The sequence below is a fragment of the Anabrus simplex genome, chromosome 2 (assembly GCF_040414725.1).
Source record: "Anabrus simplex isolate iqAnaSimp1 chromosome 2, ASM4041472v1, whole genome shotgun sequence".
NCBI lineage: Eukaryota > Metazoa > Arthropoda > Insecta > Orthoptera > Tettigoniidae > Anabrus > Anabrus simplex.
Window position 1 is genome coordinate 243830462 of NC_090266.1, and position 72089 is coordinate 243902550.

The 72089-nt window shown below is 38.3% G+C and overlaps 2 protein-coding genes across 4 annotated transcripts; both read right to left on the reverse strand.

The window, feature by feature from the left end:
• Positions 1 to 18943: 18943 nt before the first annotated feature.
• Positions 18944 to 21259, reverse strand: LOC136864025 (protein FMC1 homolog). Its single transcript, XM_067140535.2, has one exon. The coding sequence runs from the start codon at positions 21254 to 21256 to the stop codon at positions 20939 to 20941; it is 318 nt and encodes a 105-aa protein (XP_066996636.2). The 5' UTR covers positions 21257 to 21259; the 3' UTR covers positions 18944 to 20938.
• Positions 21260 to 21505: 246 nt separating this feature from the next.
• On the reverse strand, positions 21506 to 58942 carry LOC136864024 (SRR1-like protein). Of its 3 annotated transcripts, none has more exons than XM_068226136.1 (3): positions 58814 to 58942; positions 22275 to 22413; positions 21506 to 22187 (listed from the first exon to the last, which is right to left on the reverse strand). In XM_068226136.1, the coding sequence occupies exons 2-3, from the start codon at positions 22403 to 22405 to the stop codon at positions 21506 to 21508; spliced, it is 813 nt and encodes a 270-aa protein (XP_068082237.1). In that variant the 5' UTR covers positions 22406 to 22413; positions 58814 to 58942. The 3 variants fall into 3 exon arrangements, with proteins under 3 accessions (XP_068082237.1, XP_066996635.2, XP_068082238.1); XM_067140534.2 differs by having other exon boundaries at positions 58810 to 58895; XM_068226137.1 differs by lacking the exon at positions 58814 to 58942 and adding an exon at positions 58241 to 58798.
• Between the last annotated feature and the right edge of the window lie 13147 nt (positions 58943 to 72089).

Sequence of the window (72089 nt, forward strand, 5' to 3'; positions counted from 1 at the left end):
TGTAAATAATACATGTTACAATTTTGCAGGCATGAGATACTAAACTAATGGTGCAGTAGTTTTCAACACTTGTCAGCACTGGCTTTCTTGGGAATAGGTATAACAACATTCTGCCAAAAAATCGGATGGCACTTCTCCTGTCTCATGTATCTCGAACACTTTTCTTTCTCCTAAGGCAGTCAGTAATTCAGAGGGAATATCATCAATTACAGGTGCCTTGTTCCTGTTTAGGTCTCTCACAGCTCTGTCAAACTCTGACCTCAAAATTGGGTCTCCCAATTCATCAGCATCAACAGCCTCTTCTTGTTCCAGAACCTATCATCTACATCTTTACTTTGATACAACTGTTGGACATATTCCTGCCATCTTTCTGCTTTGTCTTCTTTCCCTAGAAGTGGCTTTCCATCTGAGCTCTTAATATTCATACACCTAGATTTCCTTTCTCCAAAGGTTTCCTTGATTTTCCTGAATGCAGCATCTACCTTTCCTAGGACCAGACAACCTTCAACATCCTTGCACTTCTCCTTCAGCCATTCTTCCTTAGCTACCTTGCAGTTTCTATCCACTTCATTCTTTAATCATCTGTATTCTTTTCTGCCCTCTTCATTTCTAGCATTCTTGTATTTTTGTAGTTCATCAAGCAGGTCTAGTATCTCCTGAGTTATCCACTAATTTTTAGTTGATCTCTTCCTTCCTAACATTTATTCAGCAACCCTACTGACTTCATTATTCATGAATATCCACTCTTCCTCCATTGTGTTTCCTTCAGCCTTTTCATTTAGTCTTTGTGCAACATGTTCCTTGAAACAATCCCTCACATTCTTATTTTTCAACTTGTCTAGATCCTATCTCCTTGCATTTCTTCCTTTCTTCAACTTCAGATGGCCTGCTCCTAGGAATGTTTTGCAATCCAATACCTGGTTCCTGAACCTCTGCCTAATTATAATGAAGTATATTTGATATCTTCCAGTGTCTCCAGGTCTCGTCCACATATACAGCAGTCGTTTGTTGTGTTTGAACCAAGTACTGGCAAGGACTAAATTATGATCAGTGCAGAATTCAACCAGCTGACTTCCTCTTTCGTTCCTTTGTCTTTATTCGAATTCTCCTACTGTATTACCTTATCTTCCTTGGCCTACCACTGCATTCCAGTCTCCCATCACAATTAGATTCTCGTCACTTTTTACATATTGTATTAAATCTTCTATCTCTTCATATATTCTTTCGATTTCCTCATCATCAGCTGAACTAGTAGGCATATAGACCTGCACTATTGTGGTGGACATTGGTTTGGTGTCTATCTTGACTACAATAATTCTTTCACTATGCTGGTTATAGTAGCTTACCCGCTGCCCTATTTTCTTATTCATTATTAAACCAACTCCTGCATTTCCTCTGTTTGATTTTGTGTTGATAATTTTGTATTCACCTGACCAAAAATCCTGTTCTTCCTGCCAACGTACTTCACTTATACCAACTACAACTAACTTTAGTCTATCCATCTCCCTTTTCAGATTCTCTAACCTACCGCAACGATTCAAACTTCTGACTCGCAGAATGTCATTATCTTCCTGATGATTGCCCCCTCTCGCGTAGCCCCCACCCAGAGATCCGAATGGGGGACTAGTTTACCTCCGGAACATTTTACTCGGGAGGAAGCCATCATCCATCATTCATACAGAGAGAGCCGTATGCCCTTGGGAGTTAGTTATGGCTGTAGTTTCCAGTTGCTTTCAGCCGTGTAGCAGTATCAACACAGCTAAGCCATGTTGAGTATTATTACAAGGACATATCAGTCAATCATCTAGACTGCTGCCCTTGCAAATTCCGAAAGGCTGCTACCCCCTTTTCGATGAACCATTCGTTAGTCTGGTCTCTCAATAGATACCCATCCGATATGGTTGCACCTGCGACTTGGCTATCTGCTTCATTGGAACGCACAAGCCTCCCCACTATAGCACGATCACATGGTTCGTAGGGGAGGTAATGAATTGAAGAATTATATAATTGAATAATGCTTTGTTTGAAAGGAATAAAGTAAAATAACTGCTACTTTCACTATGTTGCTGTATTACCTTATCTTCCTTGGCCTACCACTGCCTTCCAGTCTCCCATCACAATTAGATTCTCGTCACCTTTTACATATTGTATTAAATCTTCTATCTCTTCATATATTCTTTCGATTCTTTCATCCATCATTCATACAGAGAGAGCCGTATGTAGAGCAAAAAAAAAATTGATTAACCATTACAAATATTAAACTTTATATATGTGGAGTAATAATAATAATAATAATAATAATAAAGAGCGAAAATTTGCATTCTAGAATTTGATAGGACTATCTGAGAAAATAGACTCAGTTCCTTTCTTCACCGCTCTCAATATTTCTTGAAAATGGACGGTAATAGGCAAAAGAAATATTTTCTAAAACTATGATTTGCATTAATTAACTTAGAAAGGCTAATGAGCATTTCAATACATTGTTAATAGCAGTATTCCAACAAGCAGGTAATGATCAATCATGTTGGAGCACATGAATGTAGGGCCTAAAATAATAGTCTCTTAAGAATCTTTAACATCTCAATCAATGATGTACTATAGAGGCTTCTTTAGGTTCTCAATGTTATTTCCATTTTTTACTCCATTTATTTTTTCATAACATAAAGTTTGAATTCAGGAGGACAAGATTTTTTGTATAATTTGCTTTAAGTCACACCGACACAAATAGGTCTTTTTTCGACGATGGGGTAGGAAAGGGCTAGAAGTCGGAAGGAAGCGATCGTGACCTTAATTACGGTACAACCCCTGCATTTGCTTGGTGTGAAAATGGGAAACCATAGAAAACCATCTTCAGGGTTGCTGACATCGAGGTTCGAACCCACTATCTCCCAAATGCAATCAGATAGCTAAGTCATCCAAACCATGCAGCCACTCACTCGGTCAGGAGAACAAACTGGGGCAAATACTCAGTGTACAACGAGTAAGGGATTGGAAAAAAACATCAAGGTAAATTTTAGATAAATTTCCATGTAATTTCCAGATAAATTTCCCAGTAAGGGATTGGAAAAAAATATCAAGGTAAATTTTAGATAAATTTCTATGTTCTTTGAAAACATTTAAGGAAAGGCTAGGTAAACAACGTATAGGGAATCTGCCACCTGGAGGACAGCCCTAATGCAGATCATTAATGATTAATTGAACTATTCTGTTTGGGTATGCCGTCAGTGGTTCCATTGGGAAAGGTATTAAAGTTCCTTTCTCCATTCGGAAAGTACGCTGATCTCTATACATGGATCGCTGATGGCAGCTCTCCGCTGCAGGAGAAAGTACGTCAAGTTGAGCGCGCGGTCCGCCATGTTGGTATACCCATCCTAGAGCTCTCCATATGGGGAAGCAATGATAATATAATCAATTTTAAATCGCAATTAATGGTGCATTGGTATAATTAAAAATATAGGCACATGCTCACTCAAAGCATAAGGACATTGGGAACACTGACACGTCATTCCGAGGTCAGTAAATCTCCGGGTTAGCAATAAAAATGAGTGTATAATAACGGCCGACAAATATTAACTTAGGTGCTGTATACATGCAATTAGCGATCGGTAACACAATACGTGTGAAAAACAGTTTCTGGAAACATTGCTGTAAATTGTATACATGTATGCCATGAAATTATGCATTCTTAATTGTAGAAGCCATTTAATATAAGCCTGCAGGACATTTAAAAGCCCAGAACCCCACCCACTTCTCCTGTAATGACATAATGATAGTTTACTGTGTGTTTTTCGCTGGATATTCAAGTATTCCACGGCTTATTTGCCGTAGAAGTACTCCTGGGCATGCTGACAGTCACTTGTTTAATACGTAATCAACACAATTATGTTATGTTAGGAAATATTTTTATTTGCTTCCTTTTTTTTTTTTTTTTTTTTTTTTTTTTTGCTAGTTGCTTTACGTCGCACACCGACACAGATAGGACTTATGGCGACGATGGGACAGGAAAGGCCTGGGAATGGGAAGGAAGCGGTTGTGGCCTTAATTAAGATACAGCCCCAGCATTTCCCTGGTGTAAAAATGGGAAACCCCTTCCTGTCCCATCGTCACCATGAGACAAATCTGTGTCGGTGCGACGTAAAGCCAATAGCAAAAAAAATCGTCTTAATTCCTTTGTAAATGTGTGATTTATAGCGTAGAGTTCATAGTGCGTCGTTTTAGTGTATAGAAAAGTGGTAATTATAGTGTTAAACACGTAAGGCCTAATCACGCCACCGTAACGCTTAACTGATATGTAAACACATCCAAACATTACACATATACAGTGATACTTAACACTTTTCATAGAAAAAGAAAAGGAAATATTCCAAGGGAATAGCATTTGTCACCATCTTGAATAGTTTAAATCAATTAATCATAAGGGGCACGCTTAAATTGGGATGTAAAAACACTCCGTAATGCTCTTCTTATGGAATACCGCCTTGTTTTGCCCTACATCAGCTGATCGCTAAGAGCTTGATGTTGGTGCCACTTGCCGAGGTGTGTGTGAATTCGAATGCTGAAGGCGGAAAGTGTACCTTTCTATCTCGAGGGTTCTTTGCAGTTTCATCTGGTACGGAATTATTCCTAGAAATCTTGAGCCACCATCTTTCAAAATTTAAAATAAGGTTTTCTTATTTTGCAAGACTTATTAGTACATTTCGTTTGCTGTTTAGGATGACTTCCAAGTAACCTTTCAATGAATAAACTCTCGTTTTGACAGGGGTTTTACTAAAGATCCCAAAGTCAATCACAGGGGAGAAATGAATGAACGCTTTCTGGTAAATAATAATGGTTATTCGTTCTGCATGTTCCTGAAGTAGTGAAGCCAGGACAAAACATTATTAAGTATGTTTTTTACTTTGCATTGGACAGGCATCCAAGAACATATGCACAGTTTCTACATTCTGAAGCATGAGCTCGTTAAAATATTTATTTAGAAAATAATGCACCTCATTCGCCCCTTTCAAACTTAACCTTCATGATGTATTTAGAGCATACAATTGTTGGTACCAAGACGGTGATTGCAGAGTACGTTTGTCTCGTGTAAAAATGGGGGAGGGGCAGGTCTTGCATATAACCAAATGCCACGCAAGCCACATTTTTGTTGACAGAACCACGATGTTTCATTTCTTCCTGTGCTCTGTGAAATGCAGTGCTTCTTCTCTTGTGAATAAGTAACTGCAGTTCAGCAGATCATTTTGCCAAAGCGCATACAAGTGGACTTTTTAATTTAGCATTCAGTTCCCCACATTCACTACAAACATCAATTTGAAGTTCAAAAATGCACCCAAGGATGCTGAACGAAGGTATTCAACTTCTTTAGCACCATAATGTGTACCTTTTCGGGGAAATGACTGGACTTGTTCAGACATGAGTGTGGTAACATATTCAGGAACTTTACGAGAATCGCCAGTAGCTCCTTGTTTATCTTTGGGATGTTTGCCCTGAAGAAGTAGTGCTGTAATTCGAAAGATACGTCTCTGACATATGGCATGCCAGTTCATAAAGGTGGCCCGACATATGTTTTGATTTCTTTTTTCTCTTTTTTTTGCTAGTTGTTTTACGTCGCACCGTCACAGATAAGTCTTACAGCGACAATGGGACAGGAAAGGGCTAGGAGTGGGAAGGAAGCAGGCGTGGCCTTAATTAAGGTACAGCCCTAGCATTTGCCTGGTGTGAAAATGGGAAACCACGGAAAACCATTTTCAGGGCTGCCAACAGTGGGGTTTGAACCTACTATCTCCCGAATACTGGATACTGGCCGCACTTAAGCGACTGCAGCTATCGAGCTTGGTGTTTTGATTTCTTGTCCTCATCCATAACATGATATAAAACCTTGCCTGCTTCCTTTCTGGGTCATCAGATCTTGATTTCATTGTTCTACATTAGATGTACTGTAGTTGGAAGTTTTGGGTGTTTTTATCTGGCATGTCCAGAAACCAGATGAGAATGGAAAAACAAGACTTTTGTACAATCGTACCATTTCCTGCGACATTTTAAAGAAGAGAGCATATATTCTACTTTACTATTATTCTGTATGGTATAACACACTAAAATAAACTCTTACTAGTATACTCCGTGTGGCAGTTAAATAAATCAAGCATACTTACTAGCAGTCTTCACCAAATTTCTTTGCTGGTAGTCTCCCCACCAGAACAGATATATTCCACTCCAGAAACTCTTGCTTTTCTGATGACACTGTTGTTTGAGTCATCAGTCCATAGACTGGTTTGGTGCAGCCCTCCATGCCACCCTATCCTGTGCTAATCTTTTCATTTCTACGCAACCACTACCATCCTGCATCTGCTCAAATCTGCCTGTCGTATTCATACCTTGGTCTACCCAACCATTCTTAGCACTAACACTTCCCTCAAAAATCAACTGAACAAGTCCTGGGTGTCTTAACATTTGTCACATCATTCTATCTTTTCTTCTCATCAAATTCAGCTGAATAGACCTCCTCTCACCAATTCGATTCAGTATCGCTTCATTCGTGATTTGATACACCAATCTGACGTTCAGGACTCTTCTGTAACACCACATTTTGAAAGCTTCTATTCTCTTCCTTTCTGAGCTAGTTATCGCCCACGTTTCACTTCCATACCATGCCACACTCCATACAAAAGTCCTCCTATATCAATTTTTGACATGAGGAAATTTCTTTATGATGATGATATTTGTTGTTTAAAGGGGCCTAACAGCTAGGTCATGGGCCCCTAATGGTACGAAATGAGACGATTTATAAGACCAAAATCATCCAATGACCAGAATTCAAAACGTGATGATGAAGAATGAATGGATGGATATGAATTTAAAACAAGCAGTGGATATGACCTGCAATGCCACACATTCCCAGAAACTAGCGTTAAACAATAGTATTACTGACCAAAGGACTGCTTCTAAAGTACATTCGTAGTCTAAAGGGGACCAAAATCCAGGTCATCACCTCCTCATAATGGTACTTATCACTAGGAAAGTAGAACCATGGTATTTGTCATGTTACAGTACTAATCAAAAGTAGCGTAGAATCGCGGTATTCCACACATTAGGGTACTACTCAGAGGTAATGTAATACACACACGTAACACAGACCTATGGTGTTTCGTACATTCCAGCGCCATTTTAAGGCAAAGCAAACCTATGGTGTTCCTCACATAGGTGTACTAATCACAGGGACTCATAATAACCCATTGTGTTCCTCACATAGTGGGTACTAATCATAGGCAAGGCAGACTCATGGTGTCGCTCATATAGTGGTACTAATCACAGGAACTGTAAAACCCACCCTGATTCACACACTGTCGCTAGTAATCACAAACCTATTGTGCACCTAACATAGTAGTACTACGCGCAAGTAGGGGTGGCCCATGGTGTTCCCCGCGTGGTGGTACTAATTACAAATAGTCTCATGGTTCTAATTCGATCATCCCTTGGACGCTTCTTACGACAGGCAGGGGATACTGTGGGTGTATTCTTTGCCTACATCCCCCACCCACAGGGGGAGGGGGGAGAATTTCTTAAGAAAGGCATTCCTTGCTTGTGCATGGATCACAACAGGTCAAGGAACAAAAGAGTGACAAATTAAGTCATACATAATAACACAGGAACATAAACAGAAACAGATAATGGGATAAACACAGTGACAGTCAGAGTGAGAAAAGGGAGCAATAGAAAGAGGAGACTACGACAAACATCAAAACATAGGTGGACAAGGACAATCTTGACATCTTCATACACCATTTCCTTCAAATAGATGGGCTTTCTCCCCAACAATGCCAGCAGTTCTACATCCAAATGGATGACACACTACATGCCAAGCTATTATGTTGATATTCAATCCTGTAATGTGGAAAAAGGGGTGAGCCGTCTAACTTCAACAAACAGTGTATCACTATGCATACAAGGGATGAACAAAGAGTGGAATCACAAGTTGTTTTAGCTGCTGAGGAAAGCAGATCAGATGTTTGAAGAACCTACCCAGCGTTGTATGGGGGCTTGTCATGACCGCGTGTTGCGACACGCCCCCTTTCATGTCTCAGTGCCGAACAAACGGACTCAAGCGAGTCTCGAATCCGCTACCTCCAAGACCAAGGATATTGAATATTAGTCTAGAGTTTATATGATCATGTAACAGTGGCAAGAAGTTATAGTGTTTCAAATGTTGAGTGATAATTTTATTAAGTGGAAGAGAGTTATATTCCTACAAGTTCTACTTGAAGCAAGCTGGTGCAACTCAAGTCAGTGTGTGTAATGTTGTGCAACAGTCAGCTCCACGGCATCAGGGTAAAACAGAAAAAAGCAAAAGAAAGTTCTGTAAGTGTTTCTAGAAGCGAATAGAAGCAAATATCGCGTAGCTTGTTGACGCAGTAAGAAGCAAAATTGTTCGAGTGAATTCCATAACACTCCCCATCAGTTAGTGGGAAGAACTTGTGAACCAATCAGACTTAAAAAGTCGTACTTCTACAGAAGTAGAGAGGAAAAGCTTTGAGAGGTTTCGAATGGAAGATATAGGGAATGATACTTCGACAGATAGGAGAAGAATCTGTCCGACTACCGTGTGAACATGTGGGTGGCTATGCGTCACAAAGGGAGAAACAATCCAGAAATTGAAAAGGGATACGCGAGGCAGTGAGGGAATCGCTGTGTGCAACATAGTTAGTGGGCTGCTAGAGCTGCAATGACATGAACATCAAACTGTTTGTCAGGAAGGCAGTGTGTCACAGCGAGCCTATCCTATCAGTAAATATAACATTGTAGTCAGAACTGTTGGAAGATAGACTGTTCTGATTGACGATGGAGTTTGAGGGTGTTGTGTTTGAGTCCCGGAGTTACACATCTACTTGAAGCATACATCGCATCATTCAAAGTGACTACGGAATCGTGGATGCAGAGAAAAAGTCAAGGGAGACGACGCAGATGGAAGACGACATCAGAAGTCAAGAGAGAAGACAACTGTTCTGATTGACGATGGAGTTTGAGGGTGTTGTGTTTGAGTCCCGGAGTTACACATCTACTTGAAGCATACATCGCATCATTCAAAGTGACTACGGAATCGTGGATGCAGAGAAAAAGTCAAGGGAGACAACGACGCAGATGGAAGACGACATCAGAAGTCAAGAGAGAAGACAACGCAGATGGAAGAAGAAATCTTCAATCAAAAGCTAAGTAATTACAAAGTCTTTGTAGGGTTTGATCTTACTGTATTACAGAGTGTAATAGTCAAGGACTATGAGAGAGACTTATCTAACGAAGAGCTATAAGTGTATCTATACAAAGATTTTCAGGTTTCTCAATTGTATAATTTGTAAAACCTAACTTAAGCTTAAATCTAAATTACGAATACATTAAACACATTAAAATACACAGTACATATTAAAATCCTTTAAAATAATTAATATAAAACATTTCATAGAAATTAATGTATACGTCTTGCGTGTATCTATGTTCTCGTTTGAGTCCAATGTTATAAATAATTCAGTGCTTATGTTAATAGGCAGTGTTGTAGCTCTCTTGGGAAGTCTTATTGTATATTTAAATGTCTCCACTTGTGTGTGTGGTGAAACGCTTCTATTGTTAACAAAATCCAGTATATAGATGGAGGTAAGTATGTGCAGCTGTGAGTGGAATATTATCTTGAAGTATTGGAGGAAGTTGTGGTTTAGGTTGTACGTATGTATTTCTTGATGAAGAGTGGTGGCTCCTTCCTCATCTATAACTGTATGCTGATGTATGTTATTATTGCTGTCGTGGTTGGGTTGTGTTGGATTTGAGTGCTTGGCGTGTACTGTATGATGACTATTTAAAAGTCGAAACCGGTCCTGTAAGTTAATTCTTACAATAATAAAAATTGCATTGATAAGGTGGAACCTTTTCTTGTCTATACATACGTGAACTATCAATATGGAAATGAAACTAGTAAATCAAATCAATTAGTGCTCCCACTAATGATAAAAACAACTCCTCAAAAGACCATGAGGAAACAGAAGAATTTTGGGACCTATTGGACCAGACCATAGATAACATCCCCAAACACCATGTAAAATTATTAATAGGCGACTTCAACGCTCAACTAGGCAGAGAAGGAAAATACCGTGACATCATCGGAAAATGGTCAGCACACAAGAAAACAAATAAAAATGGAGAGAGACTAGTTGACCTGTGTAGAAACCATAACTTAATCTCAAAATCTACATATTTTAAGAGGAAACCTCAAAAACTCAAAACATGGAAACACCCTGATTACACTAAAGGAGAATGGCAACTGGATCACATCTGCATGGACAAATACCACCACAAAGAGATCTATGACGTCAAAGTCCTCCGAGGAATAGACACAGGTTCAGATCACTACGTAGTTAAAATTAAACTCACTCCCCAGAGGAGACAGCAAAAGCAAGCCCTTAAAACTAAAAGAAAAACAAATCCTACCCAGCTAATCAACAACAAAAATTACCAGAAAGCAACTCAAAAAATAAAAATCACAGATAAACTTGAAGACTTAGTACACAACCTTAAACAAATTGCAGAAGACCTGGCTCCAATTAAACGACGTAAAAAACACCAATGGTGGAACAGTGAATGTGATGAAACAGTGGAGAAAAGACATCAGGCATGGCTATAACATCAGTCCCAAAAAAACAGAAATATCCTATCAAAATCTAGTAAAACAGAGAAAAGAAACTACCCAGTCTTTAGAAGAATAAAAAGACAACATCGTAAGGACACACTGCAGTTAACTGAAGAACAATTCAATAAAACTCAATCAAGGGACTACTACAAAACCTTCAGAAAGCAGCTCCAAAAATATGAACCCCCGATTCTACTGATGAAGGATGAAAATTGTAAGCTGGCTCATAACAATAAAGACAATGCAGAAATTCTGGCTAAATATTTCAACAAGCTTTTAAATTGTGAGGAACCTACAGAACTCCTTCATTTGGACACCAACACCCTGATAAAAACACCACCAGAGAACATCAATCCCCCCCACAATAAAGGAAGTCTACCAAGCTCTGAATAAATTAAAAAACTACAAAGCGCCAGGAGAAGATCAGACCTTTGCGGAAATCTGGAAATATGCAGGAACATCAGCAAAAGTTGCCCTCCATCAACAACTTGTCTCTATCTGGATTAAAGAAGAACCACCAGAACACTGGACAACAGCCCTCATTCACCCACTGCACAAAAAAGGAGACAAAACCGACCCTAATAACTAAAGGGGAATCTCGCTGCTAGACATAACATACAAAATATTTTCAATAATCATCCTTAATAGGATAAGTTTACAACTTGAGAAAGAACTAGGAGAATATAAAGGAGGTTTCAGACCCTGGAGGAGCTGTACTGATCAGATCATGAGTCTTAAGTTGATAATGGACTATAACAGGAGAAGAAATAGAGATATGCTGATAACATTTGTAGCTTTCAAGAAAGCTTACGATTGCATCCATAGACAATCTCTGTTCAAAATTTTAAGACACCTTGGACTACACCCCAAATTAATAAACATGATAAAATTGACTCTCACTAACACCAAATCAAAAGTGAAGTTTAGGGGTGAAACATCAGAGACATTTGAAATTAAAACTGGACTACAGCAGGGAAATGGGCTCTCACCACTATTATTTAATTGTGCTCTAGAAATGGTAATGAGGGAATGGTTTAGGAAATGTCCCCCCAAAATAAAGATTGGCCAAAAAATCAAAACAAATTGCCTGGGTTTCGCTGACGATTTAGCATTACTAGCAGTGGACATAAAAGAAGCAAAAACCCAGATATCAGAACTTCAAAACATTGCAAATAAAATTGGCCTCAAAATATCATTTGAAAAAACAGAAATTATGCCCCAAAAACCAACACAACTAAAAGAAGTTAACATAAATGGTAATAAAATCAAAATAGTAACTCAATTTAAATATCTTAGAGAAATAATAACACATAACCTAAATGAAAAAAATCTCAATCCAAACAAGAACAAATAGATTAGCTAAAGCACAAAACTAACATGGGATATCTACAAAAAGAAATGTCTATCAATAAATGCAAAAATAAAACACTACAACACAGTTACAAAACCGTAAGCTACATATGCAGCAGCTACACTTTTTCACCTGAATAAACAATCAAAGACTGACAGACTTCAGAAAATTGAAAGGAGGATTGGAAGAACCTGCATCAACAAAAAATACCAGAAGGATGGACAGTGGCGGGTAATACCTAACAAAGTCGTGTACAAAGAGCTAGAACCCATTACAGATGCTATGCGTAAGAGGAGACTGGGATTCTTTGGACATATCACGAGGATGCAGGATTCGAGGCTTCTGAAACAACTAGTACAACACAATCTCGTCTCAAAAAATACCACAACAGGATGTAAATGGATCAGAGAAGTAAGAGAGGATCTGAAGGAAATAGGCCTTACAACAGAAGACACCACAAATAAGATAAAATTGAATACAAAACTCAAGAATACAAACCTCCGCTTTACCCTTACGCAAAACAAACCAACAACATGCATATTTTCAACTGAGGAAAGGGCACGAAGATCGGAGCGCCTGAAGAGACCTGAACGACGGACTGACTAAAGTGATCCTATGTGGTCATAAAAGAAGAAGAAATCAAGATACGGAGACACTAACTCGCTGTCTCATCGGAAGCGCCACTATGCACTGCCCTTCGCCTACTAGCTGACTGTGCACTGGGCGCACGGGACGCGGGACTGTAACTGCGCAGTAGAGAGCTTCGAGAGGCAACATTACATGCTCCGCGCCAGCGGGAATGTGCCTGTACCGAACATGCTGTGTGGCAGGTGTGTGCCTGTGTGTAGTTATGGCCATGTCCAGCATAAAGCTGCATGGAACGTGAACGAACAGTCGGAACATTGAAATTCGCGCCCAATAATCACGTTTAAAGGCTGCTTTAAGGTTAAGATTTTTCCGGTCAATATGAAATACACATAACACGGTTACAATGGCAGTACAGGTGTTTAAAAGTAACTAATTCAATCATATTTTCACCAGTTGACTGTATCGGCCTGTATTGTGAGTAATTAGGGCCAGGATAAAACTTCACGGCACATGAGAAAGCTGTCGGAACTCTGAATGAAATATGCACCCAAAAAATCATGTCTAAATTTTCTTTTAGGGATAAGAATGTTTTCATTCACTCTGAAATACACCTGTCACAATTCCACTGGCAGTACATGAGCTTACAAATGGCACAATGTTATTTTCACCAATTAAAAGTATACTCGCACAGTTGAAGAAACATTTGTCAGTACTCTATTCACATACACAATATACAAGCGGAGCACGAAAATAATAATTAACCCATACAAGCGAAACATGAAGATAAAAATTAAACACTATATACAAAGACTAAAAATAAAACTATACGAGCAGAACATGAAAATAAAAACTGAGGGATGTTTAAGTTTGAAATGTCTTGTCATTGTGCCGGTTGAAGATCCCTTTGCAGACAAAATAGAACAGAAATTGCATTTCACTCCGTCCGGTTTTTCTTCCAGTAAAAAAGTCCTGAACAGGACTCCGATGCAACATTATGCAAAGTTTACCGTCTTTCGTACGGTTTAATTACTTTCGTGCTGTATGCTCTTTGCACTTCGAATTCCTTCCCTCTCAACTTCCATTTACCTTCTTTAATATCTCAAAAATTTCCCTCAACACTTTTTCGGGGTTTGATGTTAAAAATTAATTTGGACTTTCAGGAAACTTTTAAGCCCAAGGAAAATATAGGTTATCTCTTTGGAATTAAAAATATAACTGGATGAAAACACTGTTGTACTTTCGTGGTGTTATGCTCTCTGCACTTCGCCGTTCATTTCTCTCAGCTTCCATTTACATTCTTTAACATCTCGAAAATTTCCCTCAACACTTTCTCGGGGTCTGATGTTAAAAATTAATTTGGACTTTCAGGAAATCTTTAAGCCCATGGAAAATATAGGTCACCGCTTTGGAATTAAAGATATAACTGGATGACAAAATGTTTATACTTGCGTGGTGTTATGCTCTCTGCACTTTGCCTTTCATTTCTCTCAGCTTCCATTTACCTTCTTTAATATCTCGAAAATTTCCCTCAACACTTTCTCGGGAATTGACGTTAAAAATTAATTTGGACTTTCAGGAAACTTTTAAGCCCAAGAAAACTATAGGTTCATCACTTTGAAATTAAAGATATAACTGGATGTAAAAATGTTTACGCTCCAGCACAGGGCGGCACACAGCCGGTATCGACAGTCAGACACAGCCAAGGCCAACTAGTCTATCTAGTGCGGCCTTCGACACAGCACGTTCGGTACAGGCACATTCCAGCTGATGCGGAGCATGTCATGTTGCCTCTCGAAGTTCTCTCTAATACGCAGTAAGTCCCGTGTCCCATGTGCCGGCACTCTGTACCGAAACACTCCACCTCAAGCTCCTAATGTTACGGAACAACTGAATGTGATATACTAACAATTTGTTGGTTATTTTGATCCACCTTTTCAATACAAATTACAGTTTGTGTTGCTAAGTTGTAATGTTACAACACTAATTTACCAGGACATGTTTCGCTTTTATTCACAAGCATCATCAGCCTATACAATTGCCTCAAGGTTTGTCATATTTGGGTTGTTGTTACAAATTTCATTACATTGAATGTAAATCTAATTTTAGTGATAACAATATTTAAAACAAGAGTAATATACACATTAAAAATTATGACAATATGATTTGCAATGTTAAAATGGATTAACTCTTAATTCTAAAACACATTGACGTCCAAAACACAGTTTTTACAATTTGAAAATTTGGCTAAAATTGTTTGCAATGTTAAAATAAAATTGATTCAACTATAATTTGGCATTAAAATTTGAGTCATAAATATAAATATTGGATGTTAATATATAGGAGCCATAGTTTCTGAAGTGCGTTGGTTTCTAGAATACAGTAACATATCATCATCATCATCTGATTACCATATCATCTGATGGCCAAGCAGGCATCAAATTTTGGTAGTGAGGCAAAGTCTCTCATAGTGCATTGGCACTGCCGGTGGCTTCAAGTAGCCTACGCAATGGCCACCACGGTATGCACTAGCCAGCGTCTTGGTAGGTGTGCTAGGTACCAACTGATGAGCCCAACCTAGCACACGGGAGGCGAAACGCTGGCAACCAGGAATGAGTTAGCTGGAAAATTTATAATGTCCAATAACGGACCATTTATATTGGTATTATAAATTTACTCAGTCGGGACAAATATTTCAGATTCCCTATGGGAATCAATATCTATATCATCTGATGGCCAAGCAGGCATCAAATTTTGGTAGTGAGGCAAAGTCTCTCATAGTGCATTGGCACTGCCGGTGGCTTCAAGTAGCCTACGCAATGGCCACCACGGTATGCACTAGCCAGCGTCTTGGTAGGTGTGCTAGGTACCAACTGACAAGCCCAACCTAGCACACGGGAGGAGAAACTCTGGCAACCAGGAATGAGTTAGTTGGAAAATTTATAATGTCCAATAACGGACCATTTATATTGGTATTAACTCTCCTCAGACAACCCAACTTTTAACTTCTTTTAAAGCATGCAACTTAACGTTTCTCCCTCTCAATGCCACACATCAGACACCTTAATTGATCCCATTGCCACAAACCAACCTGAATTAGTTCTTCACCACGGTCAAATTAGTGTCCCAGGTATATTGTGGCATGATGATATATTTATGCTCCCAAGTTCAAACCGAAAATAACTTGATATCGAGATCTACGAAGAACTGATAAGAATAAACTTTTACAAGACGCAGTTGCAGTGCCATGGCATGACATATTTAAACTTAAAGACATAAATGACAAAGTGGCACATTTCAATCAACATATGACTGAGCTGTACGATAGACATGCCCCTGAAAAGACGGCTCGAGTTTCGCAGAAGCCAGCTCCCTTGCTCTCAGATGAGATTAGAGCACTTATGGCTGAATGTCATGCTGCTTACAGACGAGTTAGAGAACATTGCACTACTTACAATCTACTTAACTATAACAGACTGAGAAAAGCTACGACCCAACAGATTAGAAACGCGAAATTATGACATGCTCACAGTTTAATTCAACCAAATGTTTCAACAGCTGTGTTGTGTAAATCCATAAAGAGCTTTTGCATTACCAAAGGACGAGACGACGAAATAAATACACCCTTGGAAAAACTGAACAATTAATTTTCATCTAACTGCACATTAAATGTAGCCCTGAAACAGGAAGCTCTTGACGGGAATTATGCAAAGACGCGAACAGACAGAGAAAACTTCTACTTCCATTCAGCAACCCACTCACAAGTCAAGTTTGCTAAAAATCAGATAACATCAACGGCGAAAGGCAATTACAGTATAGAAATAGAGGTGATAAAAATTATTCTGGACATGATATTACCCGCACTAATTAACATATTTAACTCTTCCCTTGTAGACAGCACATTTCCCGAAACATGGAAAGCGGGCATTATACGTCATCTAAAGAAAGTAGCTTCCTCTTTTGAACCATCTGCATACTTTCTGCTTTATCCAAAGTGCTAAAGTTCATCGTTTATAGACAAATAACAGACTACATGACGACATACAACTTACTTGACCCACTACAATCTGGTTTTCGTCAAGCACACAGTACTACAACAGCACTACTGAAGGTCACAGAAGACATTCGAGAAGCAATGGACGACAAAGAAGTGACAGTTTTAATACTTCTAAACTTGATCAAAGTTTTTGACTCTGTTGACATTGACATTTTGTTCTTGAAATTGTATTCCCTCCATTTCTCTGACAGTGCCCTCCTTTGGTTGCATTCCTACCTGCACGGCCATTGGCAGTGTGTTACAGATAGGATAAACAAATCAACTTGGTGGTCCGTGCAGTGTGATATGCCCCAAGGGTCGGTGTTAGGACCCCTTCTTTTCCTATTTACATTAATGATGTCTCCTAAAACCTAACGCACTGCAAATACCATATTTACGCTGATGATGTACAAATGTACCTCCATACATCTCCAGATTAAATATTTTCGGCCATAGACAAAATCAATCAGGATCTAACATTGTTTTCTTCTTGGTCTTTGAGATGTGGTCTTACGTTAAACCCAGCAAAAACGCAAGCCATCATCCTTGGATACCCAAAACTACTCACGAAGGTCAATCGACCAGAGATTCTATCCATAAGGTTATGTAATACTAACATACTATTCACGTCATCAGTAAAATTCCTAGGCGTTACATTCGATGATGACATGTCATGGAAAACGCATATTACGAACATTACTCAGAAAACATTCTCTGCGTTGCACATGCTGCGCAGGTATAAATACTTATTTCCTGAAAAACTAAAAAGAATGTTGGTAGAAGCTCTGGTTTTCCCTCATTTTGACTATTGTGACTTTTTTTTTTTGCTACGGGCTTTACGTCGCGGGTGCGACACAGATAGGTCTTATGGCAACGATGGGATAGGAAAGACCTAGGAGTTGGAAGGAAGCGGCCGTGGCCTTAATTAAGGTACAGCCCCAGCATTTGCCTGGTGTGGAAATGGGAAACCACAGAAAGTGACATGATTTATAGTTATTTAGCAGATTACAACGTGGTCAAAATGCATGTGTGAGATACGTCTGTCACCTATGGTACTATGACCATGTAACTCCTTCATATAACCCATTTTGGCCCCGACTAGAAATCCGTCACACCATTCATATTCTATGCCATCTTCATAAAATCCTTCATTCTTCACAGCCATTTTACCTTACTTCATATTTCAAAGACTTATCTTCTTATCACAGTCTTAACACCAGATCTATTAATAATTCCATCCTTGCTTTACCTACCCACAGATCTGCCATCTACGATAAATCATTCACCGTAATTGCCTGCCAAGAGTGGAACCTCCTTCCCGAAAGTATCAGAGGGTTAAGCGCTATTCATACTTTCATTGAAAGCAATGTGGAGACATTTTATGCACCAGTAAGAATCATCTGTAAACTTGATGCTGCTACTCACAACCATTCTATTGTCATGGACATTCTGGTAGAAGATTAGTCTAAAATTTTTACCCGATCTGTTTTTCAAATGTTATTAAATTTTATGTACTACCTCTTTTTACATGTAGGATTTTAGTTTTAAGAATTTATCCTTTAATTGTATCTAATTTGTTTCATTTTAATTTAATCTTATCACTCATCATTCTTGTATTAGTATTAATTTAATTAGTATTAAATCTATTATTGTAAAGTGATACAATGTAATATATGTATATTTCAGTGCCTGCTTAGACGGAAGAGAAGGCCTTAATCTTGCCAGGTAAAATAAAACATTATTAACTAACTAACAAGTTTGGTTTGTGTACATCTGTAACATGCTGAACAACACTGCAAAAAGTGCTGCGTGTACTTCAACAGGTTGCGACGTCTAAGACATTACACCTACATTGTCACCAAGCCCCTCCCAATCCTTCAAATGCATGTTTGTCAATTATTGTGAGGTGTTGTAATACTCGCATCAAGTTATTTTCTGGAATGTGCTCAAAACATGCTTTTTGAGTGAACTTTCTGCTGTTCATTGTTGATGATGATGATGATGATAAAGGGGCCTAACATCTAAGGTCATCGGCCCCACTGTTCATTGTTAGGCTAGTAATCTTACGTATGTTCCTATCCTCCTTCCTAATTCTAATACATATTTGTACACTGCAGGTTTAATTTCAGTTACTCTACCTGTTCAAATAAATCTTTTCCCACTAATGAGATATCCTGCAGTTGAATTTCCAAGATCAGTTTAAGTTCTGTGCTTGAAGGTATGATACCATTTTCAAATACTCCTTCTTCCAGTGCTACAAAAGTATTAATGCAGTAGTCTTGAGCAAAAATTAGTAGCATACTGGTCACTTTATCAATAATTTTATTTTAAATTACATTTCATGTTCAAATGGTTTATTCCTAGCAAGTGGGTAAAGAATCAAGTCACTCATATCTATTTCTCAATTAAGTCATATTTTACACTTAAAGAGTAATCTACAGAATGAACAAGATTATGTTTTGATTTCTTAGGCAGAATCATTAAGAGAATTCATTACTAACTGAAGCATTCTGCCTGCATCAACAGGGATAGAATAATGATCAAATTACAACAAATGTTATGTTCCCATAGGTGGATTATAAAATTGATTAGTTGCTCCTCTAATATAAATTAATTACAGAAACTGAAGAATTGTTCCATTAAGTGAGATTTAAATACAATCAGAAAAAGCTTTATAACAAACTATGATAATACTAGAATGTGTACCTACTATTCGCGCACCTTTTAGTGATAGATCTTTGTCTAGGGGTGACGAGTAAGTAGGGAGCTCTCCCAGTTCCGGTAATACTGCCAACTGAATGGAAATGAAATCTGAACTGAACTGATAATATGATCGATCGATATGAATTTTCTAAAACTTTTATTATCTTAAGCCAACAACTGTGTCACACACACATTATATAACATTTCTCGATGCGAATCTTGTTCCTAGCATGAATTCTATAGTTTGGTTTTGCTGTGTAAACAACACCAGTACTACTACGTAAAGTGTATGCCAGATGTCGCACAGCAATGCATAAGCGATTCATAGTTTGTATTTCAAAGGTTGCCAATACGAATCTCGAAGACAACCGAGGTTGACTGATTCAGCACTAGGGTGTCCATCTATCACTAAAAGGTGCGCGAATAGTACATTTACAATATTCACACATTTGTACAAATGTTGGTCAAGTAACAGAAGAAAATATGATAATTCCTGTTAAAATAGAGGATTTACCACATACCACATCAAAGGCTACTACCACCTCTGTAAAACAACTACAGAGGTACCTATAAATGAGACCTAAAACTGCATGTATAGCCAATGATTCCATAGTTCTACATCTCATCTTCTTCTTGAATTTCATGCAACACTTTTATATACTGAGCTGCTAACTGGACTGCAGAGGGTCTCTTTGTAGGATTATTGTCTTTACAATTCTTATGCAGGTAAAAAAGTCTATAACGAGCCCATTCACTACCAGGAAGTTTACCAAGAAAATGATCACACACAGATGCAGCTTTCCAAATATCTGTTTTCTCATCATATCCCGGCATCTTACTGTCTTCAAATGAAAAAGAAAGATTCCAACGTTGTTCTGGTGCTAGAAAATCACCCTCCAGTCTTTTATGACCACACTTAATGCTTTTATTCAACTTATCAACTTCAGGTGTTGCATCAAGGTCATTTAGCTTCAAACTTAAATCATCTGTAACCAATATTTGACTCAAAAGTTTCTCTAAACTGTTGGAATCACACATGACCCTACATCCAGCAGGTCCATTATGTAGAAAATCTAATAATAAGGCATAATTTAAACATAATTTCAGCCTTGTAATTGTATTGTCATCGTTGTTTGATGAATGTATTATACTCGTAATATTATTGGCACTCCCAAACTTATGATACTCAGTCAAAATAACATACTTACTTTCACAATATCCAATCAGCTGGACAACATAAGGACTTGGGTTTAACCTTTTTAACATTTCTAAACCATGATTAAAATCATTCAAGTAAGCAGGGTTATTCAACTGTGAATATGCTACACTGAGATTATTCCATTCAGCTCGATATACAGCTTTCACTGCCCCAACAGCTATGAGTTCTATAATCTTTATGGAATGCAAATCCATGCAAGTTAACCAAGGATGGCATTTAGTTAAACCATTAATGTGAAAATGCTCATCAGGACACTCAAAAATTCTAGATGAGGAAGTGAAATATTTATGTGTTAAGAAAACAGAAATAACTAAAATAAACAGATACAGTATCCATCTGTAATCCATTTTAAGCAAACTACTTCAACATGAGAAAGCTTTACTGGGGGGTTTTTGGATCGTGTGGCAATTTGTAGCCAATCATATCTGCCGTTTCACGAACAGAACGATCTCCTTTGCCATGATAACATTTGTGGATATCGTTATATCTTCGTTGACTTTGTAAGTAACATAGGTATGTTTCAGCCATATATTTCATTTCCTCTCGCGCTTTACACAACTGCTGATCAGTTACTTTATACATCTCGTACTGCATCCTAATGTATCTTGCTAATGGAGCCTCCCGAATTGATTTTTCAGAAGTTATTAAACATAGTTCTTTCAGTAACTGGCGAAGGGTGCCTTTGACGGAGGACATTATTATAATTTACAGCACTAACAGTTCCTAGGTATGAATTCTATATATTTGTTTGGAATTGAGGTTCTTGCTTAAGGTGCCACGAACAGCCTTATAAATCTCCACTCTCAACGGAAAGCTATGAACCGTTACAAAACTAACAGTTCTTTAATTATGAATTCTATACCTTTTTTAGATATTGAGGTTCATCCTTAAGGTGCCAGAAATAGTCTGATAAATCTTCACTTCTCAATGGAAAGACATGAAATGTTACAGCACTAACAGTTCTTTAGTTATGAATTCAATATCTTCGTTTAGGTATTGAGGTTCCTCCTTAAGGTGCCACAGATAGGCTGATAAATCTTCACTTCTCAATGGAAAAACATGAACTGATAAATCATTAAATATATCTGAGTATTTAAAAGAATTCTGAAGAACGAATTCCTTTGTGTAAGCAAGTATTCTAAGAATGTATTTTGCAGCGTTTTCCAGCATACACATCGGCTGAGATTCTATCAGTTGTGAAAAGCTGTTTCCGATGACAATACAATTTCTAAGACCTTCACACCAATTAGCCCACAAAAAGTTATTGGTTATTTGTTTAGGACAATGGGGAAGATAAACAAGTGTAGTTGATTTTGCACTGATTTTTCGTTTCCCTTCTTCATTAACTTGAATGAGATTGCAGTCCAAAGCTTTCAAACATACACACTCCACTTCACTGAATAAGGGATCATAAGTGAAGACTAGGGCCTTAAAATGCTCTTTTAACAAGAGCAACAGTGCTAGCTGATAACGAGCAGAAGTGCATTCAGTAAATCTTCCAAGACCATAACACAAAATTTCATCCACTAATGATTTCCCAAGCAAATCAAAACCTTGCTGTAACACTCCTAAAACAGAAAAGTAAAAACTTGACGATGCTAATTCTTCCTTTGCCGAATTTATTCTTCTGTAAAAAAGAAGCCTCGCATGAGAGAAGGAAAGATAAAACGTAATAAGTAAACAAAAAATAGACAAACAAATATCTAGAATTTACCGAAGAGCAACATCCTTGCTTATGACCGTTTTGCTATTTTCTTGAAAACAATATGCTGCAAGTTGTTTTTCACAGTGAATCACCTTGTTCCTCTTCTTATACTTCACAAGCTTGAAATCATTTTCTGACATACTGATATCTGAAAAAGATAAGAGAAAACATAAATCATTTATTTTCTTCACAGATTTTAAAAAAATAGCTTTAGTAAAATATTATATTCAACAGGGTTAGGCCAGTTTTAGAAATTCAATTACATATTACAGTCAGTTTGCACAGCTGAAAAATTACTAAAATTTGCAAAGAGCATTTCCCAGTTCATAAACCAGCCTTTGACACAAGGATAAATAAATTGAATATTGTTAGCAAACAGTTAAATGTAAAGATGATAGAGTGAAGTCTCGGTGTATTGAGTCTCAATAGTTCAATATTCCCATAAATCCAAGCCGAAAAATTTAAAATAAGAAACGCAATAAATTGTCAGTTATCAGCACGGCCCGGATGTTTATGCAGTAATAGGTTAGAATGCAAACTTACTGAAGCGAGTAATAAGTAGAATTTTCCCGCACGATATTAATGCTATGAGGTTTGCATAAACATTAGGGGTTCGGCCCATTAGAACCCCTAGAATTTATGTTACCCCCACTACAATGCGTTAGATCAGACTAGTCGACATTTCCTACTAACAAAATTATTTAGTAGGAAATGTCGACTAGCCCGCTCTAACGTAATGTAGTGGGAGTAAAATAAATTTTAGGGGGTTCTAATGGGCCGAACCCCTAATGTTTATGCAAACCTCATAGCATTACCGTCGTGCGGGTAGACTCTACTTGTTACTAGCTTCAGTAAGTTTGCATTCTAACCTATTACTGCATAAACATCCGGGCCCTAGTTATCAGTATTGACTTAATTACAGTAAATAGAGAGATGGATAATCCGCCTAGTCAATCTCATGTATTAAAAATTGATTTACATTTCACACTTTCAAATATATAACCCATGTTTTGAGACATATTGTATGTTAAATCTCTTCTTCAGCTAAATAGGTTAAAATTCATTTATTACATTAAAACCTAATGAAACAGGGAGGTCCCCACAAGGAAAACTGAAACTGTGACATGTACAATATGACATATTAAAAATTGATGAATAGTAGCATGGAAATAAAGTACATCTTATCTCAATATAAACACGACATTAGGGGGATGGCTATGTACGAAGCATGTTTTTTAAGTAAGGTCTCTTTTGTTGTAGACACTAGCAGTTTGCGCGCATATCACAACGAGCGTGTGTGTCATGTACTGGCATGCCTCGGGAACAACTGTGCTCAGTTTCAGCTCTGTAGCTAACCTGTACGGTTCTGTTCTGTGCTTTCAAAATGTTTAAGACTATCAACTCGGCCACCGCGTGTGAGGTTCGGTCAGTGATACAGTTTTTGTCAGCAAGGAACCTGTCTGCTGCAGAAATTCGACAGATTTACGAAGTGTACGGTGATACTGTTATGAGTGAAAGCAAAGTGCATAAGTGGGTACGACAATTCAAAGATGGCCGTGACAATGTCCGTGATGAGGACCGCTCCAGTCGCCCTTCTTTGATTACAGACGATTTGGTAGCTTCAGTTGAAGCGAAGATTCATGAGAACAGGCACTTCACAATAACAGGTCTCTCAAACGAATTTCTTGACGTGTCGAGATCATTTCCTTACAATATTGTTTCTGAACACCTAAAGTTTAGGAAACTGTGCTCCCGTTGGGTGCCGAAACTCCTAACAGAGGACCACAAAAACCAAAGATTTGAGTGTGCGATGAAGTTCTTGACTCGTTATGGCGAAGGTGACGGCTTCTTGAGTCAGATCGTAACTGGAGACGAAACATGGGTTTCGCATATTACGCCCAAATCGAAGCAACAGAGCATGGAATGGAGACAAACACATCGCCTGTAAAGGTGAAGGCCAAACAGACTCTGTCCCAGCGCAAAATCATGGCATCAGTGTTTTGGGATAGGCATGGTGTTTTGTTGGTTGACTTCATGCAACGAGGAACCACTATCAATGCAGAAGCATACTGCCAAACCCTGAGAAAGCTACGCAGAGCGATTCAAAACAAAAGACGCAGCATGCTGACAAAGGGAATTGTCCTTCTCCATGACAATACAAGACCTCACACTGCAGGTCAGACCCGCGATTTATTGGACAGTTTTGGCTGGGAAGTTTTAGACCACCCTCCCTACAGTCCTGATCTTGCGCCGAGCGATTACCATCTGTTCCTCCACCTCAAACATCACCTCTGTGGCAACCATTACAATGACGACGACGTGAAAACGGCAGTGAACTCTTGGTTATCGGAGCAGGCGGCAAGTTTCTGCGAAGAGGGTATTTTATAATTGGTTACGAGGTATGATAAGTGTTTGAACAAACTTGGCAACTATGTTGAAAAATAGAGTGAAGTATGTACTTTCTGAAAATAAATTTACTTTTTTGAAATAACCTTTCGTTGTGTACTTATTTTCAAATGGACCTTACTTAAAGTGTGTGAGTATAATGTAAACAAAATGAGAATACAGCACGTAAAAATTATTAAAACTTACAAGTGGATGTGCAAGGCTGACATGCATCTGTCAGAAGGATGTAAATGCAACTGAAGTTGTTCGACAACAGATAGCGAAGTTAGAGTGGGAGGAGGGGCGGAGGGAAGGAGACGTGGAGGGTACGTGGTGTTACCGCCATGTTCCAAACCTTAAGTACTTTCCCTTATTTTCTTTTTCCCCCCCTCTTTCTAGAATACTGGGTCACCAATCTAAATAACTGATTATCCTCTGCCATGTGTTCATTAAGGCTATTTTCACTGTGAAATTTTTGTAACTTGTTCACCTCTTTATTAAAATTAATATTTATCTAGTGGTACCTTTATTTAACTGGTGTAATACAACCATGACCCGTTCAATATTAGTGAAATGATGATTGTCTACATACATATGTATGCACATGGCACAGTATCTGGAATGTCTTCTTGCATTCACATGCTCTTTATAGCATACCATCACTCTTCTTCCCGACTGTCCTACATACTTCCTTCCGCAGTCTTGACGTGACAGATTATATACTCCCGAATTACTAAAAATGCTACTGGTGTTCACACGATTCGAACTGAATAAAATTGTGTTTTTTTTTGCTAGTTGCTTTACGTCGCACCGACACAGATAGGTCTTATGGCGACGATGGACAGGAAAGGGCTAGGAGTGGGAAGGAAGCGGCCGTGGCCTTAATTAAGGTGCAGCCCCAGCATTTGCCTGGTGTGAAAATGGGAAACCACGGAAAACCATTTTCAGGGCTGCCAACACTGGGGTTCGAACCTACTATCTCCCGAATACTGGATACTGGCCGCACTTAAGCAACTGCAGCTATCGAGCTCAGTTAAAATTGTATTATTATTATCATTAATATCGTCATCATCATCATCATCTGTTTTAAAGGATAGGCTACATGATATTGTGTTTCCTAAGCAGTTTACCCAAACTGTATGATTGTTTATTAATAGAAGTGAATGTAGCGAAGTTTTTATTTTATTTCCTATCTATAAGTAAAGTCTTAGGTTTACTCATGACCTTACTCTTTATCCTATTGACATAACTCTTATGGTAACCATTTCTTCTGGCAATATCATGGATGATGTTCACCTCTTTATTAAAATTAGCTTTTATCTAGCAGTATCTTTACTGCTCAATTGTTCACATTGTAAAATGTTGCTTTCTTAAGCTGGCCCGGGTGGTTTGAGTCTTTCCTGATTGTAACATCTGTATGTGTAGGCTTTCTGTATACTTAGTAAACCAGGATTTTATTATTTCTAGTTCCTGTTACAGCAAGATAGTTCAGACTTTTATTGTCCTCAGATTAGATTGTAAACACTGTATAGGTTATTTAACTGGTCTAACAGCTCATTTGGTTTGGTTTGAGTTCCTGTTCATCAATAATAACGAATATATCATCAACGAACCTCAGTCATAAATCAAATCCTCTTTTCTTGCCTACTATCTTAATAGATTCCATATGGTCCATATATAGATCCGCAAGGACACCAGAAGCTGGTGATCCCATGGCCAACCCTTTAACTTGTTTGTAAACGTTAACATTAAAAGTTAAGAGAACTGTTTGAATGTTAGTAAGTTGATGAATTCATCTATTTCTGCTTTATTCAACGGGCTGTGTATGGTTAAGTTATCCTTAACAATGTTGACAGTCTCAATGATCAGGATGTTCGAGTACGTATCCTGAACATACTAGTTACTTTACGACGCACCGACACAGATAGGTCTTATGGTGACGATGGGATAGGAAAGGCCTAGGAGTTGGAAGGAAGCGGTCGTGGCCTTAATTAAGGTATAGCCCCAGCATTTGCCTGGTGTGAAAACGGGAAACCACGGAAAACCATCTTCAGGACTGCCAACAGTGGGATTCGAACCCACTATCTCCCGGATCCAAGCTCACAGCCGCGTGCCTCTAACCGCATGGCCAACTCGCCTGGTATATTAACATTAAATGGTATATCCTGAACATGGAAGCTATTGATAGTATTCTGTTCCGATAAACTTAGTTTTTATTCTATTACAGAAATCTATATATATATAAAATAGCTTGTCCTGACTGACTGACTGATTCATCATCGCCGAGCCAAAACTACTGGACATAATGAAATGAAATTTTGGGGATACATTCATATTAAGATGTAGGTGCTCGCTAAGAGAGGATTTTTGGATATTCCGTCGCTAAGGGGGTGAAAATTTAAAATGAGAGAATCTATATCTCAAAACTTTAAAAGTTTACAAATGTAAAAATTGGTATTTAGAATCTTCTTTAAAAATAAGGAAATACGTATTTTTTTGTTTTCAGAAAATCCCAATAGGAGGGGTGAAAAAGGTTAAAAAAGGGGTTGAATGCCTGGACGGGTAATGACTAAGAATGCAGTCCAGCCGCGGGTTCAGTACCGCCAAGGCACCCAAGAGGACACCACGCCGGATCTCCTCAAGGATTTGATCCATATTAAAAATTCTTATAGGAAAAGATGGCAAAGATTTAGGGACCCAACTGACCGGGTGGAATACCTGGACTTAGCCCGGGAAGTACGAAATCGATTGCTGGAAAGAAAGATTGTAAAATGGGAGGGAACTTGCCGTAATCTATTAGAAAACGAGTCAGATCGCGAATTTTGGCGGATTCTCTCAGATAACCAGTCAGATCGCGAATTTCGGCGAATTATATATAAAACAATAAGCATTCAATTATAAATTTCAGTATAATACCGTAGCGAAGCACGGGTATCTTGCTAGTCTATAATATTGCAGAAACAAGTATCTACATTAAATCTGTAATATTTCTTTAAAAAGGTGTGTATAAATTTGGCCCTTTTATATGTAGTACTACTACTAAAGTTTACAACCGGTCTAATGGGTATGCCCTGTTTATGTACCTTAGGCACTGGCCTCAATTTGGGTAACTCTGGGTCCATGTTTACCAGCGCTTTGCTTCCTTCAACTCCAGCAAAAAGATAGTGTTGGTTAAAATTTGCTTAAATTTCTTTTGCATGGCATTATTAGGATCCCTCTTTATCGGACAAAAATTATCCTCCTTTAAAAAAAATCATTTGTTTTACTAATATAATATTCTTTATTTAACAAAACTATGGTATTACCCTGATCAGCTTTTGTGGTAATTATGTTGCCTTTGATCTTTTTGTTAGTTGTTCTGAGATTATTATTCATTCCATCATATGTGGTGGTCTTGTATTCCACTATTTTGCAAATTTTCCTTTTGGCCTCAAACCTCAATGTCTCCAGTTCATCTGTTGGGACCTCTGCAATTGCTACTTCAGATTCCGCTATCAGATTCACTAATACCCTATTTTGAATGGTCTTCCTCATGTGTGGCCAATGATGTTCAGGACCTTTACTTAAGATCTCAACTTCATCATTGTTGAAAGCAACATTGGTCAGGTTTTTAAACGGGGGATTGACTGTGACTATGTTGTGTGTGTTATATTATGAAGCTTTTCCTACCTTGTAATTTGTTTATAATCACTACTGATCTGCATCTATGACAGACGCCCAGGTAGCAGATTCCCCATATGCTATTTTCCTAATTTTCCTTCAATGATTGCGAAGAAATTGGAAATATATTGAACATCTCCCTGGGTTAATTTATTCCAATTTCTAACATCCTTCCTATAAACAAATATTTGCCCCAATTTTTCCTCTTGCTTTTTTTTGCTAGGTGCTTTACGTCGCACCGACACAGATAGGTCTTATGGCGACGATGGGATGGGAAAGGCCTAGGAGTTGGAAGGAAGCGGCCGTGGCCTTATTTAAGGTACAGCCCCAGCATTTGCCTGGTGTGAAAATGGGAAACCACGGAAAACCATTTTCAGGGCTGCCGATAGTGGGATTCGAACCTATTTTTCCTCTTGAATTCCAACTTTATCTTCATATTGTGATCTTTCCTACTTTTAAAGACACCACTCAAATTTATTCACCTACTAACGTCATTCCATGCCATCTCTCCACTGACAGCTCGGAACATACCACCTACAAGGGAACGGATTGACGACGATGTTCAATTGGAACACCTTCCAAATTCTAATCCTTGGAATGTGGTAGTTTGGCTACAAAGCTGCTTGGCTGAAAGTGATTGTTATGAAAGCCAAATAACACCTGATGAAAGAGAACTAGGCTTTGAACTGTACCATACGTAAAAACTGTTTAAATTTTCTCATGGCAAAAGTAGACGTGCGCCAAGACAGAACCATGCTCCTTGTTTACCCGCCTTATTGCAGAAAAGGTTGGTGATGTGCAGGTAGCCACTGAACATGAGGAGAGACTGGTTTTGCCTGACAATAACAATGTTATTAAAAACGATGAATTTGCAATATCTGACACTGACAGTGAAACAAGATGCTACCACAACACCTGCAATAAGTATTACAAAAAAAAAAAAAAGCGGTTGATTGTTGCCTGAACAAAGGACGAAAAGTTCAGCACCCATTTAAAAAGCTACGGCACCAGTCGGACCTTTGTAGATGGAAGCTACTAGTAGAATCAGGCGGCACAAAGGCTGAAAAATTGAAATTTATCACCAAAGAAACATTTGAAGAATTTAAAAAGGCGAGGCTCAATAACGACAAAACATCCATGATGTACACATTAGAAAATGGGCCGTGAATAATACTTGGTGTGTTCGTGACAATACATTCCGCGCCTCAACTTTCTGGGTACGAAAGTATAAAAATAAATTCGATACTGCTTCCCAGTAGTGCTGGCTATTGAATGCATGATTCGAAGCAGTGTATCAATTCATTCAAGTGTCCGAGTGAATCGATTCACAGGAACGGCGAGCTCACAGCACACGATTCAGCTTACGCCCAGCGGACAGTGCTGAGTGGCGCACTCACTGGACGTTGACGGTGAGCCGAGCTTCCGCTGCAACGAGACAGTGAATCATGGCACATCGAAAGAATCGTGAACGAGCGCGGCTCAGTGAGACACAAGATACACACGGCTCCTTATCGGCTCGCTGGATACTGGCGGGTGGAGGAGAGCCGAGCTTCCACTGCAGCGAGACATACAGTGAGCCATAGCACACCGAAAGAATCTTGAACGAGCACGGCTCAGTGAGACACAAGAAACACACGGCTCCTTATCGGCACACTGGACACTGGCGGAGAGCCGGGCTTCCTCTGAAGCAATACATACAGAGCCATGGTACACTGAAAGAATCGTACGCTAAATGGACTCCCGAGCTCAGCTCATTTGAAAATAATACCCACTTGCATTCACTGTCCCCTTCTTACAGGGAGGTTTAAATAATAGATGGATTTATTTTCAGTGTTAAAAAGGTAGTCAAAATATAATTCTAAAGTAGCTAGTAAGTAGGTAGGCTATTAGGTTATACTATTTATTAGTTTAATGAGTATTATAACTTAGTTGACATTTGACAATTAATTAAACTCGACTCTAGCCTGCCCTATGACTATGAGTCATGCTTATGACCACTCAAAAGTACCTGTTTTATATTGGGAAGAACAGCTCAGTATTGTCTCAGTTCGTATGTCACATTGTTGCACAAGACTTCAATAATATGTGGACAGTAAGTGAGCCGACTGACCACTAACGTAACCAACAGTATGTTGAATCAGAAAACCAGTGGGCTACTGTACATCTCGGGTAGCCTATTCACAATATGACGATTTTAAAAAAACCACTGCTGATAGAAAAATACAGTACATATTTTCAAAAATGACTGAGCGAGTTGGACGTGCGGTTAGTATCGCGTAGCTATGCGCGTGCATTCGGGGGATGGTAGGTTCGAATCCCACCGTCGGCAGCCATTAAGGTGGTTTTCCGTACGTTCCCCATTTTTACACCAGGAAATCCTGGGTCTGTACCTTAATTAAGGCTATGGCTGCTATCTTGCTAATCCAGGACCTTTCCCATCCTGTGTTGCCGGAAACCTTTGATATATTACAGTGACTAGCATTTTTTTTTCTAAGAAAGAAGTTCATAGTATGAAGACCAGATGGCAGCAGCGAACAATGAATGCTGTTGCTGCTGTCTTACCATTACATACTACTAAGATTCAGTAGGAGCGGTGACTCTAATGTGCCGTGAATCGGATCACTGCATCGATTCAGTAATGTGAACGGAATCAAATGAATCGATTCAGTAAAATGAATCGAATGTCCCATCACTACTTCCCAGAAAGTTACAAAATTTGTCACTAAAAGTTACACAGCCGATCATGTTGACCTTGCGTCGAACGCAACAGTTTTTGCAGGAGAGGTATCCGCAATAATAAACAATCACTCTCCAAAATGTATTTTTAACATAGATCAAAGCAGGTTTAACGAAGAGTTCCATGCCGGACATACGCTGCATTTAAAGGGACAGAAAAACATTTTCGCAGAAGCGCAATCATTGAACTCATTAACACACAGCTATACAATTCAGCTTGTAATTCCTGCCGATGGAGAACTGTTACCTAAACTGTTACTTGTGTTAAAAGAAAAGGACGGTGAACTTGGCCGTATCATTAAAAAAGTTTGTTTACAGCAGATAATTTATTTGTTTTGCCTTCACCGTCTGGGAAGTTAACTAAAAAGTTACTTCAAAAGTGGTTACAAGACATTTTCAAAATGTACCAGATGACAGTGTTTTACTCTTGGATTCGTGACAACACGAAGTGAAGCAAATATATTAGCGTCAAAATCCCTAACAAAACTATTATTGTTAAACTATTCCCCAGGGAGCCGTTAGATGTGCTTGGTTTCCGGATATGGAAACAATTTGTTCGTTTTTTATGATCTGATTTGTAACGGTTCAAATCTCGTTACAAGATGATATCTGTACTTTTATTATTGTATGATTTTATCTGTATTTTATTATTATTATTATTATTATTATGTCATTATTATTATTATTATTTTATCTGTGATATTGTACTATTATTGTAATTATCCGTTTTATTCAATTTTGCAATTGCCTGTTGCTTGCAAGATTGCACTTAGATGTATACATATATACGTATGTGTAGTATAACACCCAATACCTGTACAGCGAGAATTGTTGTATATATATCAGAGATTGGAAGTGACGTTGTTATATTGCGACACCACTGGCGATTCTGCCAAGTCATCGCCGCGCCATGGCTACGTCATCGTATTTATTTAGCAATGCGCGCACGGACTTAGTCGCCGCGGGGCTATTTCACCACTGTATGTAATATCTGTCGCGTAGGTGGGAGTATGTCATTGTTATTTCTGGAGATTACGTAGCTGTGTCAACCAACGTCTATATAAGGTGGGTCCATATTGTAGCGTCAGTCATTACTTATACGGATGCAGTACAGTGAAGTAGTCTACTAGATCAAGAGGCTTTAGTTGGTCAGCCAACCAGTGTGAACGAGAGATGGTGAAGACTCAGTGAGCCATTATTGGTCATTGAGAGAGTGAGACCAAATGGTTGGTCCGTCACTTAGTGTAAGACGCGGACGCAAGGCTTACCAAGGAGTCAGAGAGGGCAACCCTGGACCTACCAAGAGGTCATACCATATTGACTTACAAAGAAGTCAGATGATATGGAGAAGAAGCAGTCTCAAGGATGTATCACCACGTTAGGCGTGACACATCTACAGTAAACACCAGAGCAATGGATTACGTCGTAATTACACTCAAAGTGTTAAAGGTACAGTCAAGTGAATCAGTGAGGGAAATATTTCGTATAAATTGTTAAATGTCCGGTCAAGAAGAATTCAAATTCATGCCTAGTTTCTTTCAGTTGCAATGTCATAATTTCATATTTTCATCTGTTTTATCGCAACAAGACTCACTATTTTTTGACATATTATTTAAAGAATATATATTGTTCTATCAAACGAATTCATAGTTTCATTTCTTTGACAGTAAAATATCTTAACCTCAAAATTAATGGGGAAACCGAACGCCAATCTCCTTTTCCCAGAACTTATATGGTATGTTGTCAAAAGTAAGCTTATTACCCCACACCCTAGATATGGTCAAGAGTCTCATTCTATTATTGCTGTACTGAGTGACAGCTGGCGCCCTTCAAATAACGTATGTGTAAGTAAGCAGGTAGCAAGTAAGTGTGAGTACAAGGTTCGACGAGTGTGTATTTTATTTAATGAATATTAATTTTCATAATTTTCATGTTAAACGCAGATATTCAGATTTTTCAAGTTGAAATGCAGATTTACATATGTTGTAAAATAAGTCAGCTAGTTAGGAAAGTCTCATTTTGGCTAGGAAGTTCTCATTTTGGCCCCGCAACGTGGTGCACGAAGAAATTCAGAATTTGGTCTGAATGACAGCATATCATAGGTTCATTTGGGAAGAGTATGCACATTTAAGCCAACGGAATTATTACCGGTAAATGTTAGGAGTGTAATTTTGTGATATATATTTGTATTTTGGGGATATGTCAAGGGATTTGAAGAGGGAAATTAATTTGAGATCGCGTACTATCACTAGTGAACCAAAGATGGATAAGGAAGACAATAACAAGTCATGTGACGACGAGGTCATTGCTTCGGCGGACATCCAAGGTGAAATTCAGAGTAGGGAGCAGGTGAATACGATGGAAGGTTCTGGGATAATTCAGGAAAGTGCAGAAATTGAGAAGCACACTGAAACCCAAAAGGAAATCGTGGGGGGAATGAACCAAGATTTTCTAAATTTGCTGATGGCCAAATTTACCGAGATCAGTAATGAAAGTCAGAAACGAATGAAGGAAAATAAAAAAGAGATGAAAGAATTTTTTAGTAGTAGTGAAAATAGTCAGAAAGAGATGAAAGAATTTTTTAGTAGTAGTAGTAGTAGTAGTGAAAATAATAAAGAGATAAAAGAATTAATTAATACTAATAATGAAAATTGTAAGAAACTGATTGAAAATAGTAAGGAAGAGATGAAAGAGATGAAAGAATTATTTAGTAGTAGTAGTGAAAATAATAAGAAAGAGATGAAAGAATTAATTAGTACTAATAATGAAAATTGTAATAAACAGATTAACTCTCTAAGTAATAAAATGGAACAAATGATTGGTATTAGTAATGAAAATAATAAGAAGCAAATGGAAGAGTTAATTGGCAGTAATAAAGAAAATTTTAATGTGACCAATGAGAAAATAGATGCTTTAAGTGAATCACTAAATTATAAAATAGATACTAAGATAGTAGAGGTAACTAGTCAAATATCTAAGTTAGAAAATAAGTTAAACAAAGAGTGTGTTGACCTTAGAGAAGGTGAAATGAAGTTGAATCGGAGCAATATTCATATTCAGACCGAGCAAGTCAAAGAAATATGTACAGAGAATATCGTAGAATTAAGTGATAAAAGTTCTAGCAATCGGGAAGAAATTCATGAGGTAGTCGAGAAGAGATTGGACAAGATTTGCAATGCAGTTGGGGAAGAGATGGGGGAACAGATTAGTAGAAATGAACAAATTGAAAGCAAACTTGTGGAGGTCACTGAACTACGGAACGAACAGGAAACACTATCACAGCAGGTGAGAAAGAGAGAAGAAGAATTGCAGGAAGACGTGAGAATAGAGAATTCTGAGAGAGCAGCGGAAGAAGAAGAAGAAGTTGTAAACTGCCAGGAAGTGATACGGCAGAAAGGTAGAGGTAAGACAGGTTTAGACGTGATAGTAGCGAGTGGTTTGTTCAGTAGGGATCGTGATTTAACCAAGTTTTCTGGAAGACAGTTTAATCCTATAGAGTTTGTAAAAGTAGTTGAGAAAAGATTTGCAAGTAAGTCGAGGAATAATATTATTGAATGGGAATACGTACTGGAAATCTTGTCGAATGTTTTTATCGGTGAAAGTAGAATATGGTTTCGAGTGTACTGGGATAATAGGTCTAATTTAGAAGAGATTAAAGTGTTCATTGATAGGCTTTGGGAAGAATGTGTGCTAGGGCGCGCGTGCGAGAGAGAGCGCATGATGTCTGGGGAAAGTAGTACCGTAGAGAGAGAGGGGAAAATGTTAGCCGTGTATCAGAGGAGAGGGGGTGATCATGATCCGCAGAGGATTAATAGTTGTGTTGATGGTGATAGTGGTCAGAAGAGTAACGAGAGAGAATCGGAAGATGGGAGGCGTATGTATTTGAGTTATGAGAGAGAAGGTCAGAAGAGTAATCAGAGAGAATCGGAAGATGGGAGGCGTATGGATTTGATTTGTGAGAGAGAGGATCGGAAGAGTAATCAGAGAGAATCGGAAGATGGGAGGCGTATGTATTTGAGTTATGAGAGAGAAGGTCAGAAGAGTAATCAGAGAGAATCGGAAGATGGGAGGCGTATGGATTTGATTTGTGAGAGAGAGGATCGGAAGAGTAATCAGAGAGAATCGGAAGATGGGAGGCGTATGTATTTGAGTTATGAGAGAGAAGGTCAGAAGAGTAATCAGAGAGAATCGGAAGATGGGAGGCGTATGGATTTGATTTGTGAGAGAGAGGATCGGAAGAGTAATCAGAGAGAATCGGAAGATGGGAGGCGTATGTATTTGAGTTATGAGAGAGAAGGTCAGAAGAGTAATCAGAGAGAATCGGAAGATGGGAGGCGTACGGGTTTGAGTTATCAGAGAGACTATGATAGTCTGAATATGAATGTTATCAAGGTATCGTTATCGAGCCAGAGTATTTCAGATTCACAGGGAATCGGGTAAGTTAAGTGGACAGGCCGAAGGTAGAAGATGAACTGGTATTTAGTATAAGTAGTTATGTAGTGAAAGTAGATTTAAGAGTAGTGTGATTGTGACCTAAGTAATGTTAAGTGAGATATTTAAGTAGTGACGTAGTCGTAGATAATGAAGTAATTAATGGTAGCAGTAACTTAGACGTAAGAAGTGTTCTGTAAAGTGATGTAAGTACTTGTAATGCCGAGAATGTGATGTAAGTAGTGAGGGAGTAACTCCGATGATGGAAATTGTGATATGAAGAAGGTAAGAGAAGGTACTATTAGATTTTATAACAGCCGTTTGGTAAGTCATAGTGAGTAAATAAGATAGCGGTACCAGTAAATTGAAGATAATTGTAAGTTTCAGGCACGCCTTGTTGTACCAGAACTTGTGTATTCAGTTGTTTTAGGAGCTGACTTGGTTGCAAATCATGGAAGTAGAGTAGACTTTAATTTAGGTAGTGTGTGTTTGTTCTGGGAGTAAAACTAGCAAAGAAGTACATGTTAATTATGATGGTCTGAGGTAAGTGTTTGGTAACGTGTGTTCTTTGAAATATATGAGAGGTAAGTGAAGCTGTTCCTAGTGAGAGGAAATGTTTTGTTGGGTGTGTTACGTGCCTGTACGACCAGTATCTGAGGGATCGTCGGTATGAGGCAGTGACGTGAGGTAATTTGAGTGAATTACAGAGGAGTAATTGTGTTCGATGTTAGGTAAGCATCGAGATGTATTTAGTGGTTAAGTGAGGAAGAACACGTATATGAACATAAATTTCTAGTAACTGACCAATGATCGTTTGTGGGAGGTAAGTACCCCATTCAACTTAAAAATGCTAGTGACGTCTAAGAACAAATAAACATTATGCTGGATTACGGAATAACTGAACCATCTTGTAGCCATAGTTTTGATTCTTTAATTATTGTTGCCAAGGAGGATGTGATCTATTGAGTAATGTAAGTTAATGAGGGCAAAATTGATTCAGTTTGAGTGATAGAGTGCTACTCAGAGTTCCATTTCATCATCTGCAGAGGCGGGAAATATGTTGAAGTTATTATTTTGTATCAGGGGTATTTCACTATTGTGAACCGTATCGGGAAGTGTGCATATTCCTTAAAAGATCAGGAAGGGAAGATTGTCGGTACTTACAACATTAAGAACTTAAAGAAGTATTTCACGTGAGATTTGTTGAAATAAGAGTAAGATGATTAAATTTTGTGAGAAACTGGCAAAATAAAACTAACATCTGCGATATGCGTGTGAACCAAGTGTCGTATTGGTGTATTGGAAGAATAAGTGCTACATTGTCATGTACTGTGTGACAAAAAAAACGGAGAACAGGACATTGGACAGTTATCTGCGATAACAATACGCGAGAACAGTTCTCATATAAGTGATATTTCACAAAAAGTTTTGATATGTTAAAAAAAAAAAAAAAGGAGAAGAATGTTGTATATTGATTGAAAATTATTTGTGTGTGTTAAATTGAGTGCTGTACTCTTGTGATTTGTATGAGAGAAAAAGAGAATGGGACACTGAACAGTTATCTACGATGACAATGTGCGAGAAAAATTCTCATATATGTGATGTATTATAAAATGTATGGATGCTGAAAAAGAAAATTATTGTTGTATACTTATTTAAAGTGTTTATATGTGTCAGTGTTATATATATATAATTTTGTTCATAAATCAATCGATTCTTTGTTCTTCGATTTATTTATGAGGGAGGCGAATTGTAACGGTTCAAATCCCGTTACAAGATGATATCTGTACTTTTATTATTGTATGATTTTATCTGTATTTTATTATTATTATTATTATTATTATTATTATGTCAGTATTATTATGTTATCTGTGATATTGTACTATTATTGTAATTATCCGTTTTATTCAATTTTGCAATTGCCTGTTGCTTGCAAGATTGCACTTAGATGTATACATATATACGTATGTGTAGTATAACACTCAATACCTGTACAGTGAGAATTGTTGTATATATATCAGAGATTGGAAGTGACGTTGTTATATTGCGACACCACTGGCGATTCTGCCAAGTCATCGCCGCGCCATGGCTACGTCATCGTATTTATTTAGCAATGCGCGCACGGACTTAGTCGCCGCGGGGCTATTTCACCACTGTATGTAATATCTGTCGCGTAGGTGGGAGTATGTCATTGTTATTTCTGGAGATTACGTAGCTGTGTCAACCAACGTCTATATAAGGTGGGTCCATATTGTAGCGTCAGTCATTACTTATACGGATGCAGTACAGTGAAGTAGTCTACTAGATCAAGAGGCTTTAGTTGGTCAGCCAACCAGTGTGAACGAGAGATGGTGAAGACTCAGTGAGCCATTATTGGTCATTGAGAGAGTGAGACCAAATGGTTGGTCCGTCACTTAGTGTAAGACGCGGACGCAAGGCTTACCAAGGAGTCAGAGAGGGCAACCCTGGACCTACCAAGAGGTCATACCATATTGACTTACAAAGAAGTCAGATGATATGGAGAAGAAGCAGTCTCAAGGATGTATCACCACGTTAGGCGTGACACATCTACAGTAAACACCAGAGCAATGGATTACGTCGTAATTACACTCAAAGTGTTAAAGGTACAGTCAAGTGAATCAGTGAGGGAAATATTTCGTATAAATTGTTAAATGTCCGGTCAAGAAGAATTCAAATTCATGCCTAGTTTCTTTCAGTTGCAATGTCATAATTTCATATTTTCATCTGTTTTATCGCAACAAGACTCACTATTTTTTGACATATTATTTAAAGAATATATATTGTTCTATCAAACGAATTCATAGTTTCATTTCTTTGACAGTAAAATATCTTAACCTCAAAATTAATGGGGAAACCGAACGCCAATCTCCTTTTCCCAGAACTTATATGGTATGTTGTCAAAAGTAAGCTTATTACCCCACACCCTAGATATGGTCAAGAGTCTCATTCTATTATTGCTGTACTGAGTGACAGCTGGCGCCCTTCAAATAACGTATGTGTAAGTAAGCAGGTAGCAAGTAAGTGTGAGTACAAGGTTCGACGAGTGTGTATTTTATTTAATGAATATTAATTTTCATAATTTTCATGTTAAACGCAGATATTCAGATTTTTCAAGTTGAAATGCAGATTTACATATGTTGTAAAATAAGTCAGCTAGTTAGGAAAGTCTCATTTTGGCTAGGAAGTTCTCAGATTATATCATGCAATTTTGATATGAACATTCATTTTCACAACAATATTTTCAAAATACAATCAATGACACACAACCAACTATCATCTCCGCTGTTTCGTAACATAAGGATGTATAGTTTGTACAAATCCGGTTATGTTGAAACACAACCCGCTTTCTTTGTGAAACCCGTTCAGTTTTGTTTCAAGGATGGTGATATCCGAAATACTCACGGTATGTGTACAAAAGAAAGTATTGCAAGCAGTCTCTTTGCATTGACCACTTTTTTGTAAGCATCCACTATTGCAAGCATTACAAAGAGTACTGGTAAATGAGGAAAAAAAAGAAAGGTCGGTTTATTTATTTACAGAATGGCCAAGCGCAAAACATCAAAATATGTTGCATGTTATACTCTAAACGAGAGGGTAGAAGAGTGAGGGGAAAGTTTAAGATGGGGAACGCTACGCAGCATGGCAGGTCGCTGCCTGGTTGCCATGAGCCATCGCGTGCTGCTAGCATTCAAGGTCAGCTCTATCTCTCCCCACCTCCTCGCTAATGCTATTGCCCGGGAAGGTTTCGGCGTTCAGAATTGAAAGTGGCTCATGCGGTTTTCACTACATCATTGTACAGCTTTGTAGGAATATTGTGTACTAAATTTCAACCAGATTAGAATTTTACACCGAAATCTGCTCCCTTGTTAGTCGAGCAGCTCGTCTCCCTTCTCCCAAATCTTCCCAGCCCAAACTTTGAAATTTTTTTTGTAATGCTACTCTTCTGTCGTAAATCACACTGAACAAATCGAGCTGCTTTTCTTTGAATTTTTTCCAGTTCTTGAATCACGTAATCCTTGTGAGCGACCCATACACTGGAATCATACTCTAGTTGGAGTCTTGCCAGAGACGTATACGGTATGTGTAGAGATCTGTAACCTTTATTTACAATCCCATTTATGTGATTACCACAATGAAGATATTTCCTAGGTACTTACAATGATCCCCAAAAGGAACTTCCACCCTATTCATGCAGTAATTAAAATTGAGAGGACTATTCCTATTTGTAAAATTCAAAACATGACTTTCAACCCCGTTTATAATCATACCATTGACTACTGTCCATCTCACAACATTATCAAGGTCATTATGCAGTTGTTCACATTCTTATTTATTACTCTATACAGAATAACATCAACCGCCAAAAAGCCTTATCTCTGATTCTACTTTTTTACTCATATCATTTGTATATAAGAAAACAATGATCCAATTATACTGCCTTGAAGAATTTCCCTCTTAATTATTACAGGGTCAAATAAAGATTTCTGCTATATCTCGCTGGAATCTTTTAAGTTGAGCTTCAGTGGAATAACATGTCCTAAACCCAAACTGCCTTCTATCGAACCAGTTATTCATTTTGCAGACATGCCTAACAAAATAAGAAAGAATGCTTTCCCAAAGCAATGCATGTCAAACTGACTGGAATGTAATTTTCAGCTTTATGTCTACCACCCTTTCCTTTATACACAGGGGCTACTATAGCAACTCTCCATTCATTTGGTATAGCTCCTTCAAGCAAACAATAATCAAATAAGTACTTCAGATATGGTACTATATCTCAACCCATTGTCTTTAGTATATCCCCCGAAATGTTATCAATTCCAGCTACTTTTTCTAGTTTTCTAATTTTGTATCTTATTGTAAACGTTATCTTAATACTTCCTTAGTATTAGTCACTTCCTCTATCTGGACATTATCCTTGTGACCAACAATCTTTACATACTGCTGACTGAATACTTTTCCCTTTTGAAGATCCTGACATTGATGCAAGTGTAATGGACTAGTATAACTCGGAAACAATTCTCTAACCCATGGGTAAATAATAAAAATATAGAGTTTGATTATTATTATGGTTATTATTATTTATGTAGTTACGTGCAGACTTTATTTGGTACATATATAAAATAACTTGTGCTGACTGACGGACTGATTCATCATCGCCGAGCCAAAACTACTGGACATAAAGAAATGAAATTTTGGGGATACATCCATATTACAACGTAGGTGCTCACTAAGGGAGGATTTCCGGATATTCCATCAATAAGGGGTTGAAAAGGGGGGGGGGGGGGTGAATTTTTAAAATGAGTGTATCTATATTTTGAAAACTGAACAGTTTAAAGACTTGAAAATTGGTATTTGGAATCTGCTTTAAAAATAAATACGTATTTTTTGTTTCTGGAAAATCCTATCAAGGGGGGTGAAGAAAGGTGGAAAGGGGGTTGAATACCTATTATGTGGATACTTATATCTCAAAAACTGAAAATGTTAGTCATGAAATGTGGTATTTGGAATCCCCTTTAAAAATAAAGGAACATGTATTTTTCTGTTTTTGAAAAACTACTTTAGTGGTGGTGAACAGAGTGAAAAATGGGGTGAATTCTTAAAATGAGTATATCTCAAAACAGTAACATGTTACAGACGTAAAAATTGGCATTTGGAATCTCCTGTAAAAGTAAAGGAACACGCATAATTTGTTTCCTGAAAATCCACTTAAGGGGGATTGTTAAAGGGGGTAAATTTTTAAAATGAGCATTTATATACAGTAGGCCTATATATCAAAAACTTAACACGTTACAGACATGAAAATTGGTATTTTAATCTCTTTTAAAAATAAAACTAACATGTATTTGTTTGTTTTTGTAAAAAAAACACTTCAGTGGGAAGGGGGTGTAAAAAGGACTCAAAAAGGGGTTGAATTATTTTCATGTGGATAATTATATCTCAAAAACTAAAGATGTTACAGTCATCAAAATTGGTATTTGGAATCTCCTTTAAAAATAAATACATATATTTTTTGTTTTAGGAAAATCCAATTAATCGGGGGTGAACAGGAGTGACAAAGGGGGTGAATTTTTAAAAAGATTGTATGTACATTATATCTCAGAAACGGAAACTGTTACAGATGTGAAAACTGGTATTTGGAATCTCCTGTAAAAGTAAAGAAACTCATAATTTATTTTTGGGAAATCCACTTAAGGGGAACTGGAAAAAGGGGGTGAAATTTTAAAATGAAAATATCTACAGAACATCTCATAAACTTAACATGTTTCCGACGTGAACACTGGTATTTTTTATCTGTTCTAAAAATGAAGAAATGTGTAATTTTTTTTTACAAAAAACACTTAAGGGAGGGGTAAAAAGGACTTAAGAGGGGATTGAATTCTTTTTAATAGGATAGTGATATCTCAAAAACTGGTAATTCGGTATTTTCGAGTCTCCTTTAAAAATGAAGACATAATGTATTCCTTTGTTTTCATAAAATCCACTTAAGGGGGGGGGGGGGGGTTGAAGGAATTGATAAATTAGTTGAATTCTATGTATGAGCATACTTGTATCTCAAAAACTAAAGATGTTGCAGACGTGAAAATTGGCAAGTGGAATCTCCTTAAAAAAATAAAGAAACATGTATTCTTTCATTTTCGGAAAATACACTTGGGGGTGTGTCAAAACATTGAAAAATTAGCTGAATGCTTTGTATGAGGATACTTATATCTAAAAAAAGCTAAAAAAGTTACAGACGTGGAAATTGGTATTTACAATCACCTTCAGAAATAAAGAAATACGCAATTTTGGGAGAAAATCAACTTGAGGGGGGGGGGGTGAAAAAGGAGATGAATTATTTGAAAGCTTCTTTATAAGTAAAGAAATACATTATTTTGTTTTTGGAAAATTCACTTAAGGGGGGAGGGTGAAAAGAAGTGAATGAAATTTAATTCCTTTTATTGAGATACTTATATATGAAAAACTGAATGTTACATACCTAAAAATTGGTATTTAGAATCTACTTTAAAAATAAAGAAAAACACATTGGGGGGGGGGATCAAGTTAATGGGGGTGGGAGGTGAAAAAGGAGTTGAATTATTTTTTTATGAGGATACTTACATCGCAAAACCTGAAGATGTTACAGACACGAACATTTGTATTTGGAATCTTCTTTCAAAGTAATGAAACACATTCTTTTGTTTTCAGAAAATCCACTTAAGGAGAGGGGGGGGGGGTGAATTAATTTAAAAATTAGTTGGTTTCTTTGTATGAGGGCACTTATATCTCAAAAACTAAAGATGTTACAGAGATGAAATTGTTATTTAGAATCTCCTTTAAAAATAAAGAAACACGTATTCTTTTGTTCTGGGAAAATTACTTAAGCGGGTGAAAGAATTGAAAAATTACTTGAATTATTTGTGTGAAGGTACTTATGTCTAAAAAACTAAAGATGTTACAGATGTAAAAATAGGTATTTCGAATCTCCTTTAAAAATAAAGTAACACGTACTTTTTTGTTTTCGGAAAACCGACTTAAGTGGGGGAGAGTGAAAATAAGTGAAGGAGTTGAATTCTGTTTATGAGGATACTTATATCTCAGAAACTGAAGATGTTAGACAAGTGAAAGTTGGTATTTTGAATCTCCTGTAAAAATAAAAGAAACACGTGTTTTTTTGTTTTCAGAAAATCCACTTAAGGGAGGTGAAAAGAATCGAAAAAGAAGGTGAATTTTTAAAATGAGTACTGGTATATCTACAGTATATGTAAAAAACGTAACATGTTGCCGATGTGAATATTGGTATTTGTTATCTCCTTTAAAAATAAAGAAACATGTATTCTTTTGTTTTTGAAAAATCCACTTAGGTGGAGTGAGGTTGGGGGAAGGACAGATAAAGGGGTTGAATTTTTGTTATGGGGATACTTATATCTCAAAAACTGAAGGTGTTACAGATGTGGAAATAAGTATTTGGAATCTCTTTTAAAAATAACGAAACATGTTATTTTGTTTGTTTATGACTTGAGAGAAGACTGTTCCTCACATGTACAGTTCTATGTCGCATGGTCATCTTAGCCCCTAAAGGCAATACTACAAACGTGGTTTAGACTCTATTGATTTTCAGATATTGGTGCAGTACTGAGGAACGATTACTTTTAACAAATTATGAAATCCACGTGAGCAAAGATGCCGGTAACTGCTAGATTGGTATAAATCGTGGTCGTAACAAAACGTGAGGTTATGTCATGACACGTCTGCTGTATGTATACTGATATCAGTTTATTTAATGTAAGAACACGTAATTAGTAGTACATAATTTATTCAAAATAAAAACCTACAACCTGTTTTCCAGTCATTGACCGGGTCAGGGATGGAATGAATGAATCAGATATAGGCTATTAGTACGATGGAGTCGCCACTCACAAAATGATTTAGTAATGAGTGATAGATGCTATGAAATGAGAATGGAGAGTTGCTGGAATGAAACATGACAGGGAAAACCGGAGTGCCCGGAGAAAAACCTGACCCGCCTCTGTTTTGTCCAGCACAAATCTCATATGGAGTGACCGGGATTTGAACCATGGTATCCAGCAGTGAGAGGCTGACGCGCTGCCGTCTGAGCCACGGAGGCTACTACATAATTTATTATTACCTGTAAATATGATGTATAAATCCAGTATAATTTTGTGCAACACACGGTAATATTCCAGAACAACGCATCTTGCCACTACAGAGTTACAGAATATTCGATCCATTTGTGAATAGGTTATTGGAGACTAGAAATTATGAGAAAACATGCTGTGTCATAATCTTCTAGAAGCCTGGCCAGGCAATGTATATAAAGAGGAAGTCTTGGAAGTTGGAGTTGTTAGCGAGAGTTACTAGTGAAAGTCGTTAGCCAAGAATGTGAAATTATGTTGTGATTTTGTTGGGTTGGTAGTCGATTGACTTGCAAGTGCTGCAGTCTTCTTCTTCTTCGTAGAAGTGTTTTGTTCAAGACGGCAGTTGATTTATGTGTGTGTATATAACTCATAAATAAAAAAGTGTGCACAATTGACAGCATCTCGTGTGTGCGTCTTTGTGAATACAACAACATACACACTCCCGTTGTTCATTAACAATTCCTGGAATGTCCTTCTTAGAAACTCTTCCATTCTTCACTAAAATTGCTTGCCATCATGTTATCCTTAGATGACTTCTTTGGTAGATTCAATTTCCTAGTAGGTTCGTTCAATTTCTCCTTACTTCCACAGCCATTTCTATTTCTTTCCAACCTGCACCACCTCCTCAGTCTCTTAATTCACTATTATAATATAGTGGGTCTTTACCATTCCTAACCACCTTTTAAAGGTACAAACCTGTTTACACATTCCTCAACAATTTCTTTGAACTCATCCCACAGTCTGTTTATATTTTTATTTACCATTTTCCACCGATCATAGTTACTTTTTTAAAACTCCATCGTGCCTGTTTTATTAGCCATACGGTACTGCCTAATAGCCCTACTTTTAAGAGTTTCCTTTACTATTCCACTTATTTTTAACTATGACAAAAACAGCTTTGTGATCACTAATACCATCTATTACATCGGTTTCCCTATAGAGCTCATCTGGTTTTACCAGCACCACATCTAGAATATTCTCCCATCTAGTTGGTTCCATCACTTTCTGAATCAGCTGTTCCTCCCATATTAACATATTTGCCATTTTTTGGTCATGCTTCCTATCATTTGAATTATCTTCCGAATTGATATTTGGTAAATTGAGATCACCCGCAACAATCACGTTCCTTTCCATACCGTTTCCCACATCACTGATTATCTTATCAAATAATTCCGAATCAGCGCTATCGCTACCCTTTTCCCGGTCCGTACACTCCAAAGGCATCAAGTTGACAATTATGTGTTTGTCCTCAATAAGCTTCTGGTATTTTCTATCCAAAATCTCTTGCTTTTTCTTCAGTATTGTAAATAACGAGAAGTCAATGTTAAATTGCGCCTCCTCCCATTCTCAAACCAAAATTTGACTAATGGTAAATAGGTACAATTCATAAAGGTGTAAAAACCTAATTTCATCTTTAATCCACAGGTGGTTTACTTTCCGCTGTGTTCTCATTTTGTGGTACTGCAATCTACATCCCCTTTGGTTCTGAATTTAAATGTTTATGTATGACTATCTTGAATACATTTCCTTAGAAAGTTCTTTGAAATACTAAGAATTTTAACCATGGTTTTCTTAAATTTATATCATTTTTCTTGCCTGGCCAACATAATCATTATTAATAAGCTGACCATAATGGCCAGTAATGGGTCCATACTGGCTTAATTCCAGTAAATAAAGAAATGGATAATCTGCCTAGTCAATACTATGTATTAAAAATGTATTTACATTTCACACTTTAAAATACATAGTACATGTTTCGAGAAATATGTTAACTCTCTTCTTCAGCTAAATAGGTTAAAATTCATATGGCTCAAGTACGAAAACCCACCTTACAGTCATATTGGTCCATCCAAAAGTCAATGCTCACTCCCCTTTTCTCCGAAGTCATGCCTCTCAAAAGATTTGTAATCCTTTCTAAATTTCTACATTTCATAAACAATGAAACTCGCATGGAAAATGACAGGCTCAGAAAAATTGCACCTATTGTAAATCATCTGCAACAAAATTTCAGAGATATTTACTATCCAGAGCAGGATATAGGAGTAGATGAAAGTCTAGTAAAATTCAGGGGAAGATTGTGCTACATCCAATTCAATCCACAGAAAAGGGCCCAATTTGGCATTAAAATCTATAAAATTTCCGAGTCTGAGACAGTGGATATTGTCTGGGCTTTTCTATTTATACAGGGAAAAAACCAGCCCAAGCAGAAGAGACTGGAATGTTGTCGAGTGAGGCTATTGTCATGCAACTTATGGAATCATATCTTGAAAAGGGGCACATAGATTATGTTGATAACTGGTATACTTCACCCTCCCTGTTCTTAAATTTATCTTCCAAAAAAAAAAAATGCAGTAGGAACAGTGCGTGTAAATAGGAAAAATATTCCTCAAGAGTTCAGGTCGGAGAAAATGGAGAAGGGTGACACCACGGTAGTGTATTCACACAAGATGAAGGCACTAAAATGGACAGGAAAACTGTTACTGTTCTATCCACTTGCCATGATAGGCACAGGAAAATGGGGTAGAAAAACAAATACTGTAATCTCAAAGCCAAATGTAATAATACATAATTTTGGACTTTGGACTGCCTCTCCGTCATCATGGAGTTGTTTCTCAGGCCAGCCGTGAGTGAATGTCGTATTCCGGTGCAACGTAGGAGAAACCAAAGTCAACTGACAGGAGGTCGGTGGACAGCGTACATCATACCGAACTGTGAGAGTAACTGTGGGACTGAGTGTGAATTAGTGTGACTGAACACAGAGTAGAGAGAGCACTAACTATAATCCAGCCACTGGCTGTCCGGCCCTGACAGATTGTGATGTAAAGGAAAAAAGAGACGAGAGAACAGTATTGCCAACCTGTAGCAATTTGAAACTATAGATATAACCTATAAAACACTATTATAAATTGACTGTGCCGTATGATTTTAATATTAAATCACTGAAACAAACACCCTTCATCGATACAATGTTATTGTTTTAATTAAAGTTATTTTACAGCAAAAGATACGAACAGTTCTGCTAGTGGTAGAATAACTGTCACCGTTTGCAATGCCTGATGTCACTGGTGCGCCACATTTAAGATTTAACAGCAAGCACCAATCACCGTTCATGTCACCAAGAGTCCAGTGCACTGCCAGTGTGGTAATGTCACTTGTTCGAAGAGAAAAACGTGGCCTCAGTTGCTCTCTAGCCTGCATGAAGTGCATGTGTTCGCAGTGTGTGTAAGCCATTTCTTGTTACGGTTATTCTATTCTCTGAGTGTGCTTAATTTTGACTGGAATGTTTTGTTAGTATACTTATGCTGTTTTTGGAGTGTGATTAACTTTAGCTGGAATGTTTTGTTACTATATTTATGCTGTTTTTGGAGTGTGATTAACTTTGACTGGCATGTACTGTTATTATATTTACGCTGTTCTTGGAGTGTGGTTAATTTTAATTGGAACGCTTTATTACTATGATTACACTATGTGGGGAAGATATGGAAGCTAATGGGAATGGGAAGCGTTTTCTGGACTTCTGTGCTAGTATGGGTTTAGCTGTTATGAATACATTCTTGAAGCATAAGGCTATTCACCGCTACACATGGGAGGCTAGGGGTACCAGATCCATAATAGACTATATCTTAACATACTTCGAATTCAGGAAATCTGTTAGGAATGTACGAGTTTTCCGGGGATTTTTCGATGATACAGACCACTATCTGATCTGTAGTGAACTAAGTATCTCTAGGCCTAAGGTAGAGAAAGTGAAATCTGTCTGCAAATGAATAAGGGTAGAAAATCCCCAGGACGAGGAAATTAGACGGAAGTACATGGATATGATTAGTGAGAAGTTTTGAACAGTAGACAGTAACCAGGTTTAGGATATAGAAAGTGAATGGGTGGCATACAGGGATGCTGTAGTAGAAACAGCAAGGGAATGCCTAGGAACAACTATGTGTAAAGGTGGGAAAAGGCGAACATCTTGGTGGAATTATGAAGTGAGAGCAGCTTGTAAACATAAAAAGAAGGCTTATCAGAAATGGCTTCAAACAAGGGCCGAGGTAGACAGGGAGTTGTATGTAGATGAAAGAAACAGAGCGAAACAAATAGTTGTTGAATCCAAAAAGAAGTCGTGGGAAGATTTTGGTAACAACCTGGACAGTAATAAAGAATCTTAGGAAGGGAGGGAAAAAGGAAATGAACAGTGTTTTGAGTAATTCAGGTGAACTCATAATAGAACCCAGGGAATCACTGGAGAGGTGGAGGGAATATTTTGAACATATTCTCGATGTAAAATGAAATCATCCTGGTGGTGTTGTGAACAGCCAAGCTCATGGGGAGGAGGAAAATTATGTTGGTGAAATTATGCTAGAGGAAGTGGAAAGGATGGTAAATAAACTCCATTGTCATAAGGCAGCAGGAATAGATGAAATTAGACCTGAAATGGTGAAGTATAGTGGGAAGACAGGGATGAAATGGCTTCATAGAGTAGTAAAATTAGCATGGAGTGTTGGTAAGGTACCTTCAGATTGGGCAAAAGCAGTAACTACACCTATCTATAAGCAAGGGAACAGGAAGGATTGCAACAACTATCGAGGTATCTCACTGATTAGTATACCAGGCAAAGTATTCACTGGCATCTTGGAAGTGAGGGTGCGATCAGTCGAGAGGAAGCTGGATGAAAAACCACAGAGAGGCTGTCAGGATCAGATTTTCAGTATGCGCCAGGTAATTGAAAAATGCTACGAGAGGAATAGGCAGTTGTGTTTATGTTTCGTAGATCTAGAGAAAGCATATGACAGGGTACCGAGGGAAAAGATGTTCGCCATACTGGGGGACTATGGAATTAAAGGCAGATTATTAAAAGCAATCAAAGGCATTTATGTTGACAATTGGGCTTCAGTGAGAATTGATGGTAGAATGAGTTCTTGGTTCAGGGTACTTACAGGGGTGAGACAAGGCTGTAATCTTTCACCTTTGCTGTTTGTAGTTTACATGGATCACCTGCTGAAAGGTATAAAATGGCAGGGAGGGATTCAGTTAGGTGGAAATGTAGTAAGCAGTCTGGCCTATGCTGACGACTTTGGTCTTAATGGCAGATTGTGCCGAAAGCCTACAGTCTAATATCGTGGAACTTGAAAAGAGGTGCAATGAGTATGGTATGAAAATTAGCCTCTCGAAGACTAAATTGATGTCAGTAGGTAAGAAATTCAACAGAATTGAATGTCAGATTGGTGATACAAAGCTAGAACAGGTCGATAATTTCAAGTATTTAGGTTGTGTGTTCTCCCAGGATGGTAATATACTAGGTGAGATTGAATCAAGGTGTCGTAAAGCTAATGCAGTGAGCTCGCAGCTGCGATCAACAGTATTCTGTAAGAAGGAAGTCAGCTCCCAGACGAATCTATCTTTACATTGGTCTGTTTTCAGACCAACTTTTCTTTACGGGAGCGAAAGCTGGGTGGACTCAGGATATCTTATTCATAAGTTAGAAGTGACAGACATGAAAGTAGCAAGAATGATTGCTGGTACAAACAGGTAGGAACAATTGCAGGAGGGTACTCAGAATGAGGAGATAAAGGATATTTTAGGAATGAACTCGATGGATGAAGCTGTACGCATAAACCGGCTTCGGTGGTGGGGTCATGTGAGGTGAATGGAGGAGGATAGTTTACCTAGGAGAATAATGGACTCTGCTATGGAAGGTAAGAGAAGTAGAGTTAGACCAAGACGGCGATGGTTAGACTCGGTTTCTAACGATTTAAAGATAAGAGGTATAGAACTAAATGAGGCCACAACACTAGTTGCAAATCGAGGATTGTGGTGACGTTTAGTAAATTCACAGAAACTTGCAGACTGAACGCTGAAAAGCATAACAGTCTATAATGATTATGTACGTATGTATGTATGTATGCACTATTCTTGGTTTTTAATACAGGTATATTAGAGGTAATTTTCGTATATTTCCCTACACATTTCCATCGCATTAACACAGAATCTGATCTACGTATGCGTGAAATATTTGGAGTTTGCGTTTGTTTATATTGCACAGTTCAGAATCAGCAACACTGTCTGAGAAACGTACGGGCCAGACAGCCAGCAGCTGGACTATAGTGTAAATGTGTGTTGCATCCTGTAAGATGTGTTCCTGGTGTGTGATAGTGTGTACGATTAAGTAGATAGTCAATAAATTTTAAAAGGTAAGCGCTACCAGTTTTTGTGGTCATTTATCTACCCTGTGAACACATAACAATATTAAATACCAGGGCTCTACATGTCAGATTTTTAGAACCATCTTCGGAGAAAACGTGTAAGAAAGGGAAGCTACTCAAAACCAACAGACTTTTGTACATGTGACAATATTCAAACATGGAATTTTTCATTTTACAGTATATTATAGTATTAGGCTTACGGCTTTCAAGAGTTGTCGGTCAGCCTCTGTGAATGGTCTTAGTATTTTCCTCCTTTCACAGCATATATTAACATTGCAACACTTGCGCACGTGACAATAGTAGACCATAGTTATATATTTTTGTACAGCTGTTAACCAAGGTGGGAAAAACTCCCAAATTTCAGCCATCTCCCACAAAAATAATAATGGCTATTATTATTTACAATTTGTGCTAATTAACTTGCCAATTTTCCTTCAGTCTCATCTTCATGCTGGGTGGTTGACAACAGTCACCTGCACCGAGTATTCTAATCAAGTTTTCAAGATAGCTGATGAGGATTATTGCACAATTAGAGACAAAACTAAAATATGCCTTAATTACAGAGTTGTGAGGTGATGGGTGTAACACCTAGTACGTGATAAGTTTCTTTCCTACTGATGATGATGATGATTGTTGTTTAAAGGGGCCTAACATCGAGGTCATCGGCCCCTCTTTCCTACTACTACTACTACTACTACTACTAAATATTTTCATTCTGTACCCTGAATGGGGTACGGCAAGCCTCCTAGAGGCCTCAGGCCAGGGAGACTTTTTTTTTTGATTTACGTCGCACCAACACTGATTATGTCTTACGGCGACGATGGGATAGGAAAGGCCTAGGAATGGGAAGGAATTGGTCGTGGCCTTAATTAAGGTACAGCCCCAGGATTTGCCTGGTGTGAAAATGGGAAACCATGGAAAACCATCTTCAGGGCTGCCGACAGTGGGGTTCGAACCCACTATCTCCCGATTACTGGATACTGGCTGCACTTACGCGACTGCAGCTATCGAGCTCAGTCAGGGAGACTTTAGGTAGTGATATGAGGTGTGGAGAAGGTAAGGGTTGGTGGCTGTCGCCTACAAAAGATCTCTCCTGACATTCCCCCTACTGTAGGAAAACATTACAACACAGAAAACCATTCCAGGACAGCCGACTGTGCAGACCAGCCCTTCTATCTCCCAAATACAGAACTGCAAGCATAGTAAAACTAGCCGTTAAGCCGAAGCCTAGTCTGATCGTTTTTCCACCAAGGATGAGATCCCCTACGACGAATGAACTGCGATAATGGGAGTGAAGTTATTGTATTGTGTTTAACTTCGCTATTTGATATTCTTTTTGCCGTATCAGTACCGGTATATATGATTTTGGTAATTTGATGACATTTAAAATACTGTACTAAAAATATCACTCTGTAACATTTTGACAACCTTTAAGCCACTTATAATGACAATACATTAACTAATTGAACTGACTGACATGTCGCCCACGCGAGTAGTGGCGTAACAACCAACCATCATACCATTGTCTGCCGCCCATCTCGCAAATAGTGTCGAGGTTTTTTTTGCAGTCACGATCTTGTAACTTATTTATTATTCTATACAGTATAACATTATCCCCAAAAAGCCTTATCTCTCATTCCACTACATTACTCTTATATACATACATAAGGAAACAAAAGTCCAATAATACTGCCTTGAGGAATTCCCTTCTAAATTATTACAGGATCACCTATTCTAGAAATATAGCCACCCATCCAGTCCCTCTTTTGTCTAGTCCAATGGCAGTCATTTCTGTCAGTAGTCTCCCATAATCTACCCTCTCAAAAGACCTAGATGGGTCAATCCCTATACAGTCCACTTGACCTCCTGAATCCAAGATATCTGTAAAACTTTACCCTGCTCCGTGCAACATTTGTACCATGGGTCACCATTTGCATCGCAAATATCTAGGCGCGGTATGACTGTCGTTTGTTTCTTTCTCGCAGGAGACATTATCACGCGGTGCACAAGGCTGCAAACTTGTCCTCTTAGGAACTAGAGACAAGACGATTGGTGTACATCGGTAGGTGCAGCAAAGGCAAGGGTGAGTTACTGCAGCACTTTTTCAGCGCAGACATCTAGGTGTGACTGCAGAATCATTTGTTTCTTTCTCGCTGAATTATCGTGGAGGACGTGATAGAGCGGTGAACAAGGCTGCCAACTTCTGAACTTACAAACTAGAGGTACATTGTTAGGTGAAGGCATGCCAGCTTATGACAAAGCCATTGGTCTGGATTGGTTAGGTACGGTAATGACAAAACCACTGGTCTGGATTGGTTAGGTCCGCTTAGTGACAAAAACATCAGACTGTGATAAGAAAAGAGGGTCTCTGAGCATAAGCCGTGAAGCGGTTTTACGCCTCTAGCATCTAGTAGAGAGGAGCCGCTTCTGTACCCGGTGTGCAGATTTAGGGATGATAAAAATCATACAAAAATGATGTGCAACGATACCTTAAGTAGCAGAAAGGAGAGATCTTTCCTTTATGATTGCCAGAAATCCACCATCCTGCCCCTAGAAGTATTCTTACTTATATAGAATAATTACAACAGAGACTGTAACAGAGACTGTGTAAATCAGCTGAATGTGACCATGTGGTATGTTCCTATTAACCGGCTAAGCTTTGTATTGTCTCCGATAGACCTCGCATCATGTGCAAGTATAGGGCTGCCATATTCACTAAAAGTAAGAGAACCACTAATTTCACTGTCACTTCTTGTAATTTTTGTCTAACCTATCCAGACCAATGGTTTTGTCACTAACGTAACCAGACCAATGGTGGTGTCACGCGGTATACTAGAGGCCTAATGGCCGCTTCGCGAAAAACCTGCGGGCTTGCGCCCCCAGACCCCCTTTCCTTGCCCTCCAGCAAATGGTCTAGTCACTCGCTGGGCCTAACCCAATTCAGCCCAATGGTCTTGTCCCTCCCCAAACCTAACCAATCCAGCCCAATGGTCTTGTCCCTCCCCAGACCTAACCAATCCAGCCCAATGGTAGTGTCACTCAGAAATTTTTTTTGCTAGTGGCTTTATGTCGCACCGACGCAGATAGGTCTTAAGGCAATGATGGGATAGGAAAGGCCAAGGAGTTCGATGGAAGAGGCCGTGGCCTAAATTAAGGTACAGCCCCAGCATTTGCCTGGTGTGAAAATAGGAAACCATGGAAAATCCATCTTCAGAGCTGCCAACAGTGGGATTTGAACCTACTATCTCCCGGATGCATGCTCACAGCCGCGCGCCCCTAACCGCACGGCCAACTCACCCGGTATTGTCACTAAGAATGTATAAGTTGGCAAGCCTGCCGAGTGTTACATGATGTCATCTGAATCTCACCATGTTGGATCTCCAACCTCACTTTCGCACGCTGGGTACGAAAGTTTTACCCCTAGGGCAATTACAGGTTGCATTTAGTTGAGTTTTTATTCTGCGCGACTTGGTAACAATGTATTTTTCCTGATTGCTTGGAATGACGTCATAGCAGATTATACCACGACCAATGGAAACAGTAGTGCATGCTTCAGCAATGGAGAATGGCGCGTGCTAAATTAAATTAGGTTATAAAAGTAAATATACTTCTGGGGGCTGGCGGGTGGGTCTTTGGCTGTCGCAGTGAACACATCTCTCCTCTACAAGGTATTCCACATAAGATTTGTACAGTTTCAAATCCATTATATCACTATAAATCTTAAGCTGCACTACTGAATTTCTACCGCGGCAAACAGCTACACAACATTTTTCTTCTTGCCGTGCGGACGGTATGCACCACGGCCATAGAAAAATGACTCCCAAAGGGACTGTGGCCCGTTCTGACTGGAACTGGCCTGGATGTGCAAAGATAGATCACAGCTACTGAACCTTCTTTCTTTCCATGCAGGCCGACAGGTAGATGCATCTATGCCTGACCCTGTACCTATAGTTGACAGCCTAAATTAAGATATTAAAAAATGAGAATACCTCCACTCACACTTAATTTCTTTTGGAATCAGTTTGTAGTTTAAATGTCTGTCTTAAGAAAAAATGAGTCGGCAGTAATTAACGTTATGATCTAGATCTGCAAGTCCTTTGTAAGAAGGGGAGCATCAGCAAACTAAGTTTGGAGGGAACCTTAGCATTTTTTATAAGGAGGTTACTGCAAGTAAATAAGGTATTATATTTTGCAGAAGTTACATCAAAGTTTGATAGTATGTTCAATGAATGTGTATGAATTCTATATGGTGGCTGAAGTGAAAGTCATAAATTATGGAGGGTCAGCCACTGATTTACTTATACCCGACACCTTCGTCAGCTTATGGTGAAAAAATTATTTGATCTGTTTCAAATCAGAAACATTGGGCCGACTGTAGAAACGATGACTAGTTTTAAGCTTTAGACAATGTCTACCTAAACATAGTCTAAGTCGAGCACGATCTTCTATTGCATAAACAATGTTCAGCAGGTGTTTACCTAGACGTCGTTTAAAGTTTCAATATTGGTTCAAATCTGGAAATAGAAGTACACCGAGCTCGACAGCTGCAGTCGCTTAAGTGCGGCCAGTATCCAGTATTCGGGAGATAGTAGGTTCGAACCCCACTGTTGGCAGCCCTGAAAATGGTTTTCCATGGTTTTCCATTTCCACACCAGGCAAATGCTGGGGCTGTACCTTACGGCCGCTTCCTTCCCACTCCTAGCCCTTTCCTGTCCCATCGTCGCCATAAGACCTATCTGTGTCGGTGCGACGTAAAGCAACTAGCATTTGAAATAGAAGTACATTCCATGCAATTCTTTGCTTGTCCCAACCAATGAAATTCGTCGATGCGTGTGCCAAACGTTAGTCAGCTGTCGTCTTCCTACACATCACTCAAATATGGCTAAGCATGAGCATGACTTGCCCGCAGATAGGGATATCGCTTTCGGCGGAAATAAAATCTCGTAATATTATCAACACTAAAGCGACAAGCCGCCCTACGAGGAAGTGTAGCTTTGATTATAGAGCTGTTACGGTGAGCGTAATCAAACTAGCTTTTGCGAAGGGAGGACAAAACTATATTACTGTGTAACCGAATGAGTTTTACGGGCCATATAGAAGTAGCTTGCAGCTATCGGCAGCCATGAAGATTATTTTTCGTAGTTTTCCCACATTTACATCAGGCAAATACTGAGGCTATGGCCAGAGTTCTTTCTTCCGAGTCCTTGCTTTTTACCATCTCATAGTTGGCAAAAACTGTTGCGCAAGGATTATCCGCAAAAAAAAAATCCACCACTCACAAACTACGTTTTAGTGTCACTATTATGTGTGCTTGCTTGGCAATAAGTGTAATAACTGAATCCCTCCCGATTGACATATGTGACAGCCCTCTGCCGATCACGACAAGTTATTCTGATATGGATGTTGTCGAAGTGACCTATAATTCTAGGGAAATTAACCCAAATATAATAAAATATATTGGTTGACAAAAATTGTAGTCAAGCTGACAGTCACCGGACTGTCCCTTGTGTCATATGTTTTATGGTACATAACCTCTGGCTGTGTTTCAGTCCTAAAATTAGACGTTAAACAATGTTCTCGGCAGTGTTTAAACATGGCCGGTTAACAACTATTTTATACAGTGTCTAAGTGATTAATAACGTCTTTGCAACGCAACGTAAAGCAACTTGTAAAAAAAAAAAAAAAGTCTAAATACTGTTTCTGCAATCGGCCCATTCATGGTTCACTGTGATGCCCAGGGACCCACAAGCCCACCCTCAGAAGTACATTCACTTTTTAACCTGATAAAGAGTACAGTAGCACACGCCATTCTCCACTGCTTGACCCTTGTGTACTCACGTGGCAGAAAGGTACATCAACACCCTTAACGGATCTTTTCGACCCACAGTTGCAAATAAAACAGTGTAAATGTATTCATGGCTTTTTTTTTTTTTAGTTGCTTTACGTCCCACGGACACAGATAGATCTTATGGCGACGATGGAACAGGAAAGGCCTAGGAATGGGAAGCAGCCGTGGCCTTAATATTCATGGCTTAATATGATCAAAATGATTCATTCTTATATGAAATATGAAGACTTGTTCCTTCGCTGAATGAGCAGCATAGTGGCTTTCAGTTCAAGGTGCTCTGGGTTTGACTCTTGGCCGGGCCTAGGATGTTAACTACATATGTTAAGATTCTTCTCAATCATGGTTTAGGTATACATTCAAAAACAGAGGTAAGGTTATCCACCTGTTTTTTTTAATTATTATTTTATTTTATTAAGTGCCCTTGCTTGCTTAAATCTTCGGCTGATGATGGCATTATATAATGCCGAAACCGGTACCCACAAAATGGAATAATAAAATGTGATATTTTAATGGTAACACATTGTAAGTAGTATTGAACAGGTGGATAACCCTTACCTCTGTTTTTGAATGTAAATCTTTTTTCAATACGGACCATTATGAAGTTTTTACGTTAAATTAAAAAAAGAAGGTTTAGGTATTTGTGACCATCTTAATACACACTCTACACAGCACACTACTGACTATTACAGAATGTTACATTTATATTATAAAGGCTTGCTGCAGGTATTTCATGTTCAACCCATGAGGGCGACCTGTCCACTTGTGAGAATGAGACAATGCATACGATGAAATCTAATGTTGAAGGCAGCACAACCAACCAGTCACGAAGTGGAGGAAATAACCAATGTGAAGATCAAAATCCCTGACCTAGGTGGGAATCCAACCCCAGAAACCCTTGGGCTAAAGGGCAGAATGCAAACCACCATTACTGTACCCTGTGGGCCAAGACTTTCACACACGCGTAACGACTGTCGTTTGTTTACTCACTCGCGGCCTTCTTGGAAAGCATGTTCTCCAGCAGTGCTCAGCGCTGCCAACCTCTGTACTTAGGAACTATGCTTCGATAGCTGGTGGTGGTGATTAATGTTACACACGGTTAGGATAGGATCTGGACAAGATTCTTGCCGTGCAGACAGTTAGGACAGGATCCAGGTAAGACCCTTGGTCTAGACGGTTAGAAGCCGCGAAGCGGCCCTAGGCCTCTCGTTTCGGCAAAACTATAGTAAAGGGGCCTCAAGGTTTAGTAACACGAGCCACCACAGTGGCGCACGCGCGATGACTGTCGCACTAGTAGCGCTGAGAGGGAGTGACAAGAGGAACGACAATGCTGCCAAGCTATACTTTTTTTTTCTTGCCCCAAAGGGGCCACTGTTCTCATGACAGAGATTGGCCTTGATGTGCAAAGATAGGTTAGAACTACTTAACTACTTTTTTTCTTGCCGAGCGGACAGTATGCGCTGCAGCCTTTTAAACTTCCCTGGCCACTTCATATTTTTGTTCTTTTGCAATGGTTGGTAACAAAATCTCGGCCTCATCCTAGGTGTCAATGACATCATCCTCTTCCTGGCAAGCGTATTGAACACATCTCCCTTCCACGATCATTTTAAGGTGAGAATAGCAGCATTTAAAGAAACATTTTATGTAATAATCTTTGAGGCCCCGTTACTATATTTCTACCCTAGTTTCGAGAGAAAACACGATTGGCACTTTTATTGTGCTGCGGTTGGTGAGTGGAAGGAGAACACGTGCCACTTTACATTGGCCAATAGCTACTTCAGAAATGAAAATGGCGTGTAGTAAACTTAATTTAGGTTACAAAAGTAAATGTACTTCTAGGGGTGATGGTGGGTTCCTGGACATCACAATGAACAGACCTCTCCTCTGAGACGCTCTCCAAGTAAGAATGCATTAATTTCCACTTATAACATTAGAAATCGGTTGGCCCATGGGGTAAAGTAATACCTACAAAACTGTTAAACCATGCAGCCACACCATAAAGTAGCTACTAACAATATCGGCCAACATATTCAATACTTCCTTAGAAATAGTCACCTCACCTACCTGAGCATTATCTTGTAACCAACAATCTTGAGACTACAGTCCACCAGTCTCCTAAGAAACCTCTCCTACTTTTGTCTTGCATAACCAATGACACACCTTATTTAACTTTTTGTCTTCATTACTATCATCATATTGCCAACCCTCCCAACAATTATTATTGTCATTTTCACATTCGTTTCCTCCAGCTTATATAGTATGGTAGCACTCTAGTAACCGGTTGGGAAGTTGAAATCAGAAAAATAATGTTTAAAGTAACATCACTTAAAGTGATCCTACTGCCATAATATCGTATGTCCTGCCTGACATTCAACACTCCTGCGTTTCTTTCCAACAAACATAATTTGTCTTAGTTACGTAATATCTCTAATCTGAGTGACAACACGTTATAAGAATCTAATGAATCTAGTATTAGTGAATACACTAAACATGCGTTTATTCTACCACTGAAATGGATATGTTATGTCCACGGGGTTCTTAAATAGTTTGTTATACGTTCACACTGAAATTCAAGAAAAATCAACAAAAGACAGAGGAAAGCACACACAACAGACACAACCAGAAATTCATACGTGCATTGCTACGTCCATGATGACTTCTTCATCCTCACTCGACGTCACGTTAGCCCCTGACGGCAGTGTGGCCAACTGTACATCCTAAAATATCGCTAAATTCGTTGATGAAAGTCTCTAAAAATAGCCAAATTTTTGTCAAAGTCGCTAAGAAAAGTCGTTAACATAAAATTACCAGTAAACATGAATAAAATGGACATACCTATGCAGAAAAAAATATTCCATCTTCATCGTCTTCCATTTCCTCCTCAGCAAACGATGTAGCTTGTGAAGTGGAAGCAAATACAGTCGACACAATACATGACACTTACGGATTTCGCCTTGCTAAAATCGGAGACAATTCGACGATGGCGCTCCTAGTGACTTGACCTGAACAAATCGCGCTAAATTCAAATATCAATGGAAATGTATATACGGAAATGGATAAATAAATTACGTCTAGAAAGAAAGTGGTATTGAGATATTAACTTAGAAGTTGCTAAAGCAATTCTGGATAAATGAATGAAGAATTATTCAAAAGGTTATTATTCAAAGACTGGAATTAGACATATAAACAAGGTGTGAAATGGACTGCTGTGAAATGGCTTGATCTTTCATTTATGCATTACTTTTTTAGCTTTAGCATACCTGCCTGAAATCTTACGGTTGGATTTGTCTTTTATCCTCATTTAAAAACAATGTATCATCACATTAAGACATTTGTCAATAAAAATATCGGCACATTCCTTACACATATGATGCAATGAATTAACATTTAATAGCTGGACAATTTTCCTCTTAATATGAAGCCTACTAACAGAAAGAAAATCTATAAAATCCCGGCTTTAATCTGAGAAGAGGGATAAAAGAAAGAAAAGTTTGAAAATGTTGTCGATAGTGATGCTTTGAGGAATATTTACGTACAATTAGAGTAAAAATGTAACATACCCTTGGAGGTATAGTCGAGGAATTTTAAAGTCGCTGGCCTGGAAATGATCTGAACAGATCTTATAATTCTTATACAAGCGTAACGTCCCTTCTTTCTTGTACACTTCATCCAAATCTCTTCTGTGACATTTCAAAACCCACAGATCACACCTACAACAACACATCGGTATTGAAGGTTAACTGCTGCACTATACAATACAATATGCGTATTATATTTTAAGCCCGTTAAAACATGGGTCGAGCAGGTCAGAAGATTATGAAGTACTATAAAAATCTCTGTCACTGGAAGAATATATATGCAAACACAATATTACTTACATGTTATAGTCACGAGGGAACCTGAAGAACGAGCGCGCATTTTTCTCTACTTCGTAAATTACTGCAGCCAAACACAGCACATACCTTTCCCCTCATGTTGAGAGGAGATATCAAGGAATGACACACGCTACTATTTAATTATGTCAACTCACTGAAAACGCATAAATAACACCAAAAACTTCACACAAAAATACACGTGCTCTTATGACAGAATCAGTACCGTTCAGGTCTATCCGCTAGAGTGAGCTCCAATAGCTGTCCCTCGATATCTCGCTCAGTGTCGTGTATTGTCTCTACTGTATTTGGTGGAAGGTTGCTGAGATGATGTAGCAGGTAATAGTTCAGCCGTTGTTGAATAAGCATTTTTAGTTTCTATCTTCCTGACGATCTTCTCTGGAATTTCGTAGGAATGGCAGGTTTTTCCTAGGCACTTAAGCGCATTCCTAATGTGCAAGATGTATGCTGCTGTTTCGACTTTCATTCTGTTTCTCACTTTAGATTTCACAATACCAAGTGTACTAAAGAGCCTTTCTACTTCGGCATTTGAATGCGGGAGAGCCAAATTTTTCATAGCAAAAGTAGCTAGTTCTCTGAAGGGATTTCTGTCCTGCCGAATCACTATACTGTAACACCTCTACCCAGAAATCTGTGGTATTTAAAACTTGACTCCATTTTATTGCGTTTAAATTACGCCACTGTTTCTCAATGTGATCTATATCTAAGACACTACAACCCATATCTTCCGCTAACTCAAATATTGGGTTTTTGACAACATTAAGATAGTTTTTAATAGAAAGGAGAGCCATTTTTCTTAGGTTTTGAAAATTGTTCGGTAGCCTATTTTTTTAGTTCTGTAATTATCCTTTTTGTGAAGTTAATACAGCGGCCCCTAACCACTTCTACCTTTTCTACTGATAGAGTTTCCGCCAGGTTTTCGAGCTCGTAACCCAGACAGAGTTTGGGATCCACGTAACTATCAATCTCAGTTGGTGGAGAAAACAGATCAAATCGAGCAGTTGGGTTTAGGATTTTCCTTCCTAAAAACTGTATAAGATTCATGAGATCATCAAGTAAACGAGTAGGGTCTGGGTTTTCAGATTCAAATACTTTAATTACTTTTTGGACCTCATGCAGAATACTTTTAAGATAAGTCATGAACAATCTGTTTGATAAATCAGAGTACATTTGGAATAACATCTCTGAAGTATAACACTTTTCTTGTGTCCTTACTATATCGAAGTGTAATTTGAGCTCATCCCGCTGTTCAACAATTCGCCGAACAGCAGGTTCAATGGATAACCATCTTGTTTCACAAACTTTTAGAAGTTTGAGAGGCTCTTCATTATTTATTGCATTGTAAATTTGCTTGTAAATGCCCTGTCTCTTGCTGGAATGTGCAAACCAAAGGTAACTTTCACGGACAATGAAGTCAACATTACGAGGCAAAGTGTCTTCCGTAGCATGAGAAACAGCTAGTTGTATGGAATGACACACGCACCTAATCATTTTCAAATGAGGAATATTAAACTCTCTTTTCATAAGTTCATATACCCCATTGTTCAGTCCAGTGTTCACGGAAGCGTTGTCTACACCTATCTATATACATAAAATTGTTCGTGTCTGTTTGTTTGTCTGTCTGTTTGTCTGTTCCACCATCACGTCGAAACGGCTGGATAGATCTCAACCAAACTTCATATTTAGAGTATACTCATCCCGGGGAAGGTTTCGATATGCATATCATTTTAAAATCTTTGAATACACGAGGGGTTTATAGGAAAACCAGAATGGCTTTTCCACCATCACGTTGAAACGGCTGGATAGGATCTCAACCAAACTTCATATTTAGAGTATACTCCTCCCGGGGAAGGTTTCGATATGCATATCATTTTAAGATCTTTGAATACACGGGGGGTTTATAGGAAAACCAGAATGGTTTTTCAACCCTCACGTCGAAACGGCTGGATAGATCTCAACCAAACTTCATATTTAGAGTATACTCATCCCGGGGAAGGTTCCGATATGCATATCATTTTAAAATATTTGAATAGACGGGGGTTTATAGGAAAACCAGAATGGTTTTTCCACCATCACGTCGAAACGGCTCGATAGATCTCAACTAAACTTCATATTTAGAGTATACTCCTCCCGGGGAAGGTTTCGATATGCATATCATTTTAAAATCTTTGAATACACGGGGGGTTTATAGGAAAACCAGAATGGTTTTTCCACCATCACGTCGAAACGGCTGGATAGATCTCAACCAAACTTCATATTTAGAGTATACTCCTCCCGGGGAAGGTTTCGATATGCATATCATTTTAAAATCTTTGAATACACGGGGGGTTATAGGAAAACCAGAATAGTTTTTCCACCATCACGTCGAAACGGCTGGATAGATCTCAACCAAATTTCATATTTAGAGTATACTCATCCCGAGGAAGGTTTCGATATGCATATCATTTTAAAATCTTTGAATAGACGGGGGTTTATAGGAAAACCAGAATGGTTTTTCCACCATCACGTCGAAACGGCTCGATAGATCTCAACTAAACTTCATATTTAGTGTATACTCATCCCGGGGAAGGTTTCAATATGCATATCATTTTAAAATCTTTGAATAGACGGGGGGTTTATAGGAAAACCACAATGGTTTTCCTCCATTTTCTCTTATACTATTGATTTTCGGTAAACTTCGTTTACCGTACGTGAAACATCTCTTCATTATAAACAACTTTCGTTATGTTCATAATTTACCTTACTCTTTACATGACGGAGAAATTTACAATTTTCTGCTGGTACCATGCTCTGCATTGAGTGACCGACAGACCGACAACGAACCTACAGGTTACCATGGCAACGTCTCTGACTGCATGCCAGCAGGGAAGTAACGTATTGCCATTTTCCTCATCATGCTTTTAAATTCGTGGTTGTTCCTTGGGTAGAAGGCAAGAGAGGCGTCAATCGGCCTATCTGCGGGATATTGGCGGAATATCGTTGGATGTTATAACCGCCTTCGAATAGATTAAGTAATAACACCATTAGTCATCTTCTTATTATTTGTTTACCTAGGAACCAATGGACCTAAATTTCTCCTCTGTTACCGCTTTATTATATCCATAACTCACACTAGCATAATTTATTGAGGGTCATTTGATTTTCCAATACATTAACTTGGCATTTACATATTTGTCGTTATCCGGCTGTCCTCAGTTATAATCCATTTTCTATTACTTTCAACTTTCTTAACTGTATTATTTTCTTCCTTAATTACGCCGTATGTACGCGAGTGCTACAAACTACTGGATGTATTTCCACCAATACTCATATTTAGAATACACCTGTCCTTGATAGGTTTTAGGGCAAATATTGTTTCTAAATCCCTGAACTGACTGGGGGTTTATACGAAACCGAAACAGTGATTTTGCACTTCCACAAAATATACACAACCAACGTTAATTTAAATCTACCTGCCTTGGGAGAAATTAATTTCTAAACCTTTTTTCTCATGTGCATCATTTCGATACGAGAATTAATAAGGGAGATATCATTAACGGACCGTTTTTTTGTACAAGTCCCATCGGACTTAACTCACGAGCGGGTGCGTGTAAAGCGTATTCCTTACAACTTGAAAACTACTGAAGACATTCGAACCAAAATTTATAGGTAGCATCCACCTGTCCAAAGGTAGGTTTTAAACGTAAATAACATTTCATGTTCCGGAATGGACTGGCGGTTTATAGGGAACCGAAATGGTGATTTTACTCTTCCACAATATATACAGAACAAGACCAACCTGACTGGAAATCGACCAAACGTGATGGAATTCCACCTCTAAACCTTTTTTTCATGTGCATTTTTTCGTCAGGAGGATTAATAAGGGAGATATCATGAATGGTCAGTTTTGCAGGTTAAGTCCAGCGGACATAGCCAAAAAGGTGTTTTACATGGAGCAGATTCCTTATCTATATAAATCAAATCGTAACGACTGTGTGCCTCTACAGTGACTATTTTGGCGAAATTTTCGTACAGCTTTCCGTTTAAGGGGTAATAATGACCATCTGCATAATTTTTGGTTTAGTTTCCTGAAAGTCCTAATTTTTACCCGCCTCGCCCAAAATCCAGATTGCGGCATAATCTGCCAGAAGAAAAAGAAGATAATTGAAATTTGACAAAATTATACGTTTTAGCCTGTAACGAACGGAAAACATCCAAGATCATTAAATTTTTCACTTTTTATCCCCAAAGAATATCGAAATATGCAGGCAATTTTAATGATGGTGCAGACCTTCGGAAATTCCTATCACATAACAGATTGCACAATCTCCGTTCAATTTGGAATGATCTACAACCTTGGTCTTATGACTTTTTGCCGTATCTGTATCCCTTTTAAGTTTGATTTTTCTCTATTAATGGATGTTAAGTCAATTTGGAATTTTCACATGCATAATTCATACCTTCGATTACTTATATGAAATACAGAATCATCAAACTCTTCACGAAAATTGGCCCACCCAGTAGCCATATATGAGCCAAATGCTATTTATGTAGCTGTCACATAATTATCCGAAAAGTAATGTAATGTGAGATAATCTTACAAACCCTTTACCCTGTTCCACGTTTCTAACTCAATCTGACCCAAGAATAGATGACATATCATAGGACCAGCCATTTAGGCCACTAAATCCGGCGTGTCTTATGGTATAATCCTTTGTCGATATGACGTACGTTTAGTAGCAGTTAACCTGTAAATGAAGGTCTTCAATATTGTAAACACGCATATACTTTCGTATGTCGATCTGTATATATTCACTGATGTCGATTTGTAGCGATCGAGAAAGGGTGGGTCTGCTATTGTAATCAGTACTCCCCACACCGACTTTGACTGGCAGTATGAAAGGGTTCCTTCTCCAACTCCTGTGTAACTGTCATTAGTAAGGAAGGTCTACAATTGTAATGAATAGTTCACTTCTCGATTTGACTTGCAGAAGGCAAGTGAGCATGCAGTTTTGTTTAAAACTCCCCTACCCGATTGTGTTTGGCAGTAGGCAAGGGTGCCCGCCATTATAAAGAAATGCCCTCATCTAAAATGTGACTGGCATTAGGCATAGTGGCCTGCTATTTTGATGGAAACTCACCAACTTGGTGTGACTGGCAGTAAGCTGGCTGGAAGTAGGAAAATGGGCCTGGCATTATAATGATAACTGCACAACTCAATTTCGAGCGATAGTAGAGTAATTACCTGCCATTATGATAGAAACTCCTCAACTGTAATCTGTCTGGAAGTAGGAAACGGGGGCTGCCATTTTAACGAAAACTCCCCAAATCGATTCTGTCCGCATAGTAGGCAATGGGGCCTGCAATTATAATGTAAACTTCCCAGATTGTGAATGGCAGTAGGCAAGTGAGCCTGCCGTTATATCACAAATCCATAACAAACACTTTACATTGGAAACAACGTACGGGGACCTCCCCATGCCCTTTCTCGGATAACGCTAAGAGACATGCAATTTTAAAACAATCTTATTTACTGCATGCACACTGTTTACTTCGATATTCGAATACAATGTAGAATACCGTAGCGAAGCACGGGTACATTCGCTAGTACCTAATAAATTAGCAGGCTTCATTTGCAGTTGCTGTAAGAGTATTCCTATTGCGTTAACAATAGCTGATGCTGTGCCATTTGGTAAGTCTACCAAACCTAAAAATCTTGATACTATCCTTTTCATACTGACGCTGAAGTAACGAATTACATGACACCCAACAACTTAGTAACGGATATATCTGTCGCCTCATCTATTATTAAACTATAGCCCTGATCGCCAATATCAGAAACCATGTCCTCAACAAAATGCGGTGCTAGTACATGTTTTATTACTTCAGTACATTTTGTTCTGTGTAAACGGAGATCTGCTGCTTTAGAACTATCGCCAAAATTTTTATAACACAAAGTTCTGACAAGTGATCTACAGTCAACAATGAGCAGTGCTCTGCAATAAACAATGCCAAATTTCCTTCCGTCCTAGCAGTACTTATGTACTTTTGTAAACGGTATTTTTTTCTGCAGTGGTGAGGTAAACGGCCCTGATCGCATTTTATGTTTCTGAGTTTCAGAATGTTTCTTTAAATCATTATATTTAGCATACAGTTCTGTTTTACAGTAGATGCAGTAGGCTTTGGACTTATCAGAATCTACCGGTCTTAACCATTTAAACTGATGTTCCCAGTCTTTACGGTAGTTTTGCTGATACTTTAGCTTACCCATGGTGTTCAACAAGAAACAAAAACACAGTTCACAAACAAGAAAATACGAAAATGAATATTTGAAATCGCACATGTAAATTTGCGTAAATACACCTAACAAACCATGAATGACTTCAAGAAAAAACACAGATCACAACAGAACTTATGATTACACTGATAGCTGCGAAGAGATCGATTCATTTTCTTAGCGTGCGCGGCTGAATCACCTCCGTCCGCTGTGTAATGTTACGCGTAACTAAGAGGCAAAAAATAAAAAATCGAATGACTGACTAATCTACTGTATTAACGCTGTCTGTGCAACTCCCAGCGCCTACACATGATGTCATCCAGCAGATAAGAAGAGGAATTGCCGAATGATGCCATAATGTGATCACATGAAATGATATACAAGGAAGTCCAGATTAAAAAATAACCGGTCATAAACATTCACGTACTGAACTGCAGTTTATACCGTTAAATTGATAATAATTTTATTAAACTATGAAATTCACCAGTTTTCCCTCTAAAGTGCTTGAATAATCGCCAGAAAAGTCGCTAATCGGAAAAATAAAATTTTGTCGCTAACAAGGTTCCCGAATTCCCTAGATTTAGCGACTTGTCGCTGAAGTTGGCAACACTGCCTGACGGGACGTACTCGGGCTCCACCTGGATACCACGGCCGAACCCGTACGGAACACGCCGAAGATTTCCGAACGGCGCACTGGCTTTGAGTTGACAACGCAAAAGAACGAACTGTTGGAGATCTGCTGAACGAACGAACGAACGAACTATAGTAGTGTTTTTGAGGTACACTACGAATACATACGAAGAGAACCGGGCAGTGACGATTTCGTGTTGACAGCAGGAAAGTGTATTTATTGTACGAGTGGTTTGAGAAGAAAATTACGTGTGTATATTTTCGAATATCTACTTGTGCATAGTGTTCGTTACTGTACCTGTGGGATTAGTGTATTTCGTTTGGTGTGCCCAGCTATAGTGAGTATTTAGTTACGTGCTGCGTGTTTATTTACTTTTTCTTCAGTTTAGGTAGGCTTACTTACATAGCGTTATAACGAGTAACGTTAAGCAATTCCCTTTCAAGCTATACTGGACAAAATTCGCGAATCTGTGACAGACTCAAAGCTTGAAAGAATTCATTTAATCACAAAACAGGATTTGTATAATATTGAGCGTAGTTTTAACTTGAGCTCTAAATCTGTCAGACATCAGGAGGATGGTACAAGTGTTGAGGCCTGGGTCAATGAAGTTAATTCAGGTGACAGACCCTGTGCATTATTCTATAAACATCAGGGGACCACCAGTGAAAAGCATCCAAACCTCAGAAGTGATGACTTTATTTTAATTATTATGAGCAGTGCTCAGAGCAAAATATTTAAGAAATATGCTAGTGACTGTATATGCACTGATGGATGGAACACATGGGCTTAATAGCTATGGGTTTGAGTTAATAACGCTTTTAGTTCTGGATGATTTGAGATAGGGCTTTCCTTGTGCTTTTCTGATTTCCAATAGAAGTGACCAGGAAATATTGTCTCTATTTTTCACCTACATAAGAATGAGGTTGGTTGTGTATTCCCAAAGGTCTTCATGTCCGATTTAGCAGAAGCCTTCTACAATGCTTGGAATGTAGTCATGGGACCTGCAACCATGAGATTATTTTGCTCATGGCATGTTGACAGAGCATGGAGGAAGAATATTCAGACCAAAGTAAATGGGAAGAAAAAACAAGGAAATGTTTATAAAATTCTGCAAACAATAATGCAACAATATTTAGATTTTTGTCAATTAAATAGGAGTGGTCTTGCACACCTAGAAGCTATGTCAGTGAGTGTATAGTATCATGCAATATTTGATTTAAAGTGACTATGAACATTGTGCTTTGAGTGTTTCAGATCAAAAGCAGTTGTTATTTCAGTTAGTAATGAGTAGTTTGGAATGTTGTGATATGATGATGATGCTTGTTTAAAGGGCCCTAACATCTAGGTCATCAGCCCCAAATGTTGTGATATCAGTGTTAGATGAGATATGTGTTTGTGGCCTGTTGTAAAGAAAAGGGTTTAGAATGTTTTGAAATATATAGTCAGTATGTAGGTAAACAATACACAGAATTAAGCAATCACTGTTTTCAGGATTTTAATGCAAAAAGTAGGAAGTTATAAGCATCACTGTAAAACTCTTGTTTGTAACATTGATAACTACACACACACAAAAAGAAAAGAAAGAAAAAAAGGAACATGTGATACAGATTTGAGGTCCTTTATTTAATCATGAATAAACACAGTTAGGCATATACAAACTACTATTTATTTTTTCCTGAATTGAAATCCTCAGAAGTACTGTTCTGAAGGATCACTAGACATTATGATGGAGGTGGTGCATAACTTGCTGGGTATAATTATTTTTAACTTACTTACTTTATAGTTGACCTTTCGTAGGGCAGAAGGTTGCAAGTTGAAAAAGAGGTAAAGCTTTTTTGTGAGATCAACTTAAGAGAGGGCATACATAAAATGTTACATTTGAAAATTTAATGGGATTGGACCTTTTACAATATACGCGTGGGCTGTACCACTGTCTGTGTAGAGCAAGAGATTATCTTCAGGGTGCATTAGTACAGTACTGTACCACCTTCCTCTACCAAAGTCTTTTTCATCGAAATCAACTGCAATATATCCTATTATGAATACCTAAGTATTTTAGAATAGGTATGCTAGTTAAGAAAAATATGTGATGTTTACATTTGTTGAAAGAATCATACAAGGAACAGTATCAAAGTCATAATGGAGGAAATTCAGGAGACAGAACATTTTAAGTCACTTAATAAACAACAGCAGTCATACTTGGCAGAGGAAGGAAAAACTTATCAGCAGCTCACTGTCGGACCTGTGTCTGGAAGTGGGTGAATAATCTGTACAAAACTCAAGGCTGCCACTCAGTATCGATATACTAATTTTTTTCTAAAATAAAACAAAAAGAAACACATTGCATATCTTCTTCACAAAACAATCTTTACATCACTTCTTACAGCAGTCTGTCATTTGCCCTTAATTTCTAATTTTTATCAAAATACTACCATAATACAATAAAAAAGGAGTACTATAATATGAATATTAGATCAAAAATAAAAAGGTTTACTATGAACCATTAAATTGCTATTTTTTTCTGGAAAATGTTTGTTATAAGATAAGACATCCATCTAAGTTCTTCTGCATGCATTCTACTTCTTTATATACAAGCTTTCTCTTGTTTTAAAGTTATCATTCCATGAAATTCATTCCCTGAGCAACCTTTATATTGCCAAGACCATTTATTACACAGCTTTCTTTAACTTCAATTTTACTTCATCAAAAAGCTTGTCACTACTTGCCATTTCTTCACTTTCATTTCTTAAGTTTCCTGAAATCTTCAAATTCTTCAGTATTTAAGTTGCATTTCTTGTTTACTTTTCCAATTTTGATGCACTTTTCTTCCTCACCATCAAGTTCATTTGGTGCTCATTCTTTCCTTTCTGGATGAGCAGTGTAGCAAGAGTGAGCATATCTTGTCATTGTCAGTTGCTTCGTTGTGACCAGATCAATTGTGGTTTGTTTTACTGCAGTACTTTTTAAAAGCATCCTGAATATTTATTCTTGTATTTAATATTCCTGGTGACATGGGCGATGCTTTGTCATTGGTCAAATCTTGGTTCTTCCGAGAGAACGCTCTCTACATCTGCACTCCTACAGGATAGAGTGAAACATATCTTAATTGTATCTGCTACTCCAGGATATTTAGATTGATGTGAGGTTTCTGGTTCGTTTAACTTACAGATTTTTAATTTGCCTTAACTTTCTCAAACTTAAATATCTTCCATTCATCTTGAAGGATAATACTATCCATGGAGGAAGACTGTAAGATTGACTTCATTGGAGACGGCGAACAAATTCGTTATCTTGGAACTACCTTCAGGGATACTCTAGTGTTTGACGAGACTGCTGTAATGAAAAACCTTCACAATAAGCTCCAACTTCTAACATTGTCGCTACTGCTTAAGGAAGACAAAAACTCATAGTACTGAATTCCTGAATCTGTCCCACCCTGATGTACCCTTTCCTGACATGCAGTTTCAAGAAAATCGCACAGAAATTCTTATCCGATAGCGATAAAATGATTAAAAACGCAACAAAGGAGATATTGCAGTTACCGACGGATATCCAGATGGCATGCTGTACACTGAAAAGAAATACAAAGGACTCGCTCTTTTTAAAACCTCGTGGGAAGTTTACGTTCAATGTATTAATGCCTGTAACATCTTGCTTAAGACTAAACACCCACTCGGCGTCGCTTCAAGGGATTCTCATGTGGAGAGTCGGGAATGCGTAGAACGCCTAAAACTAACAAACGCTGATATCCAGAAAGTAAGCGCCAAGAACGGCTTGTACGATACTAAGAAGATCCGGCAAGAGCTACGAGAACGTGAATTCATCTCCTGGTGTTCACTGCCGCAAAAAGGACTCTGAGTACAACTGTACAAAGAGTACACACCAGCAAACTCTTGGGTGCGAGATCATATCGGACTGTCTTGTAACGAGTGGAGAGAGGCTATAAAGATGACTGCTAATGTTTCTGCGGTGCGCTCGGTGCCAGGCAGATCCCTGGACAACAACCACTGTCGGCATTGCCACAGAGAGAAAGAAAATCTTGGTTTTGTCCTGGGATTCTGCACACGCGGGGAGCTCCTAAGAAAAACGCGGCACCACCAGATCAGATCCCTCATTGCCGAAGAACTAAGAAAGAAGGGATTCAATGTACATGAGGAGATACACGGACTGGCCATAAACAGTAGTTCGCAGAGAATTGACATCATAGCCTTTAAAGACAGCAGCTCTCAAGGATTCATATTAGATCCAACTGTCAGATTCGAGCACCATAGCGGTCAGCCAGAGGAGGTTAATCTTGAAAAGATTAACAAATACAAATCCACTATCCCTTACTACAAATCTAAATACCACCTTCAGGAAATAGAAATGCAGTAATGGTCGATTTCGCGGTACCGTACCTCGTCATTTCGTCGCCACATGGAAGCGCTTCCAACTTCCAATGAAGCTCATCCATGAAATTGCTACCCTCGTCCTCAGAGGCTCCATCAAAATCCTGAGACACCACCTCTACAGCTACAGCTCTGGAATGCCACACTAATTATACTGTTCCTTTATAATTTAGAATTTTCTTTAATTAATAGATCTGTACAGAAATTTGATATGTTTTGCCTTGTCCTTAGTGGCAGCCTGTAAATACAGGACATTGTTCCTAAATAAATGGAAATATTATTATTGTGAAGAATATAAGTCGAAATATCAAGGGGAAGAACCTTTGCAACCTTCACCATATCTACACAGCAGTGATGTGAATTTTTCTCCTTAGGTTGTAAAAAAGGTATGTATTAGAAAATATGCAGAAGTAGATTCTCCCCCCTCCCCCACAAGATGTTTGCAATTGGTGATATAGTGTTCTTGTACACTTTTCAGAAGAAAAAAGGGCTTGTTTTTCTGGCAAGTCTTTCACAAAGTAGTAACAAATACTACTTAGCATTAAAGAAGGTTGCATAACTGAAATATCTCCTCCTTAATCCATGCTGTATTCAGCGTCCATAATACATCAGTCTTGCGAATCTACAAATGGTATAGTAGCCAGGATTCTTTAGCTCATCATACAGAAACTTGAATAAACATTCTCTCTTTTTTGGAAAGTCTCAGAGAGTAATCTAAACACCAAGCTTGGTACCTGCAGTCGCT

Excerpts from the sequence above, each read along its gene's own strand:
- LOC136864025 (XM_067140535.2), bottom strand. The coding sequence starts at position 21,256 with ATGTCCTCCGTCAAAGGCACCCTTCGCCAGTTACTGAAAGAACTATGT.
- LOC136864024 (XM_068226136.1), bottom strand. The coding sequence starts at position 22,405 with ATGTCAGAAAATGATTTCAAGCTTGTGAAGTATAAGAAGAGGAACAAG. Across the intron at positions 22,188-22,274 it reads AGCAAGGATGTTGCTCTTCG|AAGAATAAATTCGGCAAAGG; the intron begins GTAAATTCTAGA and ends TCTTTTTTACAG.